The following is a 72,089-nucleotide window of genomic DNA, read 5'->3' on the forward strand; positions in this document are numbered from 1 at the left end:
CTATCCCTCTATCTACCTCTATCCCTCTATCTACCTCTATCCCTCTATCTACCTCTATCCTTCTATCTACCTCTCTCTACCTCTATCTCCCTCTATCTACCTCTCTCTTCCTCTATCCCTCTATCTACCTCTATCTACCGCTATCCCTCTATCTACCTCTATCCCTCTATCTATCTACCTCTCTCTACCTTTATCCCTCTATCTACCTCTATCTACCGCTATCCCTCTATCTACCTCTATCCCTCTATCTATCTACCTCTCTCTACCTCTATCCCTCTATCTACCTCTATCTACCGCTATCCCTCTATCTACCTCTATCTACCTCTATCCCTCTATCTACCTCTATCTACCTCTACCCCTCTATCTACCTCTATCTACCTCTATCCCTCTATCTACCTCTATACCTCTATCTACCTCTATCCCTCTATCTACCTCTATACCTCTATCCCTCTATCTACCTCTATCCCTCTATCTACCTCTATACCTCTATCCCTCTATCTACCTCTATCCCTCTATCTACCTCTATCTACCTCTATCCCTCTATCACTCTATCTACCTCTATCCCTCTATCTACCTCTATCCCTCTATCCCTCTATCTACCTCTATCCCTACATCCCTCTATCTACCTCTATACCTCTATCTACCTCTATCCCCCTATCTACCTCTATACCTTACCTCTCTTTACCTCTATCCCTTTATCTACCTCTATCTACCTCTATCCCTCTAAACCTATATCTACCTCTATCCCTCTTGCTACCTCTATCCCTCTATCTACCTCTATGCCACTATCTACCTCTATCCCTTACCTCTATCTATCTCTATCCCTTACCTCTATCTACCTCTATATACCTCTATCCCTTACCTCTATCCCTCTATACCTTACCTCTCTTTACCTATCTACCTCTATCCCTCTATTTACCTCTATCCCTCTATCTACCTCTACCCCTCTCTCTACCTCTATCCCTCTATCTACCTCTATCCCTCTCTCTACCTCTATCCCTCTATCCACCTCTATCTACCTCTATCCCTCTATCTACCTCAATCCCTCTACCTCTATCCCTCTCTCTACCTCTATCCCTCTATCCACCTCTATCTACCTCTATCTACCTCTATCCTTCTATCTCTCTATCTACCTCTATCTACCTCTATCCCTACATCCCTCTATCTACCTCTATACCTCTATCCCCCTATCTACCTCTATACCTTACCTCTCTTTACCTCTATCCCTTTATCTACCTCTATCTACCTCTATCCCTCTAAACCTATATCTACCTCTATCCCTCTTGCTACCTCTATCCCTCTATCTACCTCTATGCCACTATCTACCTCTATCCCTTACCTCTATCTATCTCTATCCCTTACCTCTATCTACCTCTATATACCTCTATCCCTTACCTCTATCCCTCTATACCTTACCTCTCTTTACCTCTATCTCTCTATCTACCTCTATCCCTCTATCTACCTCTATCCCTCTATTTACCTCTATCCCTCTATCTACCTCTACCCCTCTCTCTACCTCTATCCCTCTATCTACCTCTATCCCTCTCTCTACCTCTATCCCTCTATCCACCTCTATCTACCTCTATCCCTCTATCTACCTCTATCCCTCTATCTACCTCTCTCTACCTCTATCCCTCTATCCACCTCTATCTACCTCTATCTACCTATATCCTTATATCTCTCTATCTACCTCTATCCCTCTATCTACCTCTATCCCTCTATCTACCTCTATCCCTCTATATACCTCTATCTACCTCTATCCCTCTATCCCTCTATCTACCTCTATCCCTCTATCTACCTCTATCCCTCTATCTACCTCTATCTACCTCTCTCTACCTCTCTCTACCTCTATCCCTCTATCTACCTCTATCCCTCTATCTACCTCTATCCCTCTATCTACCTCTCTCTACCTCTCTCTACCTCTATCCCTCTATCTACCTCTATCCCTCTGTCCCTTACCTCTCTCTTTCTACCTACCTCTATCCCTTACCTTTCTATTTCTATCTACCACTACCTCTCTTTCCCTCCTCTCCTCCTACCACTCCATCATGCTGCTGCCTATTCAGTGATTTACACATCCACTCGAGCAAGCCCAGAATTCGCTGGATTATAAGCCTTCCAGGTGACGACAGCTGCTTCGGGGTCAAATGTAAGCCATGTTGGCCCTCTAACCCTCTGTTCACCCTGCGAGGGACTGGAGCCCTAATGGCGGCTTAATGCCCTGGTTACGCCCCGGTTACTGGGGGCCCTGCTTCATGGCAGGACAAGAACCTTTCAGGCCCTTTCAGTGTCAATCCACACTGGATCTGAACTATATATCCTGGATCTGAACTATATATCCTGGATCTGAACTATATATCCTGGATCTGAACTATATATCCTGGATCTGAACTATATATCCTGGATCTGATCTATATATCCTGAATCTGAACTATATATCCTGGATCTGAACTATATATCCTGGATCTGAACTATATATCCTGGATCTGAACTATATATCCTGGATCTGAACTATATATCCTGGATCTGAACTATATATCCTGGATCTGATCTATATATCCTGGATCTGAACTATATATCCTGGATCTGAACTATATATCCTGGATCTGAACTATGTATCCTGGATCTGAACTATATATCCTGGATCTGAACTATGTATCCTGGATCTGAACTATATATCCTGGATCTGATCTGAACAATATATCCTGGATCTGAACTATATATCCTGAATCTGAACTATATATCCTGGACCTGGATCTGAACTATATATCCTGGATCTGAACTATATATCCTGGATCTGAACTATATATCCTGGATCTGAACTATATATCCTGGATCTGAACTATATATCCTGAATCTGAACTATATATCCTGGATCTGAACTATATATCCTGGACCTGGATCTGAACTATATATCCTGGATCAGAACTATATATCCTGAATCTGAACTATATATCCTGGACCTGGATCTGAACTATATATCCTGGATCTGAACTATATATCCTGGATCTGAACTATATATCCTGGATCTGAACTATATATCCTGGATCTGGATCTGAACTATATATCCTGAATCTGAAATATATATCCTGGATCTGAACTATATATCCTGGATCTGGATCTGAACTATATATCCTGAATCTGAACTATATATCCTGGATCTGAACTATATATCCTGGATCTGAACTATATATCCTGGAGCTGAACTATATATCCTGGATATGATCTGAACTATATATCCTGGAGCTGAACTATATATCCTGGATCTGAACTATATATCCTGGATCTGAACTACATATCCTGGATCTGAACTATATATCCTGAATCTGAACTATATATCCTGGATCTGAACTATATATCCTGGATCTGAACTATATATCCTGGACCTGGATCTGAACTATATATCCTGGATCTGAACTATATATCCTGAATCTGAACTATATATCCTGGATCGGAACTATATATCCTGGATCTGAACTATATATCCTGGATCTGAACTATATATCCTGGATCTGAACTATATATCCTGGAGCTGAACTATATATCCTGGATCTGATCTGAACTATATATCCTGGAGCTGAACTATATATCCTGGATCTGAACTATATATCCTGGATCAGAACTATATATCCTGGACCTGGATCTGAACTATATATCCTGGATCTGAACTATATATCCTAGATCAGAACTATATATCCTGAATCTGAACTATATATCCTGGACCTGGATCTGAACTATATATCCTGGATCTGAACTATATATCCTGGATCTGAACTATATATCCTGGATCTGAACTATATATCCTGGATCTGGATCTAAACTATATATCCTGAATCTGAAATATATATCCTGGATCTGAACTATATATCCTGGATCTGGATCTGAACTATATATCCTGAATCTGAACTATATATCCTGGATCTGAACTATATATCCTGGATCTGAACTATATATCCTGGAGCTGAACTATATATCCTGGATATGATCTGAACTATATATCCTGGAGCTGAACTATATATCCTGGATCTGAACTATATATCCTGGATCTGAACTACATATCCTGGATCTGAACTATATATCCTGAATCTGAACTATATATCCTGGATCTGAACTATATATCCTGGATCTGAACTATATATCCTGGACCTGGATCTGAACTATATATCCTGGATCTGAACTATATATCCTGGATCTGAACTATATATCCTGGACCTGGATCTGAACTATATATCCTGGATCTGAACTATATATCCTGGAGCTGAACTATATATCCTGGATCTGATCTGAACTATATATCCTGGAGCTGAACTATATATCCTGGATCAGAACTATATATCCTGGATCTGAACTATATATCCTGGATCTGAACTATATATCCTGGATCTGAACTATATATCCTGGACCTGGATCTGAACTATATATCCTGGATCTGAACTATATATCCTGAATCTGAACTATATATCCTGGATCGGAACTATATATCCTGGATCTGAACTATATATCCTGGATCTGAACTATATATCCTGGATCTGAACTATATATCCTGGATCTGATCTATATATCCTGGATCTGAACTATATATCCTGGATCTGAACTATATATCCTGTATCTGATCTATATATCCTGGATCTGAACTATATATCCTGGATCTGAACTATATATCCTGGATCTGAACTATATATCCTGGATCTGATCTATATATCCTGGATCTGATCTGTATATCCTGAATCTGAACTATATATCCTGGATCTGATCTATATATCCTGGATCTGAACTATATATCCTGGATCTGAACTATATATCCTGGATCTGATCTATATATCCTGGATCTGAACTATATATCCTGGATCTGAACTATATATCCTGGATCTGAACTATATATCCTGGATCTGATCTATATATCCTGGATCTGAACTATATATCCTGGATCTGAACTATATATCCTGGATCTGAACTATATATCCTGGATCTGAACTATATATCCTGGATCTGAACTATATATCCTGGATCTGAACTATATATCCTGGATCTGATCTATATATCCTGGATCTGAACTATATATCCTGGATCTGAACTATATATCCTGTATCTGATCTATATATCCTGGATCTGAACTATATATCCTGGATCTGAACTATATATCCTGGATCTGAACTATATATCCTGGATCTGATCTATATATCCTGGATCTGATCTGTATATCCTGAATCTGAACTATATATCCTGGATCTGATCTATATATCCTGGATCTGAACTATATATCCTGGATCTGAACTATATATCCTGGATCTGATCTATATATCCTGGATCTGAACTATATATCCTGGATCTGAACTATATATCCTGGATCTGAACTATATATCCTGGATCTGATCTATATATCCTGGATCTGAACTATATATCCTGGATCTGAACTATATATCCTGGATCTGAACTATATATCCTGGATCTGAACTATATATCCTGGATCTGAACTATATATCCTGGATCTGAACTATATATCCTGGAGCTGGATCTGAACTATATATCCTGGACCTGAACTATATATCCTGGATCTGAACTATATATGAAGGCATTGGCCCATGGCTTATCGAGGATTAAACTCACGTGTACTAACCATATACCGTGGTTTTTAGGAGGTTTTGAGGATCTGGAGGGACATGTTAATGTGAAGTCCTTAAGAAATGTCTTATCCTCCATAACCATACCATTGTTTGATAGTAATAGTACATATGTAAAAATACATCTCCTAATTTATCTATGCCAACTGTTTTTGCTGCAGTTTGTCACACGGGCTACAGTCTATACAGTGATGAACTTGGAGGAAGCCCTTAGATCTCCCATGGAGTTTATACAGGGCCTATAAGTTAATGTTAAAAAATGTAGGTGAGCCTCCCGAGTGGCGCAGCGATCTAAGGCATTGCATCGCAGTGCTTGAGGGGTCCCTACAGACCCGGGTCTGATCCCAGACTGTGTCACACGATCTGCCGTGATCGGGAGTCCCATAGGGCGGCGCGCAATTAGCCCAGCGACGACCGGGTTAGGGGAGGGTTTGGCCGGTGGGGCTTTACTTGGCCCATCGCGCTCTAGCGACTCCTTGTGGCGGGCCGGGGGCCTGCAGGCTGACTTCGGTCGTCAGTTGAACGGTGTTTCCTCTCTCTCACTAATTGGTGCAGCTGGATTCAGAGGCGTGGTGTGGCGGGTCATGTTTCGGAGGACACATGACTCGACCTTCGCCTGTCCCGAGCCCATTTGGGACTTGAAGCGATGAGACAAGATCGAAATTGGGGAGAAAAAGGGGGTAAAATACAGAGGAAAAAAATATATATATAATTTAGGACAATTGGTGCTTACTGTATATACTACACTGTGTAAACGGGCTGCATTTACATCATAGCGTATACTCACGTTGTCCACAGTAGGAGCCTGAGAAACCCTTCTGACACTGACAGTGGTCCTCGGCACAGAGGCCACCGTTCATACACCTGATGTTACACTGCTGGGCTAGAGGAGCGACAGGACAGGACCACGGCATATTGGTCAACATCCCATTCACAACTTTCGTGTGAAGTGAGCGAGCAGAGGAGGGTTGTACGAAATAAACAGGATGTTTAAAATAGGGGTTTTTTTGCTCTCTTTTTGTTTGGGTGAAATTCAAATGTCCAAAATACTAGTAAAACCATTGTCGGACAGTATATTATAGGTGAAATAAACTAAACATATACAAAACACTCTCGTAAAGCATTTGTGGTTTTATATTGGAGAGGAAGCATAAAGAACGCGACATGTAGCATGGGGGAACACTTACTGGACTTTGTGCCACAGGTTGGTGCAATTTGGCCACTGGGACATGTGCACATGTTGGGCCGTGAGCAAAATCCATCCCCACAGCTGTTCCTGCAAATGGCTGTGGGGATGAGGACACACAAGAGTGTAGAGTAAATGAACATTGTCCGTCAGACCCTATTTGAGAACTACTACAATACATGGGCCAGACTAAGAGCTTGTCCTAGCCTTCGTTAAATACAGTGCAAACCGAGTTTTTTTAAAGAATCACATAGACCTGACAAGCAGTGCAGTACAATGAGAAAACAGGAATGTGGAAGTTACAACCCATACAAAACCCAATGTATTAGTTACGCAAAATCGTGTCAGGAGCTCGTTAACATATTTCCTAGCATTACAGTTATTAGAACAATTATTGGAATTGTGCCAGGTTAGGTGGTCTCTAGTAACATTGCTGTGCCAGTTTAGGTTTAGGTGGTCTATAGTAACATTGTTGTGCTAGTTTAGATTTAGGTAGTCTATAGTAACATTGTTGTGCCAGTTTAGGTTTAGGTAGTCTATAGTAACAGTGCTGTGCCAGTTTAGGTTTAGGTAGTCTATAGTAACATTGTTGTGCCAGTTTAGGTTTAGGAAGTCTATAGTAACATTGCTGTGCCAGTTTAGATTTAGGTAGTCTATAGTAACATTGTTGTGTCAGTTTAGGTTTAGGTGGTCTATAGTAACATTGTTGTGCTAGTTTAGGTTTAGGTGGTCTATAGTAACATTGTTGTGCTAGTTTAGGTTTAGGTGGTCTATAGTAACATTGTTGTGCTAGTTTAGGTTTAGGTGGTCTATAGTAACATTGTTGTGTCAGTTTAGGTTTAGGTGGTCTATAGTAACATTGTTGTGTCAGTTTAGGTTTAGGTGGTCTATAGTAACATTGTTGTGTCAGTTTAGGTTTAGGTGGTCTATAGTAACATTGTTGTGCTAGTTTAGGTTTAGGTGGTCTATAGTAACATTGTTGTGTCAGTTTAGGTTTAGGTGGTCTATAGTAACATTGTTGTGTCAGTTTAGGTTTAGGTGGTCTATAGTAACATTGTTGTGTCAGTTTAGGTTTAGGTGGTCTATAGTAACATTGTTGTGTCAGTTTAGGTTTAGGTGGTCTATAGTAACATTGTTGTGTCAGTTTAGGTTTAGGTGGTCTATAGTAACATTGTTGTGTCAGTTTAGGTTTAGGTGGTCTATAGTAACATTGTTGTGTCAGTTTAGGTTTAGGTGGTCTATAGTAACATTGTTGTGTCAGTTTAGGTTTAGGTGGTCTATAGTAACATTGTTGTGTCAGTTTAGGTTTAGGTGGTCTATAGTAACATTGTTGTGTCAGTTTAGGTTTAGGTGGTCTATAGTAACATTGTTGTGTCAGTTTAGGTTTAGGTGGTCTATAGTAACATTGTTGTGTCAGTTTAGGTTTAGGTAGTCTATAGTAACATTGTTGTGTCAGTTTAGGTTTAGGTGGTCTATAGTAACATTGTTGTGTCAGTTTAGGTTTAGGTGGTCTATAGTAACATTGTTGTGCTAGTTTAGGTTTAGGTGGTCTATAGTAATATTGTTGTGCTAGTTTAGGTTTAGGTGGTAACTCAAACTGTAATATACAATAGTAATTGTACAGAATCCTCTGAGGGTCACAAGAAAGTAACTTGTGTGTCTGATTTTGAGATTCCTGTTTTACCCTGATAGCATTGAATAATAACACCTATGCTATCTATGTGTGCCCAAGAAATTCTAGTAGAATATACACTGAGTGTACAAAACATTAAGAACAGCTGCTCTTTCCATGACATAGACTGACCAGGTGAATCCAGGTGAAAGCTATGATCCCTTATTGATGTCACTTACTAAATCCACTTCAATCAGTGTAGATGAAGGGGAGGAGACAGGTTAAATAAGGATTGTTAAAAAAAAATTACAATTGAGACATGGATTGTGTATGTGTGCCATTCAGAGGGTGAATGGGCAAGACAGAAGATTTAGTTTGTGTCAAGAACGGCAACACTGCTTGGTTTTTCAAGCTCAACAGTTTCCCAAGTGTATCTAAACTCAGCAAAAAAAGAAACGTCCTCTCACTGTCAACTATGTTTATTTTCAGCAAACTTAACATGTGTAAATATTTGTATGAACATAACAAGATTCAACAACTGAGCCATAAACTGAACAAGTTCCACAGACTAACAGAAATAGAATAATGTGTCCCTGAACAAAGGGGGGGTCAAAAGTAACAGTCAGTATCTGATGTGGCCACCAGCTGCATTAAGTACTGCAGTGCATCTCCTCCTCATGGACTGCACCAGATTTGCCAGTTCTTGCTGTGAGATGTTACCCCACTCTTCCACCAAGGCACCTGCAAGTTCCCAGACATTTCTGGGGGGAATGGCCCTAGCCCTCACCCTCCGATCCAACAGGTCCCAGACGTGCTCAATGGGATTGATATTCGGGCTCTTCGCTGGCCATGACAGAACACTGACATTCCTGTCTTGCAGGAAATCACGCACAGAACGAGCAGTATGGCTGGTGGCATTGTCATGCTGGAGGGTCATATCAGGATGAGCCTGCAGGAAGGATACCACATGAGGGAGGAGGATGTCTTCCCTGTAACGCACAGCGTTGAGATTGTCTGCAATGACAACAAGCTCAGTCCGATGATGCTGTGACACACCGCCCCAAACCATGACGGACCCTCCACCTCCAAATCGATCTCGCTCCAGAGTACAGGTCTCGGTGTAGCGCTCATTCCTTTGACAATAAACGCGAATCCGACCATCACCCCTGGTGAGACAAAACCGCGACTCGTCAGTGAAGAACACTTTTTGCCAGTCTTGTCTGGTCCAGCGACGGTGGGTTTGTGCCCTTAGGCGAGGTTGTTGTCGGTGATGTCTGGTGAGGACCTGCCTTACAACAGGCCTACAAGCCCTCAGTCCAGTCTCTCTCAGCCTATTGTGGATAGTCTGAGCACTGATGGAGGGATTGTACATTCCTAGTGTAACTTGGGCAGTTGTTGTTGCCATCCTGTACCTGTCCCGCAGGTGTGATGTTCGGATGTACCGATCCTGTGCAGGTGTTGTTACACGTGGTCTGCCAGTGCGAGGACGATCAGCTGTCCATCCTGTCTCCCTGTAGAGCTGTCTTAGGCGTCTCACAGTACGGACAATGCAATTTATTGCCCTGGCCACATCTGCAGTCCTCATGCCTCCTTGCAGGATGCCTAAGGCACATTCACGCAGATGAGCAGGGACCCTGGGCATCTTTCTTTTGGTGTTTTAGAAAGTCAGTAGAAAGGCCTCTTTATAGTGTCCTAAGTTTTCAACTGTGACCTTAATTGCTTACCGTCTGTAACCTGTTAGTGTCTTAACAACCGTTCCACAGATGCATGTTGATTAATTGTTTATGGTTCATTGAACAAGCATGGGAAACAGTGTTTAAACCCTTTACAATGAAGATCTGTGAAGTTATTTGGATTTTTACGAATTATCTTTGAAAGACTATTTTTTTGCTGAGTTTAGAATGATCCACCACCCAAAGGACATCCAGCCAACTTGACACAACTGTAGGATGCACTGGAGTCAACATGGGCCAGCATTACTGTGGAACGCTTTTGACACCTTGTAGAGTCCATTCCCCAACGAATTGAGGCTGATGGCAAAGGGGGGGTGCAACTCAATATTAGGAAGGTGTTCCTAATGTTGGTATACTCAGTGTATTTGGCAGAGGAGACACGCAGCATAATTGAAGCTGACATCTAACATTGATATGTCAATAATGGGAGAGCCTGAACTTCCCTCTGGCCCCTCTCCAGAGTCAACAGCCCTTCAGGAGTCAGGAGGTCCACTCTACTGACTCCAACATGACCCCTGGACACCACAGGAGAACTCTGGGTATGACCCCCTGTATGACCCCGTGGACACTACAGGAGAACTCTGGGCATGACCCCATGGACACTACAGCAGAACTCTGGGCATGACCCCCTGGACACTACAGCAGAACTCTGGGCATGACCCCGTGGACACTACAGGAGAACTCTGGGTATGACCCCCTGGACACTACAGGAGAACTCTGTGTATGACCCCCTGGACACCACAGGAGAACTCTGGGTATGACCCCCTGGACACCACAGGATAACTCTGGGCATGACCCCCTGGACACTACAGGAGAGTTCTGGGCATGTCTAACACCTTGCTCTTGCTGTTGTGACCGACCAAGTTACCAGGCCAAGCTGAGCCCCCAGGAGGAGCTGGAGGAAGTCTCAGGGTAGGGGGGCCAAGCCGGGTCCCCAAGAGGAGCTGGAGGAAGTCTTAGGGAAGGGGGACCAAGCTGAGCCCCCAGGAGGAGCTGGAGGAAGTCTTAGGGAAGGGATATGCTAATAAGGTGCACAAACAATCTATGCTGCTAATTAAATAATTATTTTTTTTGTATTGTCAACAAACGTTACTTTGAGGTGAGCAGGTTCGGTGTAGAGGTATCATATTTTCTTTCAACTTCACATTATTCTTTCCCCCCGAGCGTTGTGGTTAGATGAGGAGTTTCCTGGTTGTTGTTAGAGATGTTTCGGCTCTCATTCCATGTTACTTATTAGTACAGTGAAAATAATTTATTATCCAACAATTATTTGGTATCTTTACAGGTGCAAAGCATGGCTTTAGGGCATAATGACACACCAATAATGCAAGGATTGGTATTTAAAGAAACATGTAGGCCTAACATCGGGAACATATATTGCATGGGAGAAGTCTTGTTTCCATAGAGAGCTTTTCCTAAACTGTAGAATCAATATTCTGAAATATTTCAATGCATTAGCTCTTTGGCTTTTGCTATGTATTTGTAAATTATTGTGTAAGACACACGCAAAAACCCAGAAGCACTACATCACAGTTATATGAGACATGTAAATTAGCACATCCTATTGGTCAATGGTCAACTGAGCCCTATGCAAAAAAAATATATATATATATTTCCTAGAGACCAACTCAACACAGAGATACTTTATTGTCGTCAACATCTGCTGCGCTACTTACGCACGATACACTGGTTGCCCCCGGGCAAGGTTTTCCAGCCTGGACAACAGTAGGAGTGGAAACGTGATCCACACACATTGGGCCTATAGGGAAGGAGTTAGAAACAACAACAATTTTGCTGTAAATAATCATACTTGATTTAACAACTGCGGCAATGAATAATGGTTAGTTTAGGAATCTATTTCACACAAGCTTTTTAATTTGAAATGCATGGGGTGATGGTGGTCACAGAGCGACAAAAGTCGATGTCAAGAGATACCTACATTTTATTAATTGATTTCTTCAGTTATTCCCCACTCATATTGCATATTTATCTCAGATGAAAAGACGAATACTTAACATTAAATTCTACTCATGTTTGTGTAACATAGGTATTTTGACAATGACATTTGAAATTTGTATGTTTTTTTCTGTTGGGTAGGATTTCTACCTTCAGTTCATGACATCAACAGTCTATGCTGCTAATTTTGTATTGTCAACTAACATTACTTTGAGGTGAGCAGGTTCGGTGTAGAGGTATTTTCTTTCAACTTCACATTCTGTTATTCTTACCCTCGTAGGGACTCCTGTTTTCCTCTTCTCCTCACTCGATTTGAGGCAGCCGTCTGATCTCCATCCACCTTGAGAAGCGTTTTCCCCCCGAGCGTCGGAGGGTCTTGTCCTGTTACTTTTACCACGAGAAAACCCGTCAACGCCACCAGTCCAACCAAGCACGAAAACATCCTCTTGGTCCACATCCTAAACAAACTTTTTGTCTAATTTTCCAATGTGTTGTTATTTCATCCGATGGAATGAATCTCAAGAATGGCTACACAGAGCGCATTTTCCACTATCACCTATACCTACAAATACATGAAGTTCAAATAAAACCTAACAGAAAAAAATAAAGTTTAGAACGAAAAATGTCGTGTTGCCTCTTGAGTTTCAAAGACGGTCCTGTAATGTCACCGCGGGAACGACACAGAGGAGGTCTGACTGGGAAGCAGACACAGATTTCAACTGAGGTGTATTGAGATACACCGCTGTCTCCACAGCCAAGAGACAGACCCTCTTGTGATTTCAGCGGTCCGGTGAGAATACACTTCACGTGCCTAACGACATGTTTTTCTTCCGTTGACAGCTACAAGCTGTTGCATTCAACATACACAAGTTGACAGAGAATGTGGAGAAAAGACACCATTACAAATAAAGTTATTGATATGCAGAAATGAGTGTTTTAATATGAAAACAATATCTAAAAAAAAGACAAGATAAAACATTTTCACTGATTTGTTTCTGGCCTGTTATTCGTTGGCTACTGAAGACAATCTGGCTACTAAGGACAATCTCTAATTAACGTTACTATCCAAGTAGCTTGAACATTTGTTTTATTTACAGCATGAATAATAATGCTTTGACATTACAATTTAGCCCACAGTTTATAAATAATGAGTTGTAAATGTAATTGGTTTAAATGAAGTTACTTATTTACAACGTAAACATACAGTATTCTCAGTTATATGCATTTAAACATAATGTTATTGGACAAATAGATAGTCTTGCGCTACACAGTCTTTTTAATGAGCAGCTCTTCTGTAGTGTCATCTGTAATTTCCTCATCTGTCATGCAGGTTGTTTGGTCCCCCCCGGCATCTGAAATTAAAGTACCGCTATATCTCGGTATTTCCTGTGTGGCAATCCGGAAGACATGTTAATTAATGACTCCGCTATTTGTTTGGACATGTTTAATGTTTTATTTTACATCCTCTCTGGCTATATTTAACACAAACGAGTGATATGGTTGTCAGTATGGCGACTCAGTGTCAGTGTACGGAAGTGACGTTCAGTAATCTGTTTTCAAATACTACACAGGTCGAAAATAGGGTATTTTAGAGCCCCCTAGTGGTGGCGGTGCACAGTTACATATAGAAAAGTATATTACTTGAAAAATAAATACTTTGCATATAATCTCGTCCCCAGCCTGCCTACGTGGTTAGGCTACTTTGAATATAATCTCGTCCCCAACCTGGCGATTTGAATATAATCTCGTCCCCAACCTGGCGATTTGAATATAATCTCGTCCCTAGCCTGACGATATGAATATAATCTCGTCCCCAGCATGGCTACGTGGTTAGGCTACATTGCATGTATCAGGGGTTCTCAAACTCAATTCCCGGGGGGCCTAGTGTCTTGTTTTTAGTCATTTCCGTTCAATCCGTATCGAATTAAGAGTTCCCAATTAATCAATGACCTTCATTTATCAATCAAGTACAAGAGAAGAGCGAAAACCTACAGACACACGTCCCTCCAGGTATTGCGTTTGACACTCTTGGCATGTATCCTCAAAGTGGGTGACAGGTCCCAAACAGCACTTAGCAAAACACCATCATAGTGTAACTTTACATTTTGTAAAGATTTTTTTTTATTCTGTGGGAGAGAAATACAGTGACAAACACACAGGATATTAAACAGGTGATATAATTTATTCCAATGACAAATGTGTGTTAGAACAACTTATAATATAAGTAGACAATTATATATTGCGTATTAACTACAGGCAATTACTGTCTATGTAAGCGATAATGCAAACGTGTGTATTATCAGGGAAAAGCCACACTTACAAAGGAGTGAAATGGTAAACACACACACAGGCACACATTGCAATGAAAATACTATGGTTTATTTCAACTGAAAGGAATGTTATAATGTATATAATTTTTTTTAATCAATCTGGGTCAGACATCACTTTAAAAACAGGGTGTCATTTTTTTAATGATAACAGACAGATTATGTCCTAGCGCGGTCTCAAAAACAAAGGGAATGGGAATGTAATGTTGTTTGACAAGAGTACATGTTATAACACCACATTTAGGATGACTAGAGATATGTGTTGGAATCAAAACATAAAAAGGCCAGAAGGATGGCTGTATATATTTACAACCATCAGAAAAATGAATGGTCGGCAAACGGGTAGTACCCAAAGTCAACTTTTATGCCTTTCCCTTTCCCTTACCATAACCTCACTGAAACAATACCTAACCTTAACCCTCTTCCTAAACCCAACCTTAATTCATTTAACCTAAACGTAACCTGAATTCATTTTGGACCCTTATGCCTAAACTAAAAAATGTTCCTTCTGTCGGGTTAATATGTACTTTCAGGAATGTCAGGATGCAGATATGTAGTCGTAGCAATTCACTGTAAGTGAGTCGCCAGTGTGCTGTTATGACATCTTCATAACCGCAAAACAAATTGTCATATAAAATATATATATATATATATATATATATAAAATATATATAAAATATAAATATATATAAAATATACATATATATAAAATATAAATATATATAAAATATATATAAAATATAAATATATATAAAATATACATATATATAAAATATAAATATATATAAAATATATATAAAATATAAATATATATAAAATATACATATATATAAAATATAAATATATATAAAATATATATAAAATATAAATATATATAAAATATACATATATATAAAATATAAATATATATAAAATATATATAAAATATATATATATAAATATATAAGAAAATACAATTGTGTGTTAAATATATATATATATATATATATATATATATATATATATATATATATATATATATATATATATATAAAAACACACAAAAAAAAATGTATATATATATATATATATATATATATATATATATATATATAAAAACACACAAAAAATATTTTCACATAAAATCTATGCAATAATCTAATACCTAATCATAAACACAAAAATAAACCACGTTATCCAGGACATACATACAATATGCACGGTCATTATTCAAAACGCCACATAGTAGTAACGCAAAAGCAGCGAGTTCCTGAAAGGTCTAAATGTATAGAAAACAAGATATAGTTTTTCTGAAAGGTCTATGGATTAAAATGGTGGGATTATCTGGGTTAGTTTTAACATTTCCCACTCAGGTAAAACTCGCAAAAAGTGGTTTCTAACCTCAAGGGTCTTTTCCGGGTTAAGTAAAAGGTTAAATTACATTTGCCATTGATAAGAACTAAATAACGGTGGTCACACTTGATAAAAACCAGTTGCAAGTCTTAAAATCATTCATTCATTACCATAATTTAATAGCTTTGTAAATCATACTTATGGCTGGAAGTTGTTCCATGACCATGTGACTTGACCAGGAAAAACTCAGTCTTAAATTTGGGGATATAATTAAGGCCCAGAGGTGTGGACAAGAGAGGACCATTGTAGGTCATAAATGAGTCAAGCTTTAGGGGTTAACCTGCTGTAACGCGTGCCGACTGAAACCTGGTATGCGGATCAGCATGTGATGCCACATAGGACATAAAATTAAATTACATTTTAAATTCAATTAGATAGAATTTGATGTTTGTCAACCTTTCTATTTCATGTTGGATTGAGGCCTGCGAATTCTCCTAATGTACCATCTAGCAGTACATAGTACATTAGGAGAATTCGCACCGTCCGTTGTGTACCATCTAGCAGTACATAGTACACAATGGACGGTGCAAAAATATGGACTCTTTTTGGACCACTTTTGAGGTATTAACTTTTGGGTAAACTATGTGGTTTTGCTGGCTCGGATGGCTCAGTCTTACTGTATACAGGTGCTTTGGATAAAAGCATCTGATAAAAATTACCATATTATATAATCCCTTAACGAAAAAAAAAAAAAAAAACATGGCTGAAGATTAGATGCACAGTACACAGTCAGTCAGTGAGGCTTCCTGGGTAAATAACACCTTTAAACAGTACTGTATATAAACCCGTTATAAAATCAGAAATACACCTTTCTGTTTAGTCCTGCTGACCTGACAGCCTAGAGCCGTATCTTTCCAGAGACAAGGTCATCATACAGAGACAGAGTGAGCGGGACGTAGTCTCTCTGGGATAGGTCCAAGAAATACAGGGACTCCTGGACGGCCTCAGGACTGAAGCCCTCCTGCACCAACTTCCTCTTCTGCTGCTTGAAGGTCTCGGTCACATCTATGGATGTCTATGGAAGACAAAGGACAGAGTTTATGTTGAAGAGGGTCATGGGGGTTTAAATTCTAAATGAGCTTATGTGATATAACAATTTCTTGGTTAGAGTTGAAGGGGTCGTTCTTTTTATTGTGCTTTTTTTTTTTAAATTATCCATTTAAGGTTATTGTATTGAATGTATGTATTTATAGCATGGTTTCAATACGGTTTCTGAAAAGACCAAGAACAAGCTATTTAATTGATTTATCCATATTACGGTGGTACACTCCAGTACCAACCCGTATATTAACGTTATGTATAAAATCACACACAGTTCATTAATAAGTAGTCACTCATTACGTTTCAAAAAACAAGTTTCAGTTTTGTGTGGGGATAATTTTTCCCTGAATGGATATATGTGGTTTCAGGATTGTCTTACCTGGATCCGTAGAAACCAGGGCCACGAGTAAGCGGGGAGACTTTGGACCAAATGGTTGTAGAGTTTCTTACCATCCAGCTTTTGGTCCATCTTTAGGACGACGGCTGCCATACCTGCTCTGCCTTCATAACCTGTACATAAAGAATGAGGATAATGTTACACACCTACTCAGTGGCCTTGTGGTTAGGGTGTCTGTCGTGAGATTGAATAGGTTGGGAGTTTGAGCACTGACCGAGTCATACCAAAGACCGTACAAATGGGACACAATGTGTCTCTGCTTGGCACTCAGCATTAAGGAGATTTTTAAAAATTAAAAAATTAAACTAGTCAAGTCAGTTAACTTCTTATGGCTGGGGGCAGTATTGAGTAGCTTGGATGAATAAGGTGCCCTGCTACTCAGGCCCAGTTGCTAATGTATGCATATTATTAGTGGATTTGAATAGAAAACACTCTGAAGTTTCTAAAACTGTTTGAATGATGTCTGTGAGTATAACAGAACTCATATGGCAGGCAAACAGGTTGTTTGTAGTTTTTAAACTCATTGCCTATTGAATATACAGTGTCTATGGGGTCATATTGCACTTCCCAAGGCTTCCATTAGATGTCAACAGTCTTTAGAATCTTGTTTGATGCTTCTACTGTGAAGGATGGGGGGAATGGGAGCTGAATGAGTCAGAGGTCTGTCAGAGAGGCATGAGCTGACCACGCGCGTTCATGTGACAGTTAGCTTGAGTTCCATTGCATTTCTGAAGACAAAGGAATTCTCCGGTTGGAACATTGTTGAAGATTTATGATAAAAAAACATCCTAAAGATTGATTCTATACATCGTTTGACATGTTTCTACAGACTGTAACTGAACTTTTGGACTTTGCCTGCTCGCGCCTCATGAATTTGGTTTCCTGGGCTAAACGCGCGAACAAAAAGGAGGTATTTGGACATAAATGATGGACTTTATCGAACAAATCAAACATTTATCGTGGAGCTGGGATTCATGGGAGTGCATTCTGATAAAGAACGTCAAAGGTAAGTGAATATTTATAATGCTACTTCTGACTTTGCTGACTCCACAACATGGCGGATATCTGTATGGCTCATTTTTGTGTCTGAGAGCCGTACTCAGATTATTGCATGGTGTGCTTTTTCGGTAAAGCTTTTTTGAAATCTGACACAGCGGTTGCATTATGGAGAAGTTTATCTAATGTTCCGTGCATAACACTTGTATCTTTTATCACTGTTTATTATGAGTGTTTCTGTAAATTAATGTGGCTCTCTGCAAAATCACCGGATGTTTTGGAAGCAAAACATTACTGAACGTAACCCGCCAACATAAACTGAGATTTTTGGATATAAATATGAACTTTATCGAACAAAACATACATGTATTGTGTAACATAAAGTCCTATGAGTGTCATCTGATGAAGATCATCAAAAGGTTAGTGATTAAATTATCTGCATTTCTGCTTTTTGTGACTCCTCTCTTTGGCTGGAAAAATGGCTGTGTTTTTCTGTCACTAGGTGCAGACCTAACATAATCGTTTGGTGTGCTTTCGCTGTAAAGCCTTTTTGTAATCAGACACTGTGGTGGGATTAACAACAATTTTATATTTAAAAAAATGTGTAAAATACTTCTACTTCTATAATTATGAGATTTCTGTTGTTTTAAATTTGGCGCCCTGCACTTTCACTGGCTGTTGTCATACCGATAAGCCATAAGAAGTTTTAAGAACAAATTCTTATTTTCAATGCCAGCCTAAGAACAGTGGGTTAAACTGCCTTGTTCAGGGGAAGAACAGATTTTTACCTTGTCAGCTCAGGGATTTGATCTTCCGACCATTCGGTCACTAGTCCAATGCTCTAACCACTAGGCTACCCGTCACCTAAGGCCTTGTGATTGTTTCCTGGGGGTGTACTTGTACATCCTGCTCCTATGAGGCCGTCAAGGCTACTTCTAAATGTTACATACATGTTGTTTAATGTTTTTCACCAAAATGTCATGTGATCCTATCTTCACCAATCAGTACAGTTGACAATGTGGGCCGATGCAATTTTACAAAACTAATTAGGTAACATTATATGCATATCATTGTAAGATGGGGGTACTAAGCATGTATGAATCAGATAAACATTTATATAATTTAGCAGACACTTATCTAGAGCATCTTACAAGAGGAACCAGGGTTAAGTGCTTTGCTCAAGGGCACGTTTACAGATTTTGAAAAAATCTAGGTCGGCTGGGGGATTCGAACTAGCAACTTTTCGGGTTATTGGCGCAATGCTCTTAACCGCTAGGCTAGCTGCTGCCCTATAATGCTTTGTAGTGAGACATTTTAGCCTACACATTCATTTGCCAAGAAAATATGCTAAAATGGTTCTATAATAATGATTATACTAAACTGAAGTTATATTAGGCAAACGTTTTCAACTAGGTCCAATATTGCTCTGCACCATCATAAAAAATATATATATATAATAATCTTTTTTTTTTTGTACTTATGATGTCAGCGAGAACTGTGATTTGGCCAAGTAACATCATAGACGTATTAATGATGTCAGAAAGGACGTTGACCTGGCACAGTAACACCATAGACGTTCACTTCCTGCAGGAACTCCAAACTTCCGAGAATCTCTGAAACTTCTGTGGTGGCCACATTCTCTCCTTTCCACCTAGGAGGAAGAAATCAGTTATTTAATTCACAATATGCAGAAATATTCAGCACATTTTTGTAGGTGTCTTGACAGCCAGCACGAGGGGTATGAGTGAGTGAGAATGCTGGCATAATTATTTTTTAGATATTTATTCATCTAACTTTTTTTCAGGGATGCAACAATAAATGACATTTAATATATTCATCTACCGCATATATTTAATTATTTACCTAGATTTGTGCAACAATACATTTAATCAAATAACATATTTACAAGTCAAAGACTTTTCAGCCTGCCTATCTATGTTAAACACTAGATGGCAGCAACAGATAAGTGCAACTGCAAGCAGCCTCAACTGAAAGAAATGACAGGAGGGCGGAGTCAGAGACAGGAGGGCGGAGTCAGAGACAGGCGTTGAGGTGAGCGCAAACCTCACCCTGAAAGTGATTTCAGCTAGCTAAGAGTAAGACCATCGGACAACCATGCAGATTTTGCATTGTCAATCCTACTGTAAATATCAAAATAATTCAGTAACATGTTCTTTAGGGCCACATTTTCGCCATGCATTATAAATACATAACAGGAATGTATGCATCTCTTCTAAAGAACCATGAGCTATAATGAATGCTTATAGCATGTTTTACTCATATCACCACCTGTGTTTAATGCAATAAGCGTTGATATTTATAAAAGGCTGCCAAAATGAGCTGTGTGTTGTTATGAATGTTTATTGCAAGGTCTTACGATGCACTATAGGGTTTTATAAAAAGTGCATTCATAATGTGTTATAAAAAAAAGGTGACTCAAAGGTGTTACCCATAATTCACCTTCCATACATTCTGTATGCCAAAGCATGATCTTCCACAGGGCGAGCTGTACATCCTGTACATTTAAAAACGCAGATCTCCAGTTATGGTGAACTAACAGAGAATTCACCTGATTTTAGAATAATTAAAAATGGCCTCCCAAGTGGCGCAGCGGTCCAAGGCACTGCATCGAAGGCAGTGCTTGAGGAGTTACTACAGATCTGGGTTCGTTCCCGGGCTGTATCGCAGCCGGCTGCAATTGGGAGACATGAGGCAGCGCACAAATGGCCCAGCGTCATCCGGGTTAGGGGTTTGGCCGGCCAGGCCGGGATGTCATTGTCCCATTGAGCTCAAGCAACTCCTGTAGCGGGCCGGGCCGGGATGTCATTGTCCCATTGAGCTCAAGCAACCTCTGTAGCAGGCCGGGCCGGGATGTCATTGTCCCATTGAGCTCAAGCAACTCCTGTAGCGAGCCGGGCCGGGATATCATTGTCCCATTGAGCTCAAGCAACTCCTGTAGCGGGCCGGGCCGGGATGTCATTGTCCCATTGAGCTCAAGCAACTCCTGTAAGCGGGCCGGGCCGGGATGTCATTGTCCCATTGAGCTCAAGCAACTCCTGTAGCGGGCCGGGCCGGGACGTCATTGTCCCATTGAGCTCAAGCAACTCCTGTAGCGGGCCGGGCCGGGACGTCATTGTCCCATTGAGCTCAAGCAACTCCTGTAGCGGGCCGGGCCGGGACGTCATTGTCCCATTGAGCTCAAGCAACTCCTGTAGCGGGCCGGGCCGGGACGTCATTGTCCCATTGAGCTCAAGCAACTCCTGTAGCGGGCCGGGCCGGGATGTCATTGTCCATTTGAGCTCAAGCAACTCCTGTAGCGGGCCGGGCCGGGACGTCATTGTCCCATTGAGCTCAAGCAACTCCTGTAGCGGGCCGGGCCGGGACGTCATTGTCCCATTGAGCTCAAGCAACTCCTGTAGCGGGCCGGGCCGGGACGTCATTGTCCCATTGAGCTCAAGCAACTCCTGTAGCGGGCCGGGCCGGGACGTCATTGTCCCATTGAGCTCAAGCAACTCCTGTAGCGGGCCGGGCCGGGACGTCATTGTCCCATTGAGCTCAAGCAACTCCTGTAGCGGGCCGGGCCGGGATGTCATTGTCCATTTGAGCTCAAGCAACTCCTGTAGCGGGCCGGGCCGGGACGTCATTGTCCCATTGAGCTCAAGCAACTCCTGTAGCGGGCCGGGCCGGGACGTCATTGTCCCATTGAGCTCAAGCAACTCCTGTAGCGGGCCGGGCCGGGATGTCATTGTCCAATTGAGCTCAAGCAACTCCTGTAGCGGGCCGGGCCGGGACGTCATTGTCCCATTGAGCTCAAGCAACTCCTGTAGCGGGCCGGGCCGGGACGTCATTGTCCCATTGAGCTCAAGCAACTCCTGTAGCGGGCCGGGCCGGGACGTCATTGTCCCATTGAGCTCAAGCAACTCCTGTAGCGGGCCGGGCCGGGACGTCATTGTCCCATTGAGCTCAAGCAACTCCTGTAGCGGGCCGGGCCGGGATGTCATTGTCCATTTGAGCTCAAGCAACTCCTGTAGCGGGCCGGGCCGGGACGTCATTGTCCCATTGAGCTCAAGCAACTCCTGTAGCGGGCCGGGCCGGGACGTCATTGTCCCATTGAGCTCAAGCAACTCCTGTAGCGGGCCGGGCCGGGATGTCATTGTCCAATTGAGCTCAAGCAACTCCTGTAGCGGGCCGGGCCGGGACGTCATTGTCCCATTGAGCTCAAGCAACTCCTGTAGCGGGCCGGGCCGGGACGTCATTGTCCCATTGAGCTCAAGCAACTCCTGTAGCGGGCCGGGCCGGGATGTCATTGTCCCATCACGCTCTAGCGGCTCCTTGCGGCGGGCCGGGCGCATGTACGCTGACTTCAGTCGCCAGGTGTACAGTGTATCCTCCGACACATTGGTGCGGCCGGCTTCCGGGTTATTTTATTTCACCTTTATTTAACTAGGCAAGTCAGTTAAGAACAAATTCTTATTTTAAGCGAGCAGTGTTCTCAAGAAGCTGTGCGGCTTGGCCGGGTCGTGTTTCGGAGGATGCATGGCTCTCGACTTTCGCCTCTCCCGAGTCCGTACGGGAGTTGCAGCAATTGGACAAGACTGTAAACTACCAATTGGGGAAGAAAAATGATAATAAATAAACATAAAGTACCTCAAACCTTCATCAAGTGGCATTAAGTCCATATTCCATGACATCAATCTGGCCTCAATCTCAAATCAATTGGAAATATTGGCACTAAATTAAAGGATTACTTTCAAGGTACGGAAACATATAATAAAAGTATTTAGGTGGACTATCCCTTTAATACAACTTAACTGAGTAAAGTCCGTAATACTGTATGCCTTCTAAAAATACATTTAGAGATTCCAGACATTGATATTACCACGCCATTCACTTTAAAATACTAATTTACATCAGACTATTTTACAGGTTAAGAAACTTAAAAGATTCTCTGCATTATTTTGCCAGACAAATACTTTTAAATTGTTTGGGGGGAGACAGACAGCACGGCACAAACGTACACACACCACAATCCCAAAAGACTTGCCGTCTTCAAGGTAGCAACAAAGCAGTTGTGTGGGTCATTGCCCAGTCCTGCGTCACACTTGGGTACTTGGGCAATACACCAAACATTGCCAAAGCGCAGAGGGAGACAAGCGATGGCATTGTGACATGGGGACGCTCAAACGACAGAAGCTTTTGACCCCCTAACAAGCCTTTCATCCCTCTAATCATGGTAACCACTTCCCATGAAGACTTTGGGTCGGATCCCCTCCGGGAACTGTGGCATCGGGAATGGGGGAGGGTCTTGATTTTACGTGGATGTAGCATTCTGAACTTAACATCAGACCGGGGTTCAAATACTATTATTTACTATTATTTACTATATATTACTATATATATATATATATATATATATGAGATAGATACATAGTATTTGAACCCCGGTCTGATGTTAAGTTCAGAGTGCTACATCCACGTAAAATCAAGACCCCCCCCCCACCTCCTCCATTCCCGATGCCACAGTTCCCGGAGGGGGTCCGACCCAAAGTCTTCATGGGAAGTGGTTACCATGATTAGAGGGATGAAAGGCTTGTTGTGTTTGATTGAGCTAGCCAACTGCAATGGAATCAATAAGCAAAGTCCCAAAACTGCAAACCCCCCCCCCACCTGGTCCCCCCTCAGGAAGGCTAAAGCAAACACTCAAAAGTGTTTGAAAGATTTCAAATAGTGTTTGAGCCCAGGTCTGGTTGAAAGGCATTCCCCCTCGTCCACTCTTGGAGGAGGGCCTTGCGTCACTCTGCTGGATTTTGTGAATGGACCGTGGAATGGCAGAGGTGAAGAGAGGGGAAAAAAGGCCTTTCCCTTGGTCACTGTTTTGCCATCTTGGATTAGGCTCAAGCCAGCGCTTCCACCAAAATGCCAAAGAGTTAAAGGGAAGGAGAAGAAGAACAGACCTGGGTTCAAACACTATTAGGAATCTTTCAAATACTTTGAAGCGTTTGCCTTTGCTTGCCTTGCGAGCCAGATGATCGAAGTGCACTTTGCGGTTAGTCTACTGGTTCCATTGGGTCAGGCAAGCTCAATTAAGCCTGGATATCATATTTTAAATGATTTCAAATAGTATTTGAACCCTGTCTGGAGAGTAAGGGGGGGGGGGGGACAAACGGTGCCTGATTCTCTGTGGGGTGTCCCTCGGGTTCAGGAGCTCATTTGCATGACTAGAGGGGAAGCTACTAAAGGACAACAGGGGATGATGTGCAAGGCTGCCATCGTGATGAATGCCTGAGCAATTGAACGCTTGAATGGAGAGAAACAACAGAGGGGAACGACCCGTGCTGATCGCATTGGAAAATGAAGCTCAGTGGACGAAGACAAAATGAGGAATGGTGATGGTGATGCCACATATGACAGATACATAAATGACAGATACGCTGTAATATTCAGACTCTTTTAAGCTTGGTTACTTTTACCCCTTTTTCTGCCCAATTGGTAGTAACAGTCTTGTCCCATCGCCGCAACTCCTGTACGGGCTCTGGAGAAGTCGAAGGTAGAGAGCCGTGCGTCCTCCGAAACAAGCCCCACTGCTTCTCGACACACTACTCGCTTAACCCGGCCGCACCAATGTGTCGGAGGAAACACCATACAACTGCCGACTGAAGTCAACGTACCCGGCCCATCACAAGGAGTCGCTAATCTTACCTCATTTGCACACCCTTTATAAAGACTTTTTCTATTGTGTTATTGACTGTACGTCAATGTACTGTTTGTTTATTCCATGTGTAACTCTGTGTTGTGGTTTGTGTCACACTGCTTTGCTTTATCTTGGCCAGGTCGCAGTTGTAAATGAGAATTTGTTCTCAACTGGCCTACCTGGTTAAATAAAAGGTTAAATAAAAATACATAAAAATAGTGCATGATGGGACTAGACATCCCGGCCAGCCAAACCCTCCCCTAACCTGGACGACGCTGAGCCAACTGTGCGCTGCCTCATGGGTCTCCCGGTCACGGCCGGCTGCGACACAGCCTGGGATCGAACCCGGGTCTGTAGTGATGCCTTAGACCGCTGCGCCACTCGGGAGGCCCCCTTGTTGACTTGGTTACCTGGTTACTAATCTGATTCTGCTTTAGCGAACAAGTCAATGTCTTGCCATAGCAACAATGTAGCCTTGGTGAACAGTCTGGTACCCAGGCTAGATTCCTTCATCAATCAAATATCCTAACTACTCATAAAAACGTCTGGTAATCTGCAACGACTTCGTACAAGCATTTTGCTACACTACAAGCATTTCTCTACACTGGCATAAACATCTGCTAACCATGTCTATGTCACAAATAAAAGTTGATTAGAACTTCTGTGTTCCTAATGCAAAGGGGTCCTACTAAGCAATACTGTATAAAATCAACAGGTACATTGTGTGACTACTGGTAGACAGAGTTCAGTCAATTATTTACAAACAAAATGTTTAAAGTAATGTTTGGGGGGAAATTCGTAGATGATCTTATGTTGGAGATATGTCCACATCCCACACCATTGGTTGCAGAGATGCACTGTTTACACTTCGACCCCAAAATGTATTGAGAAGATATATGTAGTCCTCTACGTATTTATTTGGACAGTGAAGCTACAACTTTTGAATTTGGCTCTATACTCTGGCATTTTGGATTTGAGATCAAATGTTTAATATGAGGAGGAGACAGTACAGAATGTCACCTTTAATTTGAGGGTATTTTCATATATCTGTTTCACCGTTTAGAAATGAATGTATCTAGTCCAAATTTGTTAGATGCACTTATTGTTTGTGTTTCAGATTATATTGTGCCCAACAGAAATGAAATGGTAATTAATGTTGTGTTATTTTGGAGTCACTTTTATTGTAAATAAAAATCTACATTAATGGATGGATGCTACCATGATTACGGATCATCACGAATGAATCCTGAATAATGATTGTGAGAAAGTTACACATGACATTATTTACCATTCATTTCTATTGGGCACTAAATATACTGAAACACAACCAAAACAAACTGCGAATGCAATTCACAAGCTTGATGTTGTCATCACGTACTAGGAATATGGAACCGAATACTAAACTTTTCACTACTTTTAATACACTATAAGTATGTGAATTTGTCCAAATACTTATGACACCTTCAAAATGGGGGACGAGATATATAAAGTGCATTAATTTCTAATCGGTAAAAACACGTGTGAAAATACCCTCAAATCTTTCATTCAATCTTTCATTCGAAAATTAAAAGTTTTAGCTCCACAATCCAAATGAATACACGAGAGGACTGTAAAAGCACCTGCAATCAAACAGTGTTTGTTTTCTTTCAAATACTGAGCCAATGGAATGAATGGAATACGTCATTCTAATATCACCAAAAGACAACCCTCATTGGGTTTACTTGATAGCTACCTACACAAATAGCTAGCTAGAACAAAGTGTTAATAAGATCAGTCATTTAAAAAGATTAAAAGCAATACAAATAATACAAATCCCACCGACCTAGGTCAACCCAACATTCAACAAATTTGAAAGAAAACAAGTACTCTGAACACACGTCTGATAAGCACTGCACTATCCTTTGAAGAATCGGTTGAGAAACACTGCATAGGCCTCATCCACTTTTACCTGAAGGTATCTCCGATACGGTCACGGAAGTAGACAAAGTCTCTGTGGTCCTGAAGCATGAGATCTCCAGTGTTGAAGTACACGTCTCCCTCTTTGAACACGTCCCTGAGGAGCTTCTTCTCCGACTGGAGCGTGTTCCCAGCATACCCCAGGAAAGGATTCATGACCGACACCGGGGCCACCAGGAGGCCCGTCTCTCCTGCGGACACAAACAGGCAGGTTTTTATTTATTTATAATATGTGGAGGCAACAGTACAGCATGTCACCTTTTATTTGAGGGTATTTCACATACATGGGATCTTGGTTCAAACCAAGTCAATCAGACATGTATTTATGCGCACGCACACACACACACACACACACACACACACACGCACACACGCACAAATATCAATGCAATTCTATGAAGCTGTACATCAAATAGTGCATAAGAGCCATCATCAGAAATGATCCTATTTTATAAACCTTTGCTTACCTTTATTTGCTTTGACACATCGTCCTGAGTCGGTCCGTATCGGCTCATATGTTTGGGGATCACAGCTCAAGAACTCAAAGGGCATATTAAGCTGCATGACAACGAAACAGAAAGTGTCAAAGATGTGGCTAGAAATAGTCAGTATTAGATACAAGATACACAGAGAGGCCGACGCGCACAGAGAGGCCGACGCGCACAGAGAGGCCGACGCGCACAGAGAGGCCGACGCGCACAGAGAGGCCGGCGCGCACAGAGAGGCCGGCGCGCACAGAGAGGCCGGCGCGCACAGAGAGGCCGGCGCGCACAGAGAGGCCGACGCGCACAGAGAGGCCGACGCGCACAGAGAGGCCGACGCGCACAGAGAGGCCGACGCGCACAGAGAGGCCGACGCGCACAGAGAGGCCGACGCGCACAGAGAGGCCGACACTGTCGATAATACAGATTATGTTGTTGGTTTTTAGTTGGAGAAACATGAAGAGAGGACATTAATCAACAACGCATCGACCTCTGTGTGCATCAACCTCTGTGTGCATCAACCTCTGTGTGCATCAACCTCTGTGTGCATCAACCTCTGTGTGCATCAACCTCTGTGTGCATCAACCTCTGTGTGCATCAACCTCTGTGTGCATCAACCTCTGTGTGCATCAACCTCTGTGTGCGCCATGCTTCTGTTCCATTTAGCAACAGTTAAATCTCTACAACTAAAAACCAACAAGACATTCTGGATTACTCTACTTTACAATACTCTGGCCCTGCCTTTTATGGAAACACACAGACACATGTGGTCAGATACGACCTTTCAAACAGAATGATAGGGGAGCTACACTGGGCTGTCTGGAAAACCAGGCAGAGCACATGTGGTCAGATACGACCTTTCAAACAGAATGATAGGGGAGCTACACTGGGCTGTCTGGAAAACCAGGCAGAGCACATGCCCCTTTGCCTTTCCATTCGCTAAAGTATACAGTTTCTGTTGTTGTTCTGAACCCACTGTAATACAGGTTATTTAATCACATCCATTGCTTTTTTTGTAATTAAATGATCTAAATCATAAATGCTGAATGAGTTTGTGGACCTGCTCCCCAAAAGGTCTGTGTAAGGCCCTCGGGTAGACAGTGCGGGCCCTCGGGTAGACAGTGCGGGCCCTCGGGTAGACAATGCAAAACTGTCCGCAGAGCTTTTCGCCGGCGTGAGCAGAGTGCAAGCCACGAAGACAATAAAAATAAAAACTAGAACCAGAGTCATTTACACTGAGTAGCCTGCACCTCATGGAGTCGCTGTTTTACACCCAGATTTAATTTAACCTTTTACCGAGTGGGCTAAATCAGGGTCACACAGAGTGATCCTCGGTAGTCTTAAACAAATCTACTTTGAATCCAAAGTATACACCTCAAACACATGGTTATGGGCTGATAAAACAAAGACACCTGTACCATGTCAGAATATAGAGTTTAAATGTATTCCATTTTGAATTTGAATCCCAATATTACACTTTATATACATCACAGAAGACTGAACTAAAACAAAAAACTGTATGACATAGAAACACCAGATTTTGATTGTCTTTAAAAATAATAATAATAATAATAATAATATTTGTTTATAATGAAATATATTAATACAATTCCACCCATGAGGCTAAAGAGGGCGCTTTTGGTCGTTGACCACAGGAAAGAGTTACATGAAGAGGAGAGTCTCACTCGCTGCAAAAGTTCTTCGTCCAGCGTAGCAGGCCTGCGAGTTTTATCGTTTGGGTAACTAAGTGATCTAAACCAATCCCAGTTAACTACAAAGCAAAGTGCTCCATGCCTGACCTTGTTGAAGTAGCCCGCCCTTCCGATGGGTCCTATTTCATTGGTGTAGTTGACAAAGCCAATGCTGGCCTCAGTTAAACCGTAGGCTTCCCGGACATTGATCTTCCCAAAGCGTCTGGCAAACTCCCTCCAGACATCTGCCCTCAGACCACTCCCTGCTGCAACACGCACTTTGTGGGCACTCTCCTCAGGGACCTACAGAAAACAGATAACACAAAAAACACTCAGAATCTATTACTGAGTAATTACAGAGCAGTGATGTAACTACTACGTTGTTACACTGGCTATTACTGTGTAGTTACTTAATTGTAAAGGCAACTTGAGGTTTTACCCTGTAGGACCTACAATATACTAGTAGTGTACTGTGATATTATAGAAGTAATCTCTTTAATCTTTGTCCTGGAGACCCACAGGGTGTGGCAGGCTTTTGTCCTAGCCCAGCACAAACTCAGCGGCGTCTCCATGACCAGGCTTGAAGAGCACTGGACTAGCACATGTTCATGTCCAGAGTCAATTCCAAATCTTCTCACTCGGCCTACTCAAGAGACTAATTTAACTAAATAAACGTGTGAAAAGTGAGTGGGAAAAACCCCAGACGAACCAGAGTGATGAATATAAAGGTCTTACCACAGGTTGGTTGACCAGGTAGCGACAGAGTTCTCCGACATATTGGAACACGGTCACATTATGTTTCACACAGTCTTTCCAGAATTGACTGGCAGAAAACTTATTTTTCAATATGCACGTTGCCCCTGGAAACCCAATAACAGAAAAGACATGTAAGAGTCACGTTACATTAGTCACCATAACAACACAGATAAAACTTGATTTATTTCACTTTAAAATTTGTAAAATCAGATAATCCTCCCCCACCAACAGTGATCATGCGTTTTAACATATTCCTCACGCGTTTTAACATGCGTTTTAACATATTCCTCACGCGTTTTAACATGCGTTTTAACATATTCCTCACGCGTTTTAACATGCGTTTTAACATATTCCTCACGCGTTTTAACATGCGTTTTAACATATTCCTCACGCGTTTTAACATGCGTTTTAACATATTCCTCACGCGTTTTAACATGCGTTTTAACATATTCCTCACGCGTTTTAACATGCGTTTTAACATATTCCTCACGCGTTTTAACATGCGTTTTAACATATTCCTCACGCGTTTTAACATGCGTTTTAACATATTCCTCACGCGTTTTAACATGCGTTTTAACATATTCCTCACGCGTTTTAACATGCGTTTTAACATATTCCTCACGCGTTTTAACATGCGTTTTAACATATTCCTCACGCTTTTTAACATATTCCTCACGCGTTTTAACATGCGTTTTAACATATTCCTCACGCGTTTTAACATGCGTTTTAACATATTCCTCACGCTTAACATATTCCTCACGCGTTTTAACATGCGTTTTAACATATTCCTCACGCGTTTTAACATATTCCTCACGCGTTTTAACATGCGTTTTAACATATTCCTCACGCGTTTTAACATGCGTTTTAACATATTCCTCACGCGTTTTAACATGTATTTTAACATATTCCTCACGCGTTTTAACATGCGTTTTAACATATTCCTCACGCGTTTTAACATGCATTTTAACATATTCCTCACGCGTTTTAACATGCATTTTAACATATTCCTCACGCGTTTTAACATGCGTTTTAACATATTCCTCACGCGTTTTAACATGCGTTTTAACATATTCCTCACGTGTTTTAACATGCGTTTTAACATATTCCTCACGCGTTTTAACATATTCCTCACGCGTTTTTATATTCGTCATGTGTTTTAACATGTGTTTTAACATATTCGTTATGCGTTTTAACATATTCGTCACGCGTTTTTATATTCGTCATGTGTTTTAACATGTGTTTTAACATGTGTTTTAACATATTCCTCATCTCTTTACCTTTGACAGGACCTTTGTTTCGGGTGGGCAGCTGGACGGCACATTTAGGAGCCCTGAACTGTATTTACGATCGTTGAAATGAGACTATGACATCATGTTGAAGTGCCTAACCCTATGACAATATAGACACCCATGATACTTTTGGTTTTCTGCTACCACATCCTAACCCCGGAATCTACAACACACGGGTATGTATGGTTGCACTTCCAGGAATTGTGCGACTTTTGTCAGATTTCCCCTACTGCCACATCTTCTCCCTCCATGCTAAAATTACACTGTGGGAAATCTAGTTAGCTAGCTGGGAACCAGTCAAACGGTCCCCATTGAGAAAATAGGAACCTTGACCGGGGTAGTTCTGGACTTCCTTTGGTTCTAGAACTCAGAACTTTTTTTGGGGGACTGCGCTCGTGACCATTCAGACAAAACAGAAAACCTTGTTTTGAAGTCATGACCTGGGAGGAGCTGGCAGGCAACCCAATCCAACAGCAGGAAGAAGGAACAGCAGGAAGAGGCCTGTCATTTGGGAACCACTGGTCTGTACGCTAATGTATATGTGGCAACAAATAGTGGGAGCCAACCTGGGTTAAAATACTGATAGATATATATATATATACACACATACACACACACACACACACACACACACACACACATAGAGAGAGAGAGAGAGAGAGAGAGAGAGAGAAAACACTGTATACGTGCTTGATTGAACTTGCCGACTGCAATGAAACCAATAGGAAAGTCTCAAAAGTGCAAACCCCTCCCACCTGGCAATTCAGGCAGGCAAAGGAAAACAGTTGTACCATCTCATTATCTGAACCCATGTGTGTGTCATGGAACCTAGAATAGGTGCAGTTTGTTATTCTGCGTATGCACTGTAGTCCACTGAATTAGTGACACAGCCTCTGCTACGAGTACAGTCACGGCTGCTGAGGGAACTCTAATTTAAAGTGCAATACAGTTTACCAGGCTCAATTCAATCAAAAAAATTGTCCTGTTTTTAGTGCGACTTCTGATGACAAGCTGTGGCGTCAACGTATCAGGAGGAAGAACGTATTGAAAAATATTCCTCAACGTATCAGGAGGAAGAACGTATTGAAAAGTGTTACTCACCGAGCTGTATACATCCACCAATACCCAGAAGAGAGGCGGTCATGTGGTATAAGGGCAGAGTGATGTAAATGTTGTCATCAGAACGGGCCCCGCACAGACGAAGGAAGGCCATGCACATGACTGCTTTGAGATGTCCCACCCGGGCTGCCTTAGGAAGTCCTGAAAGACAACAACAAAAAAAAAGAGTGTACAGTGAAAATGCCTCTAGAGATGCTGATCTTGGGTCAGTTTTGCATTCTCCCCACTAAATGGTTAAGGATAGGATTGAGGGAGGGGAAGTTGATCATAGATCTGTACCAATGGGAAAACACCACAGAGCGGATGAAAAACTACACCACTCATAATGGCCACGTGACATTAAACATTCTCATATTATGACATCATTGATTTCTACTGAAGAGTTTAAAAGCTTTTCCCTCAAACACCAACAGTTATGTTTATTGTATCTGAATGAACAAAACTAGACTGAAAGTATGAGAATAGATTGGAGCATTGGTTGGACAACGGTCAAACAGGAGGTTATATCTGTCCTGTTTCACTGCATATCCCAACTCCTCCTGAGAGAGTGGGGTCACAGCCAGGGATCAGCCATTCCTGACAGTAACCTTGTGGAGCAATAAGGGCAGATCAACAGATTTCTAACACCTTCCGGCTCAGGGATCTGAACGAGCAACCTTTCGATTATGGGCCCAACTCTCTAACCATTAGGCTTGCCGCCGCCGCCGTTGCCCTGTGGGCTAGCCGACCTCCGTCCCCCGCCCTGCCTGGCCGGGCTAGCCGACCTCCGTCCTCCGCCCTGCCCGGTCGGGCTAGCGGACCTCCATCCCCCGCTGCCGCCCGGCCGGGCTAGCTATCACCCTGTCGGCTAGCTGCCACCCTCGCTCAACCAGTTATAGCACAATGAAATGATAACAATTTGGACATGAACAATGTTTCATCAGAAGAGATTGGCTTCATCCAATGTGGCAAAGCAGCAAACTGCAAAAACATTTTTTTTTTTTTACATTTTGCAACGGAAAACTAAAATGACCGTTTCTTATTGGACAAGTCCAAGTAGTCCCTCTCTGACTTCTAGGTCCACACCAAAATACAATTGACCTTAAGGCCTCGGATGTCTCTTTTATGAAGTCTACAGTAAAGGTCAAGGTTCAGCAACATTCTTGGAAGTGGCCCGTCTCTTTTAACAGGGTGTGGGTCTTGTTTTACTACTGCACAGAGCCCTAGTAATGCCCTCTCCCGGCAAAGCCATGGGAAACCCCTGGTAATGAAGGGGCATTGGCAACCATTTATACACATTTAGCACAAATTCACCAGTACTAGACGCTGAAGAAAAAGTTAGCTTGATATCAATTTGAAGCACATTTCCTTCTCAGTAAAATGAAGTTGTTTCAGACACTGTGAATTACAACTCTCCTTGGGAACCCGGGTTGGCTGGGAAAACCCCTCCTTATATTGGTGTTGAACAGAGCTGTTAAAAGTGAGCGTGTGGTGCCAGCTTGGAATAAATGACCGAAATCTGTCCGGCTTAATAGACGTGCTGCTGACTTGTGCCTTTCGGCGTGGAAGAACTGCTTTCAACCTAGTGCAATAGAGTACCCATAGCTATTTCCCCTTCTCGGGCCTCTATCGCAGGGTATTGGCAGACAGACATTTAGGTTATCTTCCCTTGTGTTCTCTGATAATAGCTGTAGGCTAGTTTCCGGACTTCATGCAAACGTTTGCAGTGATATCCAGGCAAATTATTTTATTTCAGATACTATGTTTCCGTATCTATGCAAATTCCCATCCATTCACCTTTTGCCTTGAGAACAATGTTTAAGATGTGGAGTAATGGCCCCGCATGTATATTCAAGTCAAGTCGACATCAAAATAAATAAAACATTTACAATGCAATTGCAAATAGAATTTTCAGATTCAAGTTTTTAATTATTTTAATTGTATTTATGGTTAGTGTCACCTCTGGAGGATGCCAACTCCAAGCCATATAAATGAAATACATTCTCTAAATCATTTTTTTTAAGCGGCCAGTGCTATAGTTTAGTGTAAGCATTCACAGCATCTTTTGGAGTCGACTGCACCCGTTCTTCCTGATAGGAAGTTGACCGTATCGGAATAACGTACTACTGTGGCCTGGTTGGTCTTGTGGTAATGCGTCTATAGTTTCAGCAGAGGTTCGAATCCAGCCTACTGCTCTTTGACACAAGCTCTCTCTATAACCCTCTATCTGTTAAAAAAAAAAGAAGATAAACAAATACCTTAAAAAAAAAAAAGATTTATTTTTTGTAAGGATTAGTGTACTACCGGTTGTTCCTGATGTGAAGATGAACAGGAAGTTGGACATGAGGTCAGCTCTAGGACAGTCAGGTAAGGCCATGTCTGAGGCCTGCTCCACCTTGTCCAGTAACGTGTTGACCCCTTCATGGGGGCAGCCAATGTCCGTGACCCACACCTCAATGGCATTCTCCTTTAGAGAGGGTAACACCTCGCCCAGTGAACTCACCAAATCTGTATGAGAGAAAAAAACTAAAAGTGAATGTTGGGGGTAGGGTAGCAAAATTCCAGTAACTTTTACCAAAATTCTCATCTTTTCAGAAATCCTGGTCAGAAGATTCCAGGAACCAGGAGGAAATAAACAGGAAATCCAGAACCTCCAACCAGGATTTCTGGAGAACCTGGGAACATTACCAAAATGTTTTAACCCTAGGGATTACTTGTAAAGGCTCTATTTGGAAATATAAAAGGTACATTCCCTGTTGCTACAAGCTAAAGGGCAGATCAACAGATTTCTAACACCTTCCGGCTCAGGGATCTGAACGAGCAACCTTTTTTTATATATATATATATATATATATATGAGACATCAAAAGTAAGATACAAAAAATACCTACCCTCATTCACATAAGGCATTATAACTCAAACAAAATACCCACCCTTGTTCACATAAGACATTATTCAAACCAAACTGAAAGCCAGTTGAATTGAGTAAGGGCCTTAGTTGTGCATGCACCTTAAATATTTCATTCCTGCCCTGAGATTATAGTACATAAGAGATTGACCTCTACAATGTCACGAGCATGATGTGAAAAGCCTCTATTGAATAAGAAGACTAGACTATTGTTTAATATAGTACATTTAAGAAAAACTGGGAGAGTATGGATAAATTGCTCAATGCCGTTCAATCTCTTATTTGAGCAATAACGTGCATGACGGCATGCTTTGGTGGCGATTTTTTTTGTTGTTGCAGTGTACACTTACTTGTAAGTGTTTTGGTACTGTGAATAGAAACACAAGCCTCTTCTATGCATACTAACTTAATCTAGTTATCCTTTGCAATGCTCGGAAGAACTTCGGCCTCTCGCAATGAACTAACTGTAAATCTGTAAAATAACAATATTTTATATGACTATGTGCTCACCTGGGAATAAAGGTTATATTCAATATAAATCATTGTCCATGAAATGCTATGAAGATCCGTTTCACATTCAGGAGATGTATGTATGTATGTATGTATGTATGTATGTATGTATGTATGTATGTATGTATGTATGTATGTATGTATGTATACTAACGGTATCCCTATGTGTCCACAGGTGTTTGAATACAACAGCCTACATTGACCATCAGATTACAGTATCACCCTCATTATTATAAAAGATATATATATATATATATACAACCACCAGTGCACATTGATACGCCACGCAGTGGCGAACAGCACGTTACATCAAACCATGCAGCTTCACTACATTCAAAAACACTGGAGTAATTATGCAATGTTTCCTCTCCTAATATGAAGGTATGGCATTCAAATGTGAACGTGCTTCAACATGCCCAAATCGTGCAAGACGTCGTGCATATGTTTGAGCTTGTTAAATATTCTGAAAATGCAGGTAGACATGTGTCAAATACGTAACACTTTTTGACACTATCTTGATTGGCAGCCATAATAATTACCTGCGCCTACGACGAGCGATTTCGCTCCGCAACTTTCAATGCAAAATTGGAGCGATTTGGATTTGATATTGAAATTGAGGAAAGCGACCTCGCAGCCCAGTTTACTGAGTCCGAACCACACACAAATAAAATCAGGCTCATTGCTCATCAGAAGAGCGACAATATCACCCTTCTTCAAGCCACCTTCGGTTCTGAAAACTTTAGCAAATTGGTTGCTTCTTTTATCAACGTCCTGGTAAGTGAGCGTTTGACCCTCAAACACTATGAAAGCCTTGTCAGGTATCTTCTTTGCCTGGTAAAGAAAGCTATCGAGGTAAGTGGTGACTCCTCTCTGCATACGAGACTTCAACGCCTTTCCAACCTTCCGAAGGTTTAGGTAATAAATCAAATCCACCCAAAACAATGGGTAATTCATCCTTTGGAATACCAGAATTGCAAAAAATCCTGCGGCAAATGTAGTAAACATCCATGTTACCCATATCATCATCTTTACTCTCCAAAGAATGTCAGCTTGTAAACGTTCGGAGATGTTTACCATAGGATTTAAATGCCTCTAGTATGCACATGCTACCGCGCATGCCCAAGGACATCACTTTCCCCATTGCGCAAAACATGTAGCCTACAACAGAGTTTCCCAAACTCGGTCCTGGCCCCCGGGGTGCACGTTTTGGTTTTCCTAATTTGTTATGGTTTAGGTTTAGGATATACACATTGTATGTGTTATAGCTCTTATACGTATAATACAAGTCATTGACCATATGTCAGGGAAACAGGCTAATTGTAGATATTCTAATTGTAGATAAGAACAGTTAATTCAGGACCTATAGGTCTAAGTCAGTTGGCCCTAGTGCTTAAGAGTGTTGGGCCAGTAACCGAAAGGTTGCTGGTTCAAATCCCCAAGCCGGCAAGGCGGGAAAAAATGTGCTCTTCAGCAAGGCAGTTAACCCCCAACAACAACAACTGCTTTCTCAATCTGTGCTGTGAAAGACAAGGAAGTCTATTTATACATTCCCACATCATAAAAGATTTGATAACACAAAATCAATGCACAATGTTACCTACACTATGCTTTGCAGGTTCCTGTGTCAGAGATCAGGTTGACAGCATTGAGTTGTTGGACATTAATGTAGTGTGTTTTAACATGGAATCAATGTCCATCCCCATCAATGCATGTAATTACGCAACATTTAATATGTTTGTCCCTTTCTCCTACTTCCTCTTTAAAAAATGCACTAAACTTAGTGATAATGTACACAGCAGAGACTGATACCATTCTGGATAAAACAAAACATGGTAAGGTGTGGACTCTCCGTATGCAATCAGCTTGAATGACTGCAATGTCAACAATGTGTAAGGGCTTCAGAACATGTATATACTATGCACATGAACACATTACTGCTTGTAGTCATATTAGGTCGTCCATGTCAAGACTATACTCGTGCCATACATTAAACGGGCACTACAGCTACTAATATAGCTATGCCGTACACTGTAGCATCCACGACATGATGCCATTCGGCACACCGACCCCCAAGTATCGTGATCCTTTTCACTGTGAAATACAAATCTTTCATTTGCGTCGTATCGTACACTGTTTTCTCTGCTACCGAACGGCAAGTGGTACCCGAGCACCAAGTCTAGGACCAAAAGGCTCCTGAACAGCTTCTACCCTTAAGCCGTTAGACTGCTGAACAATTCATAAAAAATCTCCACCGGACAATTTACATTGACATTTCGCCCCAACCTACATGTACAGATTACCTCAACTAGCCTGTTGACATTGACTAGCACATTGACTTGGTACCGGTGCCCCCTGTATATAGCCTCTACACTGACATGGTACCGGTGCCCCCTGTATATAGCCTCCACACTGACTCTGTACCGGTGCCCCCTGTATATAGCCTCCACACTGACATGGTACCGGTGCCCCCTGTATATAGCCTCCACACTGACTCTGTACCGGTGCCCCCTGTATATAGTCTCCACATTGACTCTGTACCGGTGCCCCCTGTTTATAGTCTCCACACTGACTCGGTACCGGTGCCACCTGTATATAGCCTCCACACTGACTCGGTACCGGTGCCCCCTGTATATAGTCTCCACACTGACTCGGTACCGGTGCCTCCTGTATATAGCCTCCTCACTGACTCAGTACCGTAACACCCTGTATATAGCCTCCACACTGACTCTGTACCGTAACACCCTGTATATACCCTCCACATTGACTCTGTACCGTAACACCCTGTATATAGCCTCCACATTGACTCTGTACCGGTACCCCCTGTATATAGTCTCCACATTGACTCTGTACCGGTACCCCCTGTATATAGCCTCCACATTGACTCTGTACCGTAACACCCTGTATATAGCCTCCACATAGACTCTGTACCGTAACACCCTGTATATAGCCTCCACATTGACTCTGTACCGTAACACCCTGTATATACCCTCCACACTGACTCTGTACCGTAACACCCTGTATATAGCCTCCACATTGACTCTGTACCGGTACCCCCTGTACAGTGCCTTGCGAAAGTATTCGGCCCCCTTGAACTTTGCGACCTTTTGCCACATTTCAGGCTTCAAACATAAAGATATAAAACTGTATTTTTTTTTTGTGAAGAATCAACAACAAGTGGGACACAATCATGAAGTGGAACGACATTTATTGGATATTTCAAACTTTTTTAACAAATCAAAAACTGAAAAATTGGGCCTGCAAAATTATTCAGCCCCCTTAAGTTAATACTTTGTAGCACCACCTTTTGCTGCGATTACAGCTGTAAGTCGCTTGGGGTATGTCTCTATCAGTTTTGCACATCGAGAGACTGACATTTTTTCCCATTCCTCCTTGCAAAACAGCTCAAGCTCAGTGAGGTTGGATGGAGAGCATTTGTGAACAGCAATTTTCAGTTCTTTCCACAGATTCTCGATTGGATTCAGGTCTGGACTTTGACTTGGCCATTCTAACACCTGGATATGTTTATTTTTGAACCATTCCATTGTAGATTGTACTTTACGTTTTGGATCATTGTCTTGTTGGAAGACAAATCTCCGTCCCAGTCTCAGGTCTTTTGCAGACTCCATCAGGTTCTCTTCCAGAATGGTCCTGTATTTGGCTCCATCCATCTTCCCATCAATTTTAACCATCTTCCCTGTCCCTGCTGAAGAAAAGCAGGCCCAAACCATGATGCTGCCACCACCATGTTTGACAGTGGGGATGGTGTGTTCATTGTGATGAGCTGTGTTGCTTTTACGCCAAACATAACGTTTTGCATTGTTGCCAAAAAGTTCCATTTTGGTTTCATCTGACCAGAGCACCTTCTTCCACATGTTTGGTGTGTCTCCCAGGTGGCTTGTGGCAAACTTTAAACAACACTTTTTATGGATATCTTTAAGAAATGGCTTTCTTCTTGCCACTCTTCCATAAAGGCCAGATTTGTGCAATATACGACTGATTGTTGTCCTATGGACAGAGTCTCCCACCTCAGCTGTAGATCTCTGCAGTTCATCCAGAGTGATCATGGGCCTCTTGGCTGCATCTCTGATCAGTCTTCTCCTTGTATGAGCTGAAAGTTTAGAGGGACGGCCAGGCCTTGGTAGATTTGCAGTGGTCTGATTCTCCTTCCATTTCAATATTATCGCTTGCACAGTGCTCCTTGGGATGTTTAAAGCTTGGGAAATCTGTTTGTATCCAAATCCAGCTTTAAACTTCTTCACAACAGTATCTCGGACCTGCCTGGTGTGTTCCTTGTTCTTCATGATGCTCTCTGCGCTTTTAACGGACCTCTGAGACTATCACAGTGCAGGTGCATTTATACAGAGACTTCATTACACACAGGTGGATTGTATTTATCATCATTAGTCATTTAGGTCAACATTGGATCATTCAGAGATCCTCACTGAACTTCTGGAGAGAGTTTGCTGCACTGAAAGTAAAGGGGCTGAATAATTTTGCACGCACAATTTTTCAGTTTTTGATTTGTTAAAAAAGTTTGAAATATCCAATAAATGTCGTTCCACTTCATGATTGTGTCCCACTTGTTGTTGATTCTTCACAAAAAAAACAGTTTATCTTTATGTTTGAAGCCTGAAATTTGGCAAAAGGTCGCAAAGTTCAAAGGGGCCGAATACTTTCGCAAGGCACTGTATATAGCCTCCACATTGACTCTGTACCGTAACACCCTGTATATACCCTCCACACTGACTCTGTACCGTAACACCCTGTATATAGCCTCCACATTGACTCTGTACCGTAACACCCTGTATATAGCCTCCACATTGACTCTGTACCGGTACCCCCTGTATATAGTCTCCACATTGACTATGTACCGGTACCCCCTGTATATAGCCTCCACATTGACTCTGTACCGTAACACCCTGTATATAGCCTCCACATTGACTCTGTACCAGTACCCCCTGTATATAGCCTCGTTATTGTTATTCTTATTGTGTTACTTTCTATTAATACTTTCTATATTAGCCTACTTGGTAAATATTATATTCTTCTTGAACTGCTCGTAAGGGCTTGTAAGTCAGCATTTCAGGGTGAAGTCTACACTCCTATTCTGCACATGTGGCAAAAAAAGATTGATTTTGATTTGGTTTGGCATTAGCGTCACAAAAATATCATTTTAATCCTTTTTTTTTTGAGTGAATTACGATATCCCATTGAGGAATATGTTGACATGGTAAAATACATTCTTCCATTAATGACACATGGAGAACTATTTCTCCATTTATTTTTCCAAACCAATGTAACCTCGTAATTGTTGCTTTCAAAAAATGGCTGATCAACGAATGAAATATGGGTTTTCATTCTATCAAAACGATCCACTACAAAACAACAGGAGCAATCTGTATAATAACTTTAACGAATAACCCTTTGTAAATTCTTATAAATGTTTCTATATGCTTATAAATACTTTCTATATGCTGAAATAAAAAATGAAGACCACACATCAGTGGGATAAGATTTGACGAGTCGTGTAAAACTGAGTTATCGTGTGATTTTCTGTCAGGCACTTGTTCAACACTCTCTTTTATTTCAGGGGCAGATGGAAAACCTTTTTAGGGCATTGTGCGTTGTGATCCTAACAAATGTCAGATTTTGAATTTCCTGTATTTTACTGGCAACCATAAGGTTTCAATGCTGAAATGTTAACAAGCACGCAACCATGCCATCTGTCTGTGTTGCAGGAAATTACAGAACCAAAGTTCACTTCGCTATATCAACCATAAGCTTACCATTAAAACATAGGACAAAATTAGAATATTTTTGGAGTTCTAATAATTGTTAAATTGCAGTTTTATAGTCATGGCAGTGACTTGCAGGATTTCATGTATTTACAAAACTAATACCATTTATTTCATGAAGGTATGTGTGGTTTGTTCCCCCCTGGATCAGGTTATGGGTCAAGTGCCTTGCTAAAGGGCACAGCAGCAGTAAGTGGAACCTGAGATTCAAATAAAATGTTATTGGTCACATACTTAGCAGATGTCATTGAAGGTGTAGCAAAATGCTTGTGTTCCTAGCTCCAACAGTGCAGTTGTATCTATTGTATTTAACCTGTATTTAACTAGGAAAGTCAGTTAAGGACAAATTCTTATTTACAATGACGAACTACCAGGGAACAGTGGGTTAGCTGCCTTGTTCAGAACAACATATTTATACCTTATCAGCTCAGGGATTCGATCCAGCAACCTGTCGGAGTAGACTTCTCTATTGTGTTATTGACTGTACGTTTGTTTATCCCATGTGTAACTCTGTGTTGTTTGTATCGCACTGCTTTACTCTAGCTTGGCCAGGTCGCAGTTGTAAATGAGAACTTGTTCTCAACTGGCCTAACGTAATCTCACGTAAACTCGTACATCGCCTTGGTCCGTACAATTGCCCTTATTTTGGCGCCCCAAAAACTTAATACTTCCAGATCAACTGTAATGTCAATACCATTGTAAAGCACAATTTCTCCCCTTTCCAACAGAATCTATTACATGACCTAAACGCTGCCCGTTTCTGCATCATTGAAGCAGGCAATGAGCCCCGTCGGGTCTTAGGTCCTTTGCTGTTGTTCTGGGATTGATTTGACCCTTTCGCACCAAGTACGTTAATCTTTCGGAGACAGAACGCGTCTCCTTCATGAGCGGTATGACAGCTGCGTGGTCCCATGGTGTTTATACTTGCGTACCATTGCTTGTACAGATGAACGTGGTAACTTCAGGCATTTGGAAATTGAGGTCTTGGCTGATTTCTTTAGATTTTCCCATGATGTCAAGCAAAGAGGCACTGAGTTTGAAGGTAGGCCTTGAAATACAGCCACAGGTACACCTCCAATTGACTCAAATGATGTCAATTAGCCTATCAAAAGCTTCTAAAGCCATGACATCATTTTCTGGGATTTTCCAAGCTGTTTAAAGGCACAGTCAACTTAGTATAGGTAAACTTCTGACCTACTGGTTTTGTGATACAGTGAATTAGAAGTGAAATAATCTGTCTGTAAACAATTACTTGTGTCATGCACAAAGAAGATGTCCTAATCGACTTGCCAAAACTATAGTTTGTTAACAAGAAATTTGTGGAGTGGTTGAAAAACAGGTTTTAATGACTCCAACCTAAGTGTATGTAAACTTCCTACTTCAACTGTACATATGAGATGAGTAAAGCAGTATGTAAACATTATTAAAGTGACTGGTGTTCCATTATTCCAAGTCTATGTTTATAGGGCAGCAGTCTCTAAGGTGCAGGGTTGAGTAACCGGGTGGCAGCCTCCTAGTCCTCCTATCCAGATGTGATAGGGCAGACGTAGTCCGTGATTGTCTGTAGACCCTGCCACACACGTCTCTTGTCTGAGCCGTTGAATTGCGACTCCCCTTTGTCTCTTTACTGACGTTTTTCCCGTTTGATTGCCTTACGGAGGGAATAACTACACTGTTTGTATTAGGCCATATTGCCATTCACCTTGCCATGGTTAAATGGGATGGTTCGCTCTTTCAGTTTTGCGCAAATGCTGCCATCTATCCACGGTTTCTGGTTTGGGTAGGTTTTAATAGTCACAGTGGATACAACATCTCCTATACACTTCTTGATTAACTCAGTCACCATATCCGTGTATTCGTCAATGTTTTTCTCAGAGGCTACCGGGAACATATCCCAGTCCGCGTGATCAAAACAATCTTGAAGCATGGATTTTGATTGGTCAGACCAGCGTTGAATAGACCTTCGCACGGGTACTTCCTGTTGGAGTTTCTGCCTATAGGAAGGGAGGAGCAAAATGGAGTCGTGATCAAATATGCGAAGGGAGTGCGGGGGGTTGGGGGGGGTTTGGGGGGGGGGGGCTTGTAGGCATTTTGAAAAGTTGAGTAGCAGTGGAAAATCCACCATGGCTACTCCCGCCTCCAGTAGTTGATCTAGAAGACTTGGAGAGACTAAAGAAAGATAGGGAGGGTGTTGAACCATTTCATTTGTTTAAGAGACGTCTGGAGACTGTGTATCAGGATTTTGTGGCCATTTACACAGATGGTTCAAAAGATCCAAGGACAGGACGTACTGGGTCAGCATTTGTAGTGCAGGAATGTGAGGGGGGTCAGGAAACGTATTACAGATCATCTGGCTGTATATATGGCGGAGCTGATGGCCATACTGTTGGGCCTTGCAGTGGGTGGAGGAAGTCAAGCCAGACAGAGAAGTTATTTGCTCTGATTCATGTGAGGTGTTACTAAGTCGCCAGTCTTTTAGCTCACGTAGCAGACAAGACCTGCTTTATGAGGTGCTGCAAACCCATGGATGGATGAGACAGATGGGGTATACAGATAACATTTACTTGGGTCCCAGCCCATGTGGGGGTGGAGGGGAACGAGGCAGTTGATGTACTGGCTAAACAAGCACTTATAAGTGGGGATGTTGACGTTGTAGTTTCAATGAGCAAGGCAGAGGAAAATAGCCTGATATGGACAGTGATGGTGTAGAGATGGCAGGCTAAATGCCTGATATGAACAGTGATGGAAAGTACAGAGGAAAGTCGGAGAGGGGAGGACGGCAGGAAGGGAAAGACGAGAGGAGGGTATTTTTTACTATATTAAGTGTGGGACACGGCCAGTTGAATAAGACCTTAAATGTGATAGGAAAGCATCCAACAGGAAAGTGTGATTATTGACAGGAAACAGAAAACGTGGAGGATGTACTGCTACAGTGTGGGCAGTATCAGAGGGAAATAGAGAGGCTGAGATCTAGTATGAGGGAGAAGGGGATACAGGAAATTATTTTAAAGAGTATATTAAGTAACACATTAGATATAGACTGAAATATTTATTTTTTATATATTTTTTTAAAGAGTAACTGGGCTGGCAGGTAGGATTTAGTTTCTCCCTGTCTCTGGCCCACACTCCAATACAGTAGGTGGTGGTAATGCACCATAACATTGAATGCCAACTGCCAATAAACCCCAACGAAGAAGAAGAAGAGTAGCGGTGGTCCAATGTTTTACCAGCGCGAGTACTACAGTGATGTGTTGGTAGAACTTCGACAGCATTTTCCTCAAATTTTGTATCCACAAGATAAATCTGTTTCACCAGGTGGTGCTGCTATAGTACAAGATAAATCTGTTTCACCAGGTGGTGCTGCTATAGTACAAGCTAATCTGTTTCACCAGGTGGTGCTGCTATAGTACAAGCTAATCTGTTTCACCAGGTGGTGCTGCTATAGTACAAGATAAATCTGTTTCACCAGGTGGTGCTGCTATAGTACAAGATAAATCTGTTTCACCAGGTGGTGCTGCTATAGTACAAGATAAATCTGTTTCACCAGGTGGTGCTGCTATAGTACAAGATAAATCTGTTTCACCAGGTGGTGCTGCTATAGTACAAGATAAATCTGTTTCACCAGGTGGTGCTGCTATAGTACAAGATAATGTGTTTCACCAGATGGTGCTGCTATAGTACAAAATTATCTGTTTCACCAGATGGTGCTGCTATAGTACAAGATAATGTGTTTCACCAGATGGTGCTGCTATAGTACAAAATACTATGTTTCATGAGGTGGTACTGCTATATTACAAGATAATCTGTTTCACCAGGTGGTGCTGCTAATTTACAAGATAATCTACTTCACCAGGTGGTGCTGCTTTAGTACAAGATAATCTGTTTCACAGGTGGTGCTGCTATTGTAGAAGATAATCTATTTCACCAGGTGGTGCTGTTATAGTACAAGCGACTCTGTTTCACCAGGTGGTGCTGTTATAGTACAAGAGAATCTGTTTCACCAGGTGGTGCTGCTATAGTACAAGAGAATCTGTTTCACCAGGTGGTGCTGCTGTAGTACAAGATAATCTGTCTCACTAGATGGCGCTGCTATATTACAAGATAATCTGTTTCACCAGGTGGCGCTGCTATAGTACAAGAGAATATTTTTCACCAGGTGGCACTGCTATAGTACAAGATAATCTGTTTCACCAGGTGGTGCTGCTATAGTACAAAATAATATGTTTCATCAGGTGGTGCTGCTATAGTACAAAATCATCTGTTTCACCAGGTGGTGCTGCTATAGTTCAAAATAATCTGTTTCACCAGGTGGTGCTGCTACTTTTACAAGAGAATCTGTTTCACCAGGTGGTGCTGCTAATTTACAAGAGAATCTGTTTCACCAGGTGGTGCTGCTATAGTACACAATAATCTTTTTCACCAGGTGGTCCTGCTATAGTACAAGATAATTTTTCACCAAATGGTGCTGCTATAGTACAAGATAATCTGTTTCACCAAATGGTGCTGATATAGTACAAGCGACTCTGTTCCACCAGGTGGCGCTGCTATAGTACAAGAGACTCTGTTTCACCAGGTGGTGCTGCTATAGTACAAGATAATCTGTTTCAACAAATGGTGCTGATATAGTACAAGTGACTCTGTTCCACCAGGTGGTGCTGCTATAGTACAAGATAACCTCTTTCACCAGATGGTGCTGTTATAGTACAAGAGAATCTGTTTCACCAGGTGGTGCTGTTGTACAAGAGAATCTGTTTCACCAGGTGGCACTGCTATAGTACAAGATAATCTGTTTCACCAGGTGGTGCTGCTATAGTACAAAATAATCTGTTTCACCAGGTGGTGCTGCTATAGTACAAGATAATCTGTTTCACCAGGTGGTGCTGCTATAGTACAAGATAATATTTTTCACCAGGTGGCACTGCTATAGTACAAGATAATCTGTTTCACCAGGTGGTGCTGCTATAGTACAAAATGATATGTTTCACCAGGTGGTGCTGCTATAGTACAAAATCATCTGTTTCACCAGGAGGTGCTGCTATAGTTCAAAATAATATTTTTCACCAGGTGGTCCTGCTATAGTACAAGATAATGTTTCACCAGATGGTGCTGCTATAGTACAAGAGAATATGTTTCACCAGGTGGTGCTGCTATAGTACAAGATAATCTGTTTTACCAAATGGTGCTGATATAGTACAAGCGACTCTGTTCCACCAGGTGGCGCTGCTATAGTACAAGAGACTCTGTTTCACCAGGTGGTGCTGCTATAGTACAAGATAATCTGTTTCACCAATGGTGCTGATATAATACAAGTGACTCTGTTCCACCAGGTGTTGCTGCTATAGTACAAGATAATCTGTTTCACCAGGTGGTGCTGCTATAGTACAAGATAACCTCTTTCACCAGATGGTGCTGTTATAGTACAAGAGAATCTGTTTCACCAGGTGGTGCTGTTGTACAAGAGAATCTGTTTCACCAGGTGGTGCTGCTATAGTACAAGGTAACCTCTTTCACCAGGTGGTGCTGTTATAGTACAAGATAACCTCTTTCACGAGGTGGTGCTGTTATAGTACAAGATAACCTCTTTCACCAGGTGGTGCTGCTATAGTACAAGATAATCTGTTTCACCAGGTGGCACTGCTATAGTACAAGAGAATATTTTTCACCAGGTGGCACTGCTATAGTACAAGATTATCTGTTTCACCAGGTGGTGCTGCTATAGTACAAAATAATATTTTTCACCAGGTGGTGCTGCTTTAGTACAAAATCATCTGTTTCACCAAGTGGTGCTGCTATAGTTCAAAATAATCTGTTTCACTAGGTGGTGTTGCTACTTTTACAAGAGAATCTGTTTCACCAGGTGGTGCTGCTAATTTACAAGATAATCTGTTTCACTAGGTGGTGCTGCTATAGTACACAATAATCTTTTTCACCAGGTGGTCCTGCTATAGTACAAGATAATCTGTTTCACCAGGTGGTGCTGCTATAGTACAAAATAATATTTTTCACCAGGTGGTGCTGCTATAGTACAAGATAATCTGTTTTACCAGGTGGTGCTGCTATAGTACAAAATTATATGTTTCACTAGGTGGTGCTGCTACTTTTACAAGAGAATCTGTTTCACCAGGTGGTGCTGCTATAGTTCAAAATAATCTGTTTCACCAGGTGGTGCTGCTATGGTACAAGATAATCTGTTTCACCAGGTGGCGCTGCTATAGTACAAGATAATCTGTTTCACCAGGTGGCACTGCTATAGTACAAGATAATATTTTTCACCAGGTGGCACTGCTATAGTACAAGATTATCTGTTTCACCAGGTGGTGCTGCTATAGTACAAAATAATATTTTTCACCAGGTGGTGCTGCTATAGTACAAAATCATCTGTTTCACCAAGTGGTGCTGCTATAGTTCAAAATAATCTGTTTCACTAGGTGGTGTTGCTACTTTTACAAGAGAATCTGTTTCACCAGGTGGTGCTGCTAATTTACAAGATAATCTGTTTCACCAGGTGGTGCTGCTATGGTACACAATAATCTTTTTCACCAGGTGGTCTTGCTATAGTACAAGATAATCTGTTTCACCAGGTGGTGCTGCTATAGTACAAAATAATATTTTTCACCAGGTGGTGCTGCTATAGTACAAAATTATATGTTTCACTAGGTGGTGCTGCTACTTTTACAAGAGAATCTGTTTCACCAGGTGGTGCTGCTATAGTTCAAAATAATCTGTTTCACCAGGTGGTGCTGCTATTGTACAAGATAATCTGTTTCACCAGGTGGCGCTGCTATAGTACAAGATAATATTTTTCACCAGGTGGCACTGCTATAGTACAAGATAATCTGTTTCACCAGGTGGTGCTGCTATAGTACAAAATTATATGTTTCACCAGGTGGTGCTGCTATAGTACAAAATCATCTGTTTCACCAGGTGGTACTGCTATAGTTCAAAATAATCTGTTTCACCAGGTGGTGCTGCTACTTTTACAAGATAATCTGTTTCACCAGGTGGTGCTACTAATTTACAAGAGAATCTGTTTCACCAGGTGGTGCTGCTATAGTACACAATAATCTTTTTCACCAGGTGGCACTGCTATAGTACAAGATAATGTTTCACCAGGTGGTGCTGCTATAGTACAAGATAATCTGTTTCACCAGATGGTGCTGCTATAGTACAAGAGAATATGTTTCACCAGGTGGTGCTGCTATAGTACAAGATAATCTGTTTTACCAAATGGTGCTGATATAGTACAAGCGACTCTGTTCCACCAGGTGGCGCTGCTATAGTACAAGAGACTCTGTTTCACCAGGTGGTGCTGTTATATTACAAGATAATGTTTCACCAGGTGGTGCTGCTATAGTACAAGATAATCTGTTTCACCAGATGGTGCTGCTATAGTACAAGAGAATATGTTTCACCAGGTGGTGCTGCTATAGTACAAGATAATCTGTTTCACCAAATGGTGCCGATATAGTACAAGTGACTCTGTTCCACCAGGTGGTGCTGCTATAGTACAAGATAATCTGTTTCACCAGGTGGTGCTGCTATAGTACAAGATAACCTCTTTCACCAGATGGTGCTGTTATAGTACAAGAGACTCTGTTTCACCAGGTGGTGCTGTTATAGTACAAGCGACTCTGTTTCACCAGGTGGTGCTGTTATAGTACAAGATAACCTCTTTCACCAGGTGGTGCTGTTATAGTACAAGATAACCTATTTCACCAGGTGGTGCTGTTATAGTACAAGATAACCTCTTTCACCAGGTGGTGCTGCTATAGTACAAGATAATCTGTTTCACCAGGTGGCACTGCTATAGTACAAGAGAATATTTTTCACCAGGTGGCACTGCTATAGTACAAGATTATCTGTTTCACCAGGTGGTGCTGCTATAGTACAAAATAATATTTTTCACCAGGTGGTGCTGCTATAGTACAAAATCATCTGTTTCACCAAGTGGTGCTGCTATAGTTCAAAATAATCTGTTTCACTAGGTGGTGTTGCTACTTTTACAAGAGAATCTGTTTCACCAGGTGGTGCTGTTAATTTACAAGATAATCTGTTTCACCAGGTGGTGCTGCTATAGTACACAATAATCTTTTTCACCAGGTGGTCCTGCTATAGTACAAGATAATGTTTCACCAGGTGGTGCTGCTATAGTACAAAATTATATGTTTCACTAGGTGGTGCTGCTATAGTACAATATAATATTTTTCACCAGGTGTCACTGCTATAGTACAAGATAATCTGTTTCACCAGGTGGTGCTGCTATAGTACAACATTATATGTTTCACCAGGTGGTGCTGCTATAGTACAAAATCATCTGTTTCACCAGGTGGTGCTGCTATAGTTCAAAATAATCTGTTTCACCAGGTGGTGCTGCTACTTTTACAAGATAATCTGTTTCACCAGGTGGTGCTGCTAATTTACAAGATAATCTGTTTCACCAGGTGGTGCTGCTATAGTACACAATAATCTTTTTCACCAGGTGGCACTGCTATAGTACAAGATAACCTCTTTCACCAGGTGGTGCTGTTATAGTACAAGAGACTCTGTTTCACCAGGTGGTGCTGTAATAGTACAAGCGACTCTGTTTCACCAGGTGGTGCTGTTATAGTACAAGATAACCTCTTTCACCAGGTGGTGCTGCTATAGTACAAGATAATCTGTTTCACCAAATGGTGCCGATATAGTACAAGTGACTCTGTTCAGCCAGGTGGTGCTGCTATAGTACAAGATAATCTGTTTCAACAGGTGGTGCTGCTATAGTACAAGATAACCTCTTTCACCAGATGGTGCTGTTATAGTACAAGAGAATCTGTTTCACCAGGTGGTGCTGTTGTACAAGAGAATCTGTTTCACCAGGTGGTGCTGCTATAGTACAAGATAACCTCTTTCACCAGGTGGTGCTGTTACAGTACAAGAGACTCTGTTTCACCAGGTGGTGCTGTTATAGTACAAGCGACTCTGTTTCACCAGGTGGTGCTGTTATAGTACAAGATAACCTCTTTCACCAGGTGGTGCTGTTATAGTACAAGATAACCTCTTTCACCAGGTGGTGCTGTTATAGTACAAGATAATCTGTTTCACCAGGTGGCACTGCTATAGTACAAGATAATATTTTTCACCAGGTGGCACTGCTATAGTACAAGATTATCTGTTTCACCAGGTGGTGCTGCTATAGTACAAAATAATATTTTTCACCAGGTGGTGCTGCTATAGTACAAAATCATCTGTTTCACCAAGTGGTGCTGCTATAGTTCAAAATAATCTGTTTCACTAGGTGGTGTTGCTACTTTTACAAGAGAATCTGTTTCACCAGGTGGTGCTGCTAATTTACAAGATAATCTGTTTCACCAGGTGGTGCTGCTATAGTACACAATAATATTTTTCACCAGGTGGTCCTGCTATAGTACAAGATAATGTTTCACCAGGTGGTGCTGCTATAGTACAAAATTATATGTTTCACTAGGTGGTGCTGCTATAGTACAAGATAATATTTTTCACCAGGTGGCACTGCTATAGTACAAGATAATCTGTTTCACCAGGTGGTGCGGCTATAGTACAAAATTATATGTTTCACCAGGTGGTGCTGCTATAGTACAAAATCATCTGTTTCACCAGGTGGTGCTGCTATAGTTCAAAATAATCTGTTTCACCAGGTGGTGCTGCTACTTTTACAAGATAATCTGTTTCACCAGGTGGAGCTGCTAATTTACAAGAGAATCTGTTTCACCAGGTGGTGCTGCTATAGTACACAATAATCTTTTTCACCAGGTGGCACTGCTATAGTACAAAATCATCTGTTTCACCAGGTGGTGCTGCTATAGTTCAAAATAATCTGTTTCACCAGGTGGTGCTGCTACTTTTACAAGATAATCTGTTTCACCAGGTGGTGCTGCTAATTTACAAGAGAATCTGTTTCACCAGGTGGTGCTGCTATAGTACACAATAATCTTTTTCACCAGGTGGTGCTGCTACTTTTACAAGATAATCTGTTTCACCAGGTGGTGCTGCTAATTTACAAGATAATCTGTTTCACCAGGTGGTGCTGCTATAGTACACAATAATCTTTTTCACCAGGTGGCACTGCTATAGTACAAGATAACCTCTTTCACCAGGTGGTGCTGTTATAGTACAAGAGACTCTGTTTCACCAGGTGGTGCTGTTATAGTACAAGCGACTCTGTTTCACCAGGTGGTGCTGTTATAGTACAAGATAATCTGTTTCACCAAATGGTGCCGATATAGTACAAGTGACTCTGTTCAGCCAGGTGGTGCTGCTATAGTACAAGATAATCTGTTTCACCAGGTGGTGCTGCTATAGTACAAGATAACCTCTTTCACCAGATGGTGCTGTTATAGTACAAGAGAATCTGTTTCACCAGGTGGTGCTGTTGTACAAGAGAATCTGTTTCACCAGGTGGTGCTGCTATAGTACAAGATAACCTCTTTCACCAGGTGGTGCTGTTACAGTACAAGAGACTCTGTTTCACCAGGTGGTGCTGTTATAGTACAAGCGACTCTGTTTCACCAGGTGGTGCTGTTATAGTACAAGATAACCTCTTTCACCAGGTGGTGCTGCTATAGTACAAGATAATCTGTTTCACCAAATGGTGCCGATATAGTACAAGTGACTCTGTTCCACCAGGTGGTGCTGCTATAGTACAAGATAATCTGTTTCACCAGGTGGTGCTGCTATAGTACAAGATAACCTCTTTCACCAGATGGTGCTGTTATAGTACAAGAGAATCTGTTTCACCAGGTGGTGCTGTTGTACAAGAGAATCTTTTTCACCAGGTGGTGCTGCTATAGTACAAGATAACCTCTTTCACCAGGTGGTGCTGTTATAGTACAAGAGACTCTGTTTCACCAGGTGGTGCTGTTATAGTACAAGCGACTCTGTTTCACCAGGTGGTGCTGTTATAGTACAAGATAACCTCTTTCACCAGGTGGTGCTGTTATAGTACAAGATAACCTCTTTCACCAGGTGGTGCTGTTATAGTACAAGATAATCTGTTTCACCAGGTGGCACTGCTATAGTACAAGATAATATTTTTCACCAGGTGGCACTGCTATAGTACAAGATTATCTGTTTCACCAGGTGGTGCTGCTATAGTACAAAATAATATTTTTCACCAGGTGGTGCTGCTATAGTACAAAATCATCTGTTTCACCAAGTGGTGCTGCTATAGTTCAAAATAATCTGTTTCACTAGGTGGTGTTGCTACTTTTACAAGAGAATCTGTTTCACCAGGTGGTGCTGCTAATTTACAAGATAATCTGTTTCACCAGGTGGTGCTGCTATAGTACACAATAATATTTTTCACCAGGTGGTCCTGCTATAGTACAAGATAATGTTTCACCAGGTGGTGCTGCTATAGTACAACATTATATGTTTCACTAGGTGGTGCTGCTATAGTACAAGATAATATTTTTCACCAGGTGGCACTGCTATAGTACAAGATAATCTGTTTCACCAGGTGGTGCTGCTATAGTACAAAATTATATGTTTCACCAGGTGGTGCTGCTATAGTACAAAATCATCTGTTTCACCAGGTGGTGCTGCTATAGTTCAAAATAATCTGTTTCACCAGGTGGTGCTGCTACTTTTACAAGATAATCTGTTTCAACAGGTGGTGCTGCTAATTTACAAGAGAATCTGTTTCACCAGGTGGTGCTGCTATAGTACACAATAATCTTTTTCACCAGGTGGCACTGCTATAGTACAAAATCATCTGTTTCACCAGGTGGTGCTGCTATAGTTCAAAATAATCTGTTTCACCAGGTGGTGCTGCTACTTTTACAAGATAATCTGTTTCACCAGGTGGTGCTGCTAATTTACAAGAGAATCTGTTTCACCAGGTGGTGCTGCTATAGTGCACAATAATCTTTTTCACCAGGTGGCACTGTACAAGATAACCTCTTTCACCAGGTGGTGCTGTTATAGTACAAGAGACTCTGTTTCACCAGGTGGTGCTGTTATAGTACAAGCGACTCTGTTTCACCAGGTGGTGCTGTTATAGTACAAGATAACCTCTTTCACCAGGTGGTGCTGTTATAGTACAAGGTAACCTCTTTCACCAGGTGGTGCTGTTGTACAAGATAATCTTTTTCACCAGGTGGTGCTGCTATAGTACAAGATAACCTCTTTCACCAGGTGGTGCTGTTATAGTACAAGAGACTCTGTTTCACCAGGTGGTGCTGCTACTTTTACAAGATAATCTGTTTCAACAGGTGGTGCTGCTAATTTACAAGAGAATCTGTTTCAACAGGTGGTGCTGCTATAGTACACAATAATCTTTTTCACCAGGTGGCACTGCTATAGTACAAAATCATCTGTTTCACCAGGTGGTGCTGCTATAGTTCAAAATAATCTGTTTCACCAGGTGGTGCTGCTACTTTTACAAGATAATCTGTTTCACCAGGTGGTGCTGCTAATTTACAAGAGAATCTGTTTCACCAGGTGGTGCTGCTATAGTGCACAATAATCTTTTTCACCAGGTGGCACTGTACAAGATAACCTCTTTCACCAGGTGGTGCTGTTATAGTACAAGAGACTCTGTTTCACCAGGTGGTGCTGTTATAGTACAAGCGACTCTGTTTCACCAGGTGGTGCTGTTATAGTACAAGATAACCTCTTTCACCAGGTGGTGCTGTTATAGTACAAGATAACCTCTTTCACCAGGTGGTGCTGTTGTACAATATAATATTTTTCACCAGGTGGTGCTGCTATAGTACAAGATAACCTCTTTCACCAGGTGGTGCTGTTATAGTACAAGAGACTCTGTTTCACCAGGTGGTGCTGTTATAGTACAAGCGACTCTGTTTCACCAGGTGGTGCTGTTATAGTACAAGATAACCTCTTTCACCAGGTGGTGCTGTTATAGTACAAGATAACCTCTTTCACCAGGTGGTGCTGTTATAGTACAAGATAACCTCTTTCACCAGGTGGTTCTGCTATAGTACAAGATAATCTGTTTCACCAGGTGGCACTGCTATAGTACAAGATCATATTTTTCACCAGGTGGCACTGCTATAGTACAAGATTATCTGTTTCACCAGGTGGTGCTGCTATAGTACAAAATAATATTTTTCACCAGGTGGTGCTGCTATAGTACAAAATCATCTGTTTCACCAAGTGGTGCTGCTATAGTTCAAAATAATCTGTTTCACTAGGTGGTGTTGCTACTTTTACAAGAGAATCTGTTTCACCAGGTGGTGCTGCTAATTTACAAGATAATCTGTTTCACCAGGTGGTGCTGCTATAGTACACAATAATATTTTTCACCAGGTGGTCCTGCTATAGTACAAGATAATGTTTCACCAGGTGGTGCTGCTATAGTACAAAATTATATGTTTCACTAGGTGGTGCTGCTATAGTACAAAATGATATGTTTCACCAGGTGGTGCTGCTATAGTACAAAATCATCTGTTTCACCAGGTTGTGCTGCTATAGTTCAAAATAATCTGTTTCACCAGGTGGTACTGCTACTTTTACAAGAGAATCTGTTTCACCAGGTGGTGCTGCTATAGTACACAATAATATTTTTCACCAGGTGGCACTGCTATAGTACAAGATAATGTTTCACCAGGTGGTGCTGCTATAGTACAAGATAATCTGTTTCACCAGATGGTGCTGTTATAGTACAAGATAATCTGTTTTACCAAATGGTGCTGAGATAGTACAAGCGACTCTGTTCCACCAGGTGGCCCTGCTATAGTACAAGAGACTCTGTTTCACCAGGTGGTGCTGCTATAGTACAAGATAATCTGTTTCACCAATGGTGCTGATATAACACAAGTGACTCTGTTCCACCAGGTGGTGCTGCTATAGTACAAGATAATCTGTTTCACCAGGTGGTGCTGCTATAGTACAAGATAACCTCTTTCACCAGATGGTGCTGTTATAGTACAAGAGAATCTGTTTCACCAGGTGGTGCTGTTGTACAAGAGAATCTGTTTCACCAGGTGGTGCTGCTATAGTACAAGATAACCTCTTTCACCAGGTGGTGCTGTTATAGTACAAGAGACTCTGTTTCACCAGGTGGTGCTGTTATAGGACAAGCGACTCTGTTTCACCAAGTGGTGCTGTTATAGTACAAGATAACCTCTTTCACCAGGTGGTGCTGCTATAGTACAAGATAATCTGTTTCACCAAATGGTGCTGATATAGTACAAGTGACTCTGTTCCACCAGGTGGTGCTGCTATAGTGCAAGATAATCTGTTTCACCAGGTGGTGCTGCTATAGTACAAGATAACCTCTTTCACCAGATGGTGCTGTTATAGTACAAGAGAATCTGTTTCACCAGGTGGCACTGCTATAGTACAAGATTATCTGTTTCACCAGGTGGTGCTGCTATAGTACAAAATAATATTTTTCACCAGGTGGTGCTGCTATAGTACAAAATCATCTGTTTCACCAAGTGGTGCTGCTATAGTTCAAAATAATCTGTTTCACTAGGTGGTGTTGCTACTTTTACAAGAGAATCTGTTTCACCAGGTGGTGCTGCTAATTTACAAGATAATCTGTTTCACCAGGTGGTGCTGCTATAGTACACAATAATATTTTTCACCAGGTGGTCCTGCTATAGTACAAGATAATGTTTCACCAGGTGGTGCTGCTATAGTACAACATTATATGTTTCACTAGGTGGTGCTGCTATAGTACAAGATAATATTTTTCACCAGGTGGCACTGCTATAGTACAAGATAATCTGTTTCACCAGGTGGTGCTGCTATAGTACAAAATTATATGTTTCACCAGGTGGTGCTGCTATAGTACAAAATCATCTGTTTCACCAGGTGGTGCTGCTATAGTTCAAAATAATCTGTTTCACCAGGTGGTGCTGCTAATTTACAAGAGAATCTGTTTCACCAGGTGGTGCTGCTATAGTACACAATAATCTTTTTCACCAGGTGGCACTGCTATAGTACAAAATCATCTGTTTCACCAGGTGGTGCTGCTATAGTTCAAAATAATCTGTTTCACCAGGTGGTGCTGCTACTTTTACAAGATAATCTGTTTCACCAGGTGGTGCTGCTAATTTACAAGAGAATCTGTTTCACCAGGTGGTGCTGCTATAGTACACAATAATCTTTTTCACCAGGTGGCACTGTACAAGATAACCTCTTTCACCAGGTGGTGCTGTTATAGTACAAGAGACTCTCTTTCACCAGGTGGTGCTGTTATAGTACAAGCGACTCTGTTTCACCAGGTGGTGCTGTTATAGTACAAGATAACCTCTTTCACCAGGTGGTGCTGTTATAGTACAAGATAACCTCTTTCACCAGGTGGTGCTGTTGTACAAGATAATCTTTTTCACCAGGTGGTGCTGCTATAGTACAAGATAACCTCTTTCACCAGGTGGTGCTGTTATAGTACAAGAGACTCTGTTTCACCAGGTGGTGCTGTTATAGTAGAAGCGACTCTGTTTCACCAGGTGGTGCTGTTATAGTACAAGCGACTCTGTTTCACCAGGTGGTGCTGTTATAGTACAAGATAACCTCTTTCACCAGGTGGTGCTGTTATAGTACAAGATAACCTCTTTCACCAGGTGGTGCTGTTGTACAAGATAATCTTTTTCACCAGGTGGTGCTGCTATAGTACAAGATAACCTCTTTCACCAGGTGGTGCTGTTATAGTACAAGCGACTCTGTTTCACCAGGTGGTGCTGTTATAGTACAAGATAACCTCTTTCACCAGGTGGTGCTGTTATAGTACAAGATAACCTCTTTCACCAGGTGGTGCTGTTGTACAAGATAATCTTTTTCACCAGGTGGTGCTGCTATAGTACAAGATAACCTCTTTCACCAGGTGGTGCTGTTATAGTACAAGAGACTCTGTTTCACCAGGTGGTGCTGTTATAGTAGAAGCGACTCTGTTTCACCAGGTGGTGCTGTTATAGTACAAGATAACCTCTTTCACCAGGTGGTGCTGTTATAGTACAAGATAACCTCTTTCACCAGGTGGTGCTGTTATAGTACAAGATAACCTCTTTCACCAGGTGGTTCTGCTATAGTACAAGATAATCTGTTTCACCAGGTGGCACTGCTATAGTACAAGATAATATTTTTCACCAGGTGGCACTGCTATAGTACAAGATTATCTGTTTCACCAGGTGGTGCTGCTATAGTACAAAATAATATTTTTCACCAGGTGGTGCTGCTATAGTACAAAATCATCTGTTTCACCAAGTGGTGCTGCTATAGTTCAAAATAATCTGTTTCACTAGGTGGTGTTGCTACTTTTACAAGAGAATCTGTTTCACCAGGTGGTGCTGTTGTACAAGAGAATCTGTTTCACCAGGTGGTGCTGCTATAGTACAAGATAACCTCTTTCACCAGGTGGTGCTGTTATAGTACAAGAGACTCTGTTTCACCAGGTGGTGCTGTTATAGGACAAGCGACTCTGTTTCACCAGGTGGTGCTGTTATAGTACAAGATAACCTCTTTCACCAGGTGGTGCTGCTATAGTACAAGATAATCTGTTTCACCAAATGGTGCTGATATAGTACAAGTGACTCTGTTCCACCAGGTGGTGCTGCTATAGTACAAGATAATCTGTTTCACCAGGTGGTGCTGCTATAGTACAAGATAACCTCTTTCACCAGATGGTGCTGTTATAGTACAAGAGAATCTGTTTCACCAGGTGGTGCTGTTGTACAAGATAATCTGTTTCTCCAGGTGGTGCTGCTATTGTACAAGATAACCTCTTTCACCAGGTGGTGCTGTTATAGTACAAGAGACTCTGTTTCACCAGGTGGTGCTGTTATAGTACAAGATAACCTCTTTCACCAGGTGGCGCTGTTATAGTACAAGATAACCTCTTTCACCAGGTGGTGCTGCTATAGTACAAGATAATCTGTTTCACCAGGTGGCACTGCTATAGTACAAGATAATATTTTTCACCAGGTGGCACTGCTATAGTACAAGATTATCTGTTTCACCAGGTGGTGCTGCTATAGTACAAAATAATATTTTTCACCAGGTGGTGCTGCTATAGTACAAAATCATCTGTTTCACCAAGTGGTGCTGCTATAGTTCAAAATAATCTGTTTCACTAGGTGGTGTTGCTACTTTTACAAGAGAATCTGTTTCACCAGGTGGTGCTGCTAATTTACAAGATAATCTGTTTCACCAGGTGGTGCTGCTATAGTACACAATCATCTTTTTCACCAGGTGGTCCTGCTATAGTACAAGATAATGTTTCACCAGGTGGTGCTGCTATAGTACAAGATAATCTGTTTCACCAGATGGTGCTGCTATAGTACAAGAGAATATGTTTCACCGGGTGCTGCTGCTATAGTACAAGAGAATATGTTTCACCAGGTGGTGCTGCTATAGTACAAGATAATCTGTTTCACCAAATGGTGCTGATATAGTACAAGCGACTCTGTTCCACCAGGTGGCGCTGCTATAGTACAAGAGACTCTGTTTCACCAGGTGGTGCTGCTATAGTACAAGATAATCTGTTTCACCAAATGGTGCTGATATAGTACAAGTGACTCTGTTCCACCAGGTGGTGCTGCTATAGTACACAATCATCTTTTTCACCAGGTGGTCCTGCTATAGTACAAGATAATCTGTTTCACCAGGTGGTGCTGCTATAGTACAAGATAACCTCTTTCACCAGATGGTGCTGTTATAGTACAAGAGAACCTCTTTCACCAGGTGGTGCTGTTATAGTACGAGATAATCTGTTTCACCAGGTGGTGCTGTTATAGTACAAGATAATCTGTTTCACCAGGTGGCACTGCTATAGCACAAGATAATATTTTTCACCAGGTGGCACTGCTATAGTACAAGATTATCTGTTTCACCAGGTGGTGCTGCTATAGTACAAAATAATATTTTTCACCAGGTGGTGCTGCTATAGTACAAAATAATCTGTTTCACCAGGTGGTGCTGCTATAGTTAAAATAATCTGTTTCACTAGGTGGTGTTGCTACTTTTACAAGAGAATCTGTTTCACCAGGTGGTGCTGCTAATTTACAAGATAATCTGTTTCACCAGGTGGTGCTGCTATAGTACACAATCATCTTTTTCACCAGGTGGTCCTGCTATAGTACAACATAATGTTTCACCAGGTGGTGCTGCTATAGTACAAGATAATCTGTTTCACCAAATGGTGCTGATATAGTACAAGCGACTCTGTTTCACCAGGTGGCGCTGCTATAGTACAAGAGACTCTGTTTCACCAGGTGGTGCTGCTATAGTACAAGATAATCTGTTTCACCAAATGGTGCTGATATAGTACAAGTGACTCTGTTCCACCAGGTGGTGCTGCTATAGTACAAGATAATCTGTTTCACCAGGTGGTGCTGCTATAGTACAAGATAACCTCTTTCACCAGATGGTGCTGTTATAGTACAAGAGAATCTGTTTCACCAGGTGGTGCTGTTGTACAAGAGAATCTGTTTCACCAGGTGGTGCTGCTATAGTACAAGATAATCTGTTTCACCAGGTGGTGCTGTTATAGTACAAGAGACTCTGTTTCACCAGGTGGTGCTGTTATAGTACAAGCGACTCTGTTTCACCAGGTGGTGCTGTTATAGTACAAGATAACCTCTTTCGCCAGGTGGTGCTGCTATAGTACAAGATAATCTGTTTCTCCAAATGGTGCTGATATAGTACAAGTGACTCTGTTCCACCAGGTGGTGCTGCTATAGTACAAGATAACCTCTTTCACCAGATGGTGCTGTTATAGTACAAGAGAATCTGTTTCACCAAATGGTGCTGATATAGTACAAGTGACTCTGTTCCACCAGGTGGTGCTGCTATAGTACAAGATAATCTGTTTCACCAAATGGTGCTGATATAGTACAAGTGACTCTGTTCCACCAGGTGGTGCTGCTATAGTACAAGATAATCTGTTTCACCAGGTGGTGCTGCTATAGTACAAGATAACCTCTTTCACCAGATGGTGCTGTTATAGTACAAGAGAATCTGTTTCACCAGGTGGTGCTGTTGTACAAGATAATCTGTTTCACCAGGTGGTGCTGCTATAGTACAAGATAACCTCTTTCACCAGGTGGTGCTGTTATAGTACAAGAGACTCTGTTTCACCAGGTGGTGCTGTTATAGTACAAGCGACTCTGTTTCACCAGGTGGTGCTGTTATAGTACAAGATAACCTCTTTCACCAGGTGGTGCTGTTATAGTACAAGATAACCTCTTTCACCAGGTGGTTCTGCTATAGTACAAGATAATCTGTTTCACCAGGTGGCACTGCTATAGTACAAGAGAATATTTTTCACCAGGTGGCACTGCTATAGTACAAGATTATCTGTTTCACCAGGTGGTGCTGCTATAGTACAAAATAATATTTTTCACCAGGTGGTGCTGCTATAGTACAAAATCATCTGTTTCACCAAGTGGTGCTGCTATAGTTCAAAATAATCTGTTTCACTAGGTGGTGTTGCTACTTTTACAAGAGAATCTGTTTCACCAGGTGGTGCTGCTAATTTACAAGATAATCTGTTTCACCAGGTGGTGCTGCTATAGTACACAATAATATTTTTCACCAGGTGGTCCTGCTATAGTACAAGATAATGTTTCACCAGGTGGTGCTGCTATAGTACAAAATTATATGTTTCACTAGGTGGTGCTGCTATAGTACAAGATAATATTTTTCACCAGGTGGCACTGCTATAGTACAAGATAATCTGTTTCACCAGGTGGTGCGGCTATAGTACAAAATTATATGTTTCACCAGGTGGTGCTGCTATAGTACAAAATCATCTGTTTCACCAGGTGGTGCTGCTATAGTTCAAAATAATCTGTTTCACCAGGTGGTGCTGCTACTTTTACAAGATAATCTGTTTCACCAGGTGGTGCTGCTAATTTACAAGAGAATCTGTTTCACCAGGTGGTGCTGCTATAGTACACAATAATCTTTTTCACCAGGTGGCACTGCTATAGTACAAAATCATCTGTTTCACCAGGTGGTGCTGCTATAGTTCAAAATAATCTGTTTCACCAGGTGGTGCTGCTACTTTTACAAGATAATCTGTTTCACCAGGTGGTGCTGCTAATTTACAAGAGAATCTGTTTCACCAGGTGGTGCTGCTATAGTACACAATAATCTTTTTCACCAGGTGGTGCTGCTACTTTTACAAGATAATCTGTTTCACCAGGTGGTGCTGCTAATTTACAAGATAATCTGTTTCACCAGGTGGTGCTGCTATAGTACACAATAATCTTTTTCACCAGGTGGCACTGCTATAGTACAAGATAACCTCTTTCACCAGGTGGTGCTGTTATAGTACAACAGACTCTGTTTCACCAGGTGGTGCTGTTATAGTACAAGCGACTCTGTTTCACCAGGTGGTGCTGTTATAGTACAAGATAACCTCTTTCACCAGGTGGTGCTGCTATAGTACAAGATAATCTGTTTCACCAAATGGTGCTGATATAGTACAAGTGACTCTGTTCAGCCAGGTGGTGCTGCTATAGTACAAGATAATCTGTTTCACCAGGTGGTGCTGCTATAGTACAAGATAACCTCTTTCACCAGATGGTGCTGTTATAGTACAAGAGAATCTGTTTCACCAGGTGGTGCTGTTGTACAAGAGAATCTGTTTCACCAGGTGGTGCTGCTATAGTACAATATAACCTCTTTCACCAGGTGGTGCTGTTACAGTACAAGAGACTCTGTTTCACCAGGATGTGCTGTTACAGTACAAGCGACTCTGTTTCACCAGGTGGTGCTGTTATAGTACAAGATAACCTCTTTCACCAGGTGGTGCTGCTATAGTACAAGATAATCTGTTTCACCAAATGGTGCCGATATAGTACAAGTGACTCTGTTCCACCAGGTGGTGCTGCTATAGTACAAGATAATCTGTTTCACCAGGTGGTGCTGCTATAGTACAAGATAACCTCTTTCACCAGATGGTGCTGTTATAGTACAAGAGAATCTGTTTCACCAGGTGGTGCTGTTGTACAAGAGAATCTTTTTCACCAGGTGGTGCTGCTATAGTAAAAGATAACCTCTTTCACCAGGTGGTGCTGTTATAGTACAAGAGACTCTGTTTCACCAGGTGGTGCTGTTATAGTACAAGCGACTCTGTTTCACCAGGTGGTGCTGTTATAGTACAAGATAACCTCTTTCACCAGGTGGTGCTGTTATAGTACAAGATAACCTCTTTCACCAGGTGGTGCTGTTATAGTACAAGATAATCTGTTTCACCAGGTGGCACTGCTATAGTACAAGATAATATTTTTCACCAGGTGGCACTGCTATAGTACAAGATTATCTGTTTCACCAGGTGGTGCTGCTATAGTACAAAATAATATTTTTCACCAGGTGGTGCTGCTATAGTACAAAATCATCTGTTTCACCAAGTGGTGCTGCTATAGTTCAAAATAATCTGTTTCACTAGGTGGTGTTGCTACTTTTACAAGAGAATCTGTTTCACCAGGTGGTGCTGCTAATTTACAAGATAATCTGTTTCACCAGGTGGTGCTGCTATAGTACACAATAATATTTTTCACCAGGTGGTCCTGCTATAGTACAAGATAATGTTTCACCAGGTGGTGCTGCTATAGTACAAAATTATACGTTTCACTAGGTGGTGCTGCTATAGTACAAGATAATATTTTTCACCAGGTGGCACTGCTATAGTACAAGATAATCTGTTTCACCAGGTGGTGCTGCTATAGTACAAAATTATATGTTTCACCAGGTGGTGCTGCTATAGTACAAAATCATCTGTTTCACCAGGTGGTGCTGCTATAGTTCAAAATAATCTGTTTCACCAGGTGGTGCTGCTACTTTTACAAGATAATCTGTTTCAACAGGTGGTGCTGCTAATTTACAAGAGAATCTGTTTCACCAGGTGGTGCTGCTATAGTACACAATAATCTTTTTCACCAGGTGGCACTGCTATAGTACAAAATCATCTGTTTCACCAGGTGGTGCTGCTATAGTTCAAAATAATCTGTTTCACCAGGTGGTGCTGCTACTTTTACAAGATAATCTGTTTCACCAGGTGGTGCTGCTAATTTACAAGAGAATCTGTTTCACCAGGTGGTGCTGCTATAGTACACAATAATCTTTTTCACCAGGTGGCACTGTACAAGATAACCTCTTTCACCAGGTGGTGCTGTTATAGTACAAGAGACTCTGTTTCACCAGGTGGTGCTGTTATAGTACAAGCGACTCTGTTTCACCAGGTGGTGCTGTTATAGTACAAGATAACCTCTTTCACCAGGTGGTGCTGTTATAGTACAAGATAACCTCTTTCACCAGGTGGTGCTGTTGTACAAGATAATCTTTTTCACCAGGTGGTGCTGCTATAGTACAAGATAACCTCTTTCACCAGGTGGTGCTGTTATAGTACAAGAGACTCTGTTTCACCAGGTGGTGCTGCTACTTTTACAAGATAATCTGTTTCAACAGGTGGTGCTGCTAATTTACAAGAGAATCTGTTTCACCAGGTGGTGCTGCTATAGTACACAATAATCTTTTTCACCAGGTGGCACTGCTATAGTACAAAATCATCTGTTTCACCAGGTGGTGCTGCTATAGTTCAAAATAATCTGTTTCACCAGGTGGTGCTGCTACTTTTACAAGATAATCTGTTTCACCAGGTGGTGCTGCTAATTTACAAGAGAATCTGTTTCACCAGGTGGTGCTGCTATAGTGCACAATAATCTTTTTCACCAGGTGGCACTGTACAAGATAACCTCTTTCACCAGGTGGTGCTGTTATAGTACAAGAGACTCTGTTTCACCAGGTGGTGCTGTTATAGTACAAGCGACTCTGTTTCACCAGGTGGTGCTGTTATAGTACAAGATAACCTCTTTCACCAGGTGGTGCTGTTATAGTACAAGATAACCTCTTTCACCAGGTGGTGCTGTTGTACAATATAATCTTTTTCACCAGGTGGTGCTGCTATAGTACAAGATAACCTCTTTCACCAGGTGGTGCTGTTATAGTACAAGAGACTCTGTTTCACCAGGTGGTGCTGTTATAGTACAAGCGACTCTGTTTCACCAGGTGGTGCTGTTATAGTACAAGATAACCTCTTTCACCAGGTGGTGCTGTTATAGTACAAGATAACCTCTTTCACCAGGTGGTGCTGTTACAGTACAAGATAACCTCTTTCACCAGGTGGTTCTGCTATAGTACAAGATAATCTGTTTCACCAGGTGGCACTGCTATAGTACAAGATCATATTTTTCACCAGGTGGCACTGCTATAGTACAAGATTATCTGTTTCACCAGGTGGTGCTGCTATAGTACAAAATAATATTTTTCACCAGGTGGTGCTGCTATAGTACAAAATCATCTGTTTCACCAAGTGGTGCTGCTATAGTTCAAAATAATCTGTTTCACTAGGTGGTGTTGCTACTTTTACAAGAGAATCTGTTTCACCAGGTGGTGCTGCTAATTTACAAGATAATCTGTTTCACCAGGTGGTGCTGCTATAGTACACAATAATATTTTTCACCAGGTGGTCCTGCTATAGTACAAGATAATGTTTCACCAGGTGGTGCTGCTATAGTACAAAATTATATGTTTCACTAGGTGGTGCTGCTATAGTACAAAATGATATGTTTCACCAGGTGGTGCTGCTATAGTACAAAATCATCTGTTTCACCAGGTTGTGCTGCTATAGTTCAAAATAATCTGTTTCACCAGGTGGTACTGCTACTTTTACAAGAGAATCTGTTTCACCAGGTGGTGCTGCTATAGTACACAATAATATTTTTCACCAGGTGGCACTGCTATAGTACAAGATAATGTTTCACCAGGTGGTGCTGCTATAGTACAAGATAATCTGTTTCACCAGATGGTGCTGTTATAGTACAAGATAATCTGTTTTACCAAATGGTGCTGAGATAGTACAAGCGACTCTGTTCCACCAGGTGGCCCTGCTATAGTACAAGAGACTCTGTTTCACCAGGTGGTGCTGCTATAGTACAAGATAATCTGTTTCACCAATGGTGCTGATATAACACAAGTGACTCTGTTCCACCAGGTGGTGCTGCTATAGTACAAGATAATCTGTTTCACCAGGTGGTGCTGCTATAGTACAAGATAACCTCTTTCACCAGATGGTGCTGTTATAGTACAAGAGAATCTGTTTCACCAGGTGGTGCTGTTGTACAAGAGAATCTGTTTCACCAGGTGGTGCTGCTATAGTACAAGATAACCTCTTTCACCAGGTGGTGCTGTTATAGTACAAGAGACTCTGTTTCACCAGGTGGTGCTGTTATAGGACAAGCGACTCTGTTTCACCAAGTGGTGCTGTTATAGTACAAGATAACCTCTTTCACCAGGTGGTGCTGCTATAGTACAAGATAATCTGTTTCACCAAATGGTGCTGATATAGTACAAGTGACTCTGTTCCACCAGGTGGTGCTGCAATAGTACAAGATAACCTCTTTCACCAGATGGTGCTGTTATAGTACAAGAGAATCTGTTTCACCAGGTGGCACTGCTATAGTACAAGATTATCTGTTTCACCAGGTGGTGCTGCTATAGTACAAAATAATATTTTTCACCAGGTGGTGCTGCTATAGTACAAAATCATCTGTTTCACCAAGTGGTGCTGCTATAGTTCAAAATAATCTGTTTCACTAGGTGGTGTTGCTACTTTTACAAGAGAATCTGTTTCACCAGGTGGTGCTGCTAATTTACAAGATAATCTGTTTCACCAGGTGGTGCTGCTATAGTACACAATAATATTTTTCACCAGGTGGTCCTGCTATAGTACAAGATAATGTTTCACCAGGTGGTGCTGCTATAGTACAAAATTATATGTTTCACTAGGTGGTGCTGCTATAGTACAAGATAATATTTTTCACCAGGTGGCACTGCTATAGTACAAGATAATCTGTTTCACCAGGTGGTGCTGCTATAGTACAAAATTATATGTTTCACCAGGTGGTGCTGCTATAGTACAAAATCATCTGTTTCACCAGGTGGTGCTGCTATAGTTCAAAATAATCTGTTTCACCAGGTGGTGCTGCTAATTTACAAGAGAATCTGTTTCACCAGGTGGTGCTGCTATAGTACACAATAATCTTTTTCACCAGGTGGCACTGCTATAGTACAAAATCATCTGTTTCACCAGGTGGTGCTGCTATAGTTCAAAATAATCTGTTTCACCAGGTGGTGCTGCTACTTTTACAAGATAATCTGTTTCACCAGGTGGTGCTGCTAATTTACAAGAGAATCTGTTTCACCAGGTGGTGCTGCTATAGTACACAATAATCTTTTTCACCAGGTGGCACTGTACAAGATAACCTCTTTCACCAGGTGGTGCTGTTATAGTACAAGAGACTCTCTTTCACCAGGTGGTGCTGTTATAGTACAAGCGACTCTGTTTCACCAGGTGGTGCTGTTATACTACAAGATAACCTCTTTCACCAGGTGGTGCTGTTATAGTACAAGATAACCTCTTTCACCAGGTGGTGCTGTTGTACAAGATAATCTTTTTCACCAGGTGGTGCTGCTATAGTACAAGATAACCTCTTTCACCAGGTGGTGCTGTTATAGTACAAGCGACTCTGTTTCACCAGGTGGTGCTGTTATAGTACAAGATAACCTCTTTCACCAGGTGGTGCTGTTATAGTACAAGATAACCTCTTTCACCAGGTGGTGCTGTTATAGTACAAGATAACCTCTTTCACCAGGTGGTGCTGTTGTACAAGATAATCTTTTTCACCAGGTGGTGCTGCTATAGTACAAGATAACCTCTTTCACCAGGTGGTGCTGTTATAGTACAAGAGACTCTGTTTCACCAGGTGGTGCTGTTATAGTACAAGCGACTCTGTTTCACCAGGTGGTGCTGTTATAGTACAAGATAACCTCTTTCACCAGGTGGTGCTGTTATAGTACAAGATAATCTCTTTCACCAGGTGGTGCTGTTATAGTACAAGATAACCTCTTTCACCAGGTGGTTCTGCTATAGTACAAGATAATCTGTTTCACCAGGTGGCACTGCTATAGTACAAGATAATATTTTTCACCAGGTGGCACTGCTATAGTACAAGATTATCTGTTTCACCAGGTGGTGCTGCTATAGTACAAAATAATATTTTTCACCAGGTGGTGCTGCTATAGTACAAAATCATCTGTTTCACCAAGTGGTGCTGCTATAGTTCAAAATAATCTGTTTCACTAGGTGGTGTTGCTACTTTTACAAGAGAATCTGTTTCACCAGGTGGTGCTGTTGTACAAGAGAATCTGTTTCTCCAGGTGGTGCTGCTATAGTACAAGATAACCTCTTTCACCAGGTGGTGCTGTTATAGTACAAGAGACTCTGTTTCACCAGGTGGTGCTGTTATAGGACAAGCGACTCTGTTTCACCAGGTGGTGCTGTTATAGTACAAGATAACCTCTTTCACCAGGTGGTGCTGCTATAGTACAAGATAATCTGTTTCACCAAATGGTGCTGATATAGTACAAGTGACTCTGTTCCACCAGGTGGTGCTGCTATAGTACAAGATAATCTGTTTCACCAGGTGGTGCTGCTATAGTACAAGATAACCTCTTTCACCAGATGGTGCTGTTATAGAACAAGAGAATCTGTTTCACCAGGTGGTGCTGTTGTACAAGAGAATCTGTTTCTCCAGGTGGTGCTGCTATTGTACAAGATAACCTCTTTCACCAGGTGGTGCTGTTATAGTACAAGAGACTCTGTTTCACCAGGTGGTGCTGTTATAGTACAAGATAACCTCTTTCACCAGGTGGCGCTGTTATAGTACAAGATAACCTCTTTCACCAGGTGGTGCTGCTATAGTACAAGATAATCTGTTTCACCAGGTGGCACTGCTATAGTACAAGAGAATATTTTTCACCAGGTGGCACTGCTATAGTACAAGATTATCTGTTTCACCAGGTGGTGCTGCTATAGTACAAAATAATATTTTTCACCAGGTGGTGCTGCTATAGTACAAAATCATCTGTTTCACCAAGTGGTGCTGCTATAGTTCAAAATAATCTGTTTCACTAGGTGGTGTTGCTACTTTTACAAGAGAATCTGTTTCACCAGGTGGTGCTGCTAATTTACAAGATAATCTGTTTCACCAGGCGGTGCTGCTATAGTACACAATCATCTTTTTCACCAGGTGGTCCTGCTATAGTACAAGATAATGTTTCACCAGGTGGTGCTGCTATAGTACAAGATAATCTGTTTCACCAGATGGTGCTGCTATAGTACAAGAGAATATGTTTCACCGGGTGGTGCTGCTATAGTACAAGAGAATATGTTTCACCAGGTGGTGCTGCTATAGTACAAGATAATCTGTTTCACCAAATGGTGCTGATATAGTACAAGCGACTCTGTTCCACCAGGTGGCGCTGCTATAGTACAAGAGACTCTGTTTCACCAGGTGGTGCTGCTATAGTACAAGATAATCTGTTTCACCAAATGGTGCTGATATAGTACAAGTGACTCTGTTCCACCAGGTGGTGCTGCTATAGTACACAATCATCTTTTTCACCAGGTGGTCCTGCTATAGTACAAGATAATCTGTTTCACCAGGTGGTGCTGCTATAGTACAAGATAACCTCTTTCACCAGATGGTGCTGTTATAGTACAAGAGAACCTCTTTCACCAGGTGGTGCTGTTATAGTACGAGATAATCTGTTTCACCAGGTGGCACTGCTATAGCACAAGATAATATTTTTCACCAGGTGGCACTGCTATAGTACAAGATTATCTGTTTCACCAGGTGGTGCTGCTATAGTTAAAATAATCTGTTTCACTAGGTGGTGCTGTTATAGTACAAGATAATCTGTTTCACCAGGTGGCACTGCTATAGCACAAGATAATATTTTTCACCAGGTGGCACTGCTATAGTACAAGATTATCTGTTTCACCAGGTGGTGCTGCTATAGTTAAAATAATCTGTTTCACTAGGTGGTGTTGCTACTTTTACAAGAGAATCTGTTTCACCAGGTGGTGCTGCTAATTTACAAGATAATCTGTTTCACCAGGTGGTGCTGCTATAGTACACAATCATCTTTTTCACCAGGTGGTCCTGCTATAGTACAACATAATGTTTCACCAGGTGGTGCTGCTATAGTACAAGATAATCTGTTTCACCAAATGGTGCTGATATAGTACAAGCGACTCTGTTTCACCAGGTGGCGCTGCTATAGTACAAGAGACTCTGTTTCACCAGGTGGTGCTGCTATAGTACAAGATAATCTGTTTCACCAAATGGTGCTGATATAGTACAAGTGACTCTGTTCCACCAGGTGGTGCTGCTATAGTACAAGATAATCTGTTTCACCAGGTGGTGCTGCTATAGTACAAGATAACCTCTTTCACCAGATGGTGCTGTTATAGTACAAGAGAATCTGTTTCACCAGGTGGTGCTGTTGTACAAGAGAATCTGTTTCACCAGGTGGTGCTGCTATAGTACAAGATAATCTGTTTCACCAGGTGGTGCTGTTATAGTACAAGAGACTCTGTTTCACCAGGTGGTGCTGTTATAGTACAAGCGACTCTGTTTCACCAGGTGGTGCTGTTATAGTACAAGATAACCTCTTTCGCCAGGTGGTGCTGCTATAGTACAAGATAATCTGTTTCTCCAAATGGTGCTGATATAGTACAAGTGACTCTGTTCCACCAGGTGGTGCTGCTATAGTACAAGATAACCTCTTTCACCAGATGGTGCTGTTATAGTACAAGAGAATCTGTTTCACCAAATGGTGCTGATATAGTACAAGTGACTCTGTTCCACCAGGTGGTGCTGCTATAGTACAAGATAATCTGTTTCACCAAATGGTGCTGATATAGTACAAGTGACTCTGTTCCACCAGGTGGTGCTGCTATAGTACAAGATAATCTGTTTCACCAGGTGGTGCTGCTATAGTACAAGATAACCTCTTTCACCAGATGGTGCTGTTATAGTACAAGAGAATCTGTTTCACCAGGTGGTGCTGTTGTACAAGATAATCTGTTTCACCAGGTGGTGCTGCTATAGTACAAGATAACCTCTTTCACCAGGTGGTGCTGTTATAGTACAAGAGACTCTGTTTCACCAGGTGGTGCTGTTATAGTACAAGCGACTCTGTTTCACCAGGTGGTGCTGTTATAGTACAAGAGAATCTGTTTCACCAGGTGGTGCTGTTGTACAAGATAATCTGTTTCACCAGGTGGTGCTGCTATAGTACAAGATAACCTCTTTCACCAGGTGGTGCTGTTATAGTACAAGAGACTCTGTTTCACCAGGTGGTGCTGTTATAGTACAAGCGACTCTGTTTCACCAGGTGGCACTGCTATAGTACAAGATAATATTTTTCACCAGGTGGCACTGCTATAGTACAAGATTATCTGTTTCACCAGGTGGTGCTGCTATAGTACAAAATAATATTTTTCACCAGGTGGTGCTGCTATAGTACAAAATCATCTGTTTCACCAAGTGGTGCTGCTATAGTTCAAAATAATCTGTTTCACTAGGTGGTGTTGCTACTTTTACAAGAGAATCTGTTTCACCAGGTGGTGCTGCTAATTTACAAGATAATCTGTTTCACCAGGTGGTGCTGCTATAGTACACAATAATATTTTTCACCAGGTGGTCCTGCTATAGTACAAGATAATGTTTCACCAGGTGGTGCTGCTATAGTACAAAATTATATGTTTCACTAGGTGGTGCTGCTATAGTACAAAATTATATGTTTCACCAGGTGGTGCTGCTATAGTACAAAATCATCTGTTTCACCAGGTGGTGCTGCTATAGTTCAAAATAATCTGTTTCACCAGGTGGTACTGCTACTTTTACAAGAGAATCTGTTTCACCAGGTGGTGCTGCTATAGTACACAATAATATTTTTCACCAGGTGGCACTGCTATAGTACAAGATAATGTTTCACCAGGTGGTGCTGCTATAGTACAAGATAATCTGTTTCACCAGATGGTGCTGCTATAGTACAAGATAATCTGTTTTACCAAATGGTGCTGATATAGTACAAGCGACTCTGTTCCACCAGGTGGCCCTGCTATAGTACAAGAGACTCTGTTTCACCAGGTGGTGCTGCTATAGTACAATATAATCTGTTTCACCAATGGTGCTGATATAACACAAGTGACTCTGTTCCACCAGGTGGTGCTGCTATAGTACAAGATAATCTGTTTCACCAGGTGGTGCTGCTATAGTACAAGATAACCTCTTTCACCAGATGGTGCTGTTATAGTACAAGAGAATCTGTTTCACCAGGTGGTGCTGTTGTACAAGAGAATCTGTTTCACCAGGTGGTGCTGCTATAGTACAAGAGACTCTGTCTCACCAGGTGGTGCTGTTATAGGACAAGCGACTCTGTTTCACCAGGTGGTGCTGTTATAGTACAAGATAACCTCTTTCACCAGGTGGTGCTGCTATAGTACAAGATAATCTGTTTCACCAAATGGTGCTGTTATAGTACAAGTGACTCTGTTCCACCAGGTGGTGCTGCTATAGTACAAGATAATCTGTTTCACCAGGTGGTGCTGCTATAGTACAAGATAACCTCTTTCACCAGATGGTGCTGTTATAGTACAAGAGAATCTGTTTCACCAGGTGGTGCTGTTGTACAAGAGAATCTGTTTCACCAGGTGGTGCTGCTATAGTACAAGATAACCTCTTTCACCAGGTGGTGCTGTTATAGTACAAGAGACTCTGTTTCACCAGGTGGTGCTGTTATAGTACAAGATAAC

At 41.7% G+C, this 72,089-nt stretch overlaps 2 protein-coding genes across 4 annotated transcripts in view; both read right to left on the reverse strand.

Moving 5' to 3' along the window:
* The window catches only part of fbn2 (fibrillin 2), a 349,375-nt gene extending 335,738 nt beyond the window's left edge, over nt 1-13,637 (reverse strand). Inside the window, exons 1-4 of one of the 2 annotated variants that reach the window (XM_036976697.2) lie at nt 12,381-13,637; nt 11,829-11,911; nt 6,809-6,907; nt 6,409-6,504 (exon numbers count right to left, since the gene is read on the reverse strand). In XM_036976697.2, coding sequence (XP_036832592.2) covers nt 6,409-6,504; nt 6,809-6,907; nt 11,829-11,911; nt 12,381-12,565 — 463 coding nt within the window. In that variant the 5' untranslated portion in view covers nt 12,566-13,637. The remainder of the gene's footprint in view (nt 1-6,408; nt 6,505-6,808; nt 6,908-11,828; nt 11,912-12,380) is intronic. The other variant, XM_090233643.1, reaches the window with a different exon arrangement.
* Nucleotides 13,638-15,512: 1,875 nt separating this feature from the next.
* On the reverse strand, nt 15,513-36,769 carry LOC110523142 (long-chain fatty acid transport protein 6). 2 transcript variants are annotated; one of them, XM_021601558.3, is made up of 10 exons: nt 36,657-36,769; nt 34,529-34,732; nt 32,228-32,386; nt 29,817-29,941; nt 29,190-29,384; nt 27,376-27,466; nt 26,901-27,099; nt 19,815-19,912; nt 17,248-17,378; nt 15,513-16,842 (listed from the first exon to the last, which is right to left on the reverse strand). In XM_021601558.3, the coding sequence occupies exons 1-10, from the start codon at nt 36,658-36,660 to the stop codon at nt 16,666-16,668; spliced, it is 1,383 nt and encodes a 460-aa protein (XP_021457233.2). In that variant the 5' UTR covers nt 36,661-36,769; the 3' UTR covers nt 15,513-16,665. The 2 variants fall into 2 exon arrangements, with proteins under 2 accessions (XP_021457233.2, XP_021457232.2); XM_021601557.3 differs by having other exon boundaries at nt 36,182-36,769.
* Between the last annotated feature and the right edge of the window lie 35,320 nt (nt 36,770-72,089).

The sequence above is a fragment of the Oncorhynchus mykiss genome, chromosome 5 (genome assembly GCF_057628025.1).
Source record: "Oncorhynchus mykiss isolate SJ-2025 chromosome 5, ASM5762802v1, whole genome shotgun sequence".
NCBI lineage: Eukaryota > Metazoa > Chordata > Actinopteri > Salmoniformes > Salmonidae > Oncorhynchus > Oncorhynchus mykiss.

Bases quoted from the DNA above. Each gene is read 5' to 3' on its own strand.
- LOC110523142 (XM_021601557.3), bottom strand. From the start codon at position 36,719: ATGGTAAACATCTCCGAACGTTTACAAGCTGACATTCTTTGGAGAGTA. The intron at 29,942-32,227 runs GTGAGTAACACT...TTGGGTTTCCAG, and splicing joins TGGTGGATGTATACAGCTCG to GGGCAACGTGCATATTGAAA. The intron at 27,467-29,189 runs GTCAGGCATGGA...GTTGTCATGCAG, and splicing joins GGGCGGGCTACTTCAACAAG to CTTAATATGCCCTTTGAGTT.